The 72,089-nt window shown below is 45.4% G+C and overlaps 1 protein-coding gene across 3 annotated transcripts; it reads right to left on the minus strand.

The window, feature by feature from the left end:
- Positions 1 to 598: 598 nt before the first annotated feature.
- Positions 599 to 44,852, minus strand: TRIM67 (tripartite motif containing 67). 3 transcript variants are annotated; one of them, XM_065401018.1, is made up of 12 exons: positions 44,734 to 44,852; positions 44,662 to 44,686; positions 43,986 to 44,630; positions 37,260 to 37,355; positions 30,098 to 30,220; positions 28,623 to 28,733; positions 25,841 to 26,000; positions 17,379 to 17,524; positions 13,543 to 13,681; positions 11,704 to 12,007; positions 2,571 to 2,733; positions 599 to 664 (listed from the first exon to the last, which is right to left on the minus strand). In XM_065401018.1, the coding sequence occupies exons 1-12, from the start codon at positions 44,850 to 44,852 to the stop codon at positions 599 to 601; spliced, it is 2,097 nt and encodes a 698-aa protein (XP_065257090.1). The 3 variants fall into 3 exon arrangements, with proteins under 3 accessions (XP_065257090.1, XP_065257089.1, XP_065257087.1); XM_065401017.1 differs by having other exon boundaries at positions 25,847 to 26,000; positions 43,986 to 44,852; XM_065401015.1 differs by having other exon boundaries at positions 43,986 to 44,852.
- Positions 44,853 to 72,089: the final 27,237 nt, after the last annotated feature.

Here is a 72,089-nt window from a genome sequence, read left to right on the forward strand (position 1 = left end):
TGAAGTCAGTGGGAGCATAATTAATAAATGCATTTAAGGCCAGAAGGGACCTTCTGCATAACACAGGGCAATGAACCTCCCCCAGTAATTTCTGCTTCAAGCCCATAACTTCTGTTTGAACTATAGCATAGCTATTAAAAGATAACCAGTCTTGATTTAAAGAACTCAAGTGATGGAGAATCCATCACCTCCCTAGATAAATTGTTCCGATGGTTAATTGCCCTCACTGTTAATCATCTATTCACAATAATCATGTGAAGCGCAGATCCAATTATGAAAGGGAAAATGTGCTCATTTTAGCTGTCACTATGTGTCTGTAGTGTGCTGTATATATGTGCTTTTGTACTAAAATGCAGGAATGCACACCCATTGTAATAAAAAAAAAACATTCTATAAGCATTCTTGTTACCAGTGTAAAATTAAAAATGGATGTGGATTAATATTAATTATCAGATCACACAGTGCTAGTTAGCAATGTTCTGCGTAAGTGTTAGTCTAATTTAGGGATGACACTGCTTTTCTACTGACAGCGAATAATGACAAATTGTATTTAGAAAGATTACAAAATCCAGCATAGGGTTAGGCAGCAGGAGCTCAGTTAGTTACTGGGCAGCTTTGGCTGTCTTACACTCTGTGGCACCTCCAGTCCTGTGTGCAGAGTCACCTATGCAGAAAAGAAATAATTGCTTAGTTAAAATACAAATTGGAACATCTTTAGTACAAAGAGTTTGTGAAGGCCAAGAATATGTGGTTAATGGTGAAACGCTAATGTCACCAGGGGAGGCCCAACGTACAAATGATTCTTCCCCTGAGGCCAGGTCTACACTACAAACTTACATTGGTATAACTACGTTGCTCAGGGGTGTGAACAATCCACACCCCTGAGTGGCGCAGTTATACCGACCTAACCCCCGAAGTAGACAGAGCGTCTCCCACCGACATAGCTACTGCCTCTCGCAGAGGTGGATTAACTACGCTGACAGGAGAAGCTCTCCCGTCAGCGTAGTAGCGTGGTATCTTCACTAAAGCGATACAGTAGCGCAGCTGCACTGGTGGGGCACTGCAGCTTTTTAAGTGTAGACTTGCCCTGAGTCTAGCTGCCAGGTGTTTGTGACTCTTTCCAAGGCTAGCAACCATTTATCAGCCACCGCTGAGCCAGCTGCTTCTTGTCACCAGGAAAGGTGCCCCCAGATGGAATGGGTGACCAAGGGGTTATGAGGCAGGTGGAAAGCGGACTGGGGAGAGGGTCTTCTGAAGCATACAAAGCAGAGTCTGATAGACCTTTCCCTGCTACCCTGTCAGTGTAGGACAGAGGAGGTTTTACAGCTCTCACCATAGCCCGACACCGCTGTCATCTACCAGGGTTCTTACAATGGCACCCATCACTGTAGGATCTGAGCACCTCCCAGGAGCTCTCTCAAGCTTAAACTCACAAAAGGGTTCTCCCCCGCCCCCTCGTCTGCAACTAGTTCCATGGGCAGGGCAGAGTGAATGGAGGGCATGTTGTGACAGTAGTGGTGTAGCAGACTGGCTGGGGCGCCTGGGTAATGGGAGGAATTGGACTGCAGCACTATAACTACCAGAAAGGCCCTAACTAACAAGCCGTGTAACTTCAATGTCATTTTCCTAGTACCGTGTGTCTGTCTGATCTATTTAGATTTTATGATCTGTGGGGGAAGAACTATGGGTCAGATTTTTAAAGGAATTTAGGTGCCTAAAGATACAGATAGGTGCTTAGTGGGATTTTCATGTCCTTCCTTCCTTCCTTCCTTCAGTGAACAGTATCTAGTATAAATGTAGCTGTAATTGGGCCTGGACTGTTTAGTGGGAGTTTATTGCTGTCACGTGACATCCTTGGAATGAAGGACTCTCTACCCTTGGAGAAAAAGAGGAACCAGCTGGGGTTAAACCAACATGCAGGCAACCCAAGTCAGAGGGAAGAGACTTATGAGGTCCGGCAGTCTCTCTACCCACGCAGGTACCACACTTCGTCATTGTGGATTCAGGTTGGCGTAACATGAACCCTCCAGCCTTTCAGGTGCTGGGGCACATGTAGGATCTGATTCTCCGTTACATTAAAGCCCCATTCTAGCAGTACAAAGGAGCGTTAACCTGGGTTAGCATAAATTACATTTACACCATCAACCTCAGAGAATATATTAGTGTTTCCAAATGTCATGAATTAAAGAGTGTGAATTAAATGCTTACTGGGTCTTCTCTTTCAAACTAGACATTCTTTGACCTACATTTTCTTAGCTTTATTTACCACCAGGCGTGTGTGTGTGTGTGTGTGTGTGTACCTATTTATTATTTCTAAAGCATCATTTCCCTATATCTGAGATGTGATACAAAAAAGTTAAATCCAACTATTTTCTTTTAAAAAGTGGCACTAGCCCAGATACAATCAGCAAACAAAACTAGGCAAAGTGAAAAAAAAATCCATATTTACACCTAACAGCTGCATCTCGATCTCTTCTCTCTGGCAGTCATGCAATAACTTTTAACAGGCAATAGGATTTCTCCTTTGGTTGACATGCTGAATGAGTTAGACTGAACTGAAAAGGATTTACCTGTACATTTCGGTTGAGGCTTAATGCAGGCATGAAGACACCCTCCACATTTTCAAATGCTGGAGGTCCTTGCTGCTGCCCATTTATGTAAAAGGTCAGGCTGTGCTTGTTTAGGTCCAGGAGAACGCCCACAGTGGCACCTTTAGAAACACCCCCTTCTGTCCTAAGAAACAAAGTGACCGTATTGTCCATCTTAGAGGAGGCAGATTGTTACATTCCAGCCTCTCTCTATTTCAGCCAATCTTACTGAAGTGAAAGGGAAGTGCAGCAGCATGGTAAAATTAGTATTAGTTGGAGGACATCTGCTAAAGGCCTTTTCTCCATGCGTAGTTCCCATTTTCCACTAAATGCAGGCAGCCCTGAGAAATGAGGCCCCATAAGGTCATATCCACCCAGTGGGTACATTTTGGCAGAGCTGAAAAAGCTCAAAGGGCTTGACAGAGAAAGGGGGAGTTAAACTAACAGGATAGAGCAGAGATGTTGAGGACGGAAAAGTTATTGTTTGAAACCAGTACTCTTCAGACCTCACATTCTGGAGGGAATATGTTCATATTAATAAAGAACTGATCCTAAGGGCTTTCATTGAAATCCACAGGATTGTTCACATAAGTAAAGGCTGCAGGAACTGACCTAAATGTTAATGTGCATTCGAGGTCTCAGATAGGGCGGCACATTGAACTCTTTATAAGATAGATTGTAAGAACAGACAGTAGCTTATAACTGGTGAAATCCCTTTTTGCCTGAACCAAATACACAACATTAATTCTATTTTAATTTGGTTATCACAGCTAGCAATTGGGATCTACTCTGCTCTAGTCAGAGGTGCCGACTTTCTGCTTTCCCCAGGGGTGCTTGACCTCCACTCTGCTCCAGGCCCCACCCCCACTCCATTCCTTCCCCCAAAGGCCCACCCACACCCCACCTGTTCCCACCCCTGCTCCGCCCCCTCCCCTGAGTGTGCCCCACACTCGCTCCTTCCCCTACCCCCCGGGGCCTCCTGCACACCACTAAACAGCTGATCACCGGTGGGTGGGAGGCACTGGGGGGAAGGGGAAGGAGTGGATCAGCGGTACCGCTGGTGGGTGCTGAGCACCCACTATTTTTTCCCCATAGGTGCTCCAGCCATGGAGCACCCATGGAGTTGGTGCCTGTCGCTCTAGTTGCAGGCCAGGACCTAAAAATTATGTCCAAAAATAGCAGACAATTTAGGCTGCCCTCAGCTGGGGGGGAATGGGCTCAGTTTACTATGAAGTGCATAGATCAGGGGACCTGAGAGTTCGGCACCCAGAAATGGCTTTGTGACATTGTGTGTGATGTGGTACAGAGATGAAAAAGCAAAGTTTGTTTTTATTGATTAACAGCACTCGGATAAGGTTTTCAAAAATGATTAGTGATTTTGGAGTGTCTCCATTTTTGGGTGTCCCACTGAAGATACCTTAAAGAGGCCTGATTTGCCAGAGGGCATGGTACCAATGCAGGGGTAGCAGGAGCTGGTTCAAGGTGGAAGTAGAAGCTGATTACGGGTATGCTCCCTCACTGCACTAAGCTGGTAGCTAGAAGTGGGAGCCAGTTCAGGGACTGAGAGTGTTGAGTTATTGGGCTAGGAGCTGTTTCAAGTGTTGGGGGTTTGGTGGTGGTGGTGATAATCATTTGTGTCAGGAGCAGCTATTGAGAGCTACTGTAGCACCAGAGTCCTACCATGATGACAGATTCAGCCAACTCTTATACGCAAGAATAATCTGACATTCATGCACTTGTCCTTTAAGGACTAGGCTAGCCCAATATCATACTACTTTAAAGAGCATGGAGCTAGAAAACCACTAGATATGTGGATTGGCCCTAGGTGCTGAAGCTTTTAATGTCACTGGAATTCTGCAAGGGAATTATAGCCTGACGTGCATAGATTCAGTGTTTATAATATTTTTAAAAATTTACAGCAGAAGAGAAAACAACCCCCCCACAATTCACAGAATAAACACAATTTTAATGTAATATTCATCAGAATGTCTAGTGATCAACAATAACATGCATGCCAATCTGAAAAGTATGATTAGGGCCAAATATGTGGAGCAGGAAATTTGATATTATTGGTAATGGCTGTTTTAGTTTTGTCCACCAGGTGGCACAAGATAGTTTTCTTTAGATTAAACCAGTGGTTTAAAACCTTCTTTCATTTGCGGATCCCTACAAAATTTTAACTGGAGGTGCTGAACCCTTTGGAAATCTTAGATATAGTCTGTGGCCCCCCAGTGGTTCCACGGACCACAGGTTGAAAACCACTGTTCTATGGCAGACAACCTTTCGTGGACTCCCTTAGACACAGTGTGTGGACCTCTAGGAGTTCTCAGACCACAGATTGAAAACCACATGATTAGACCATTGCGTGGCTCAGCCCAGCTCCCCATGAACTCAAAGGGAGTTTTCCTACTGACTTCAGTGGAAATAGGATTGGGCTGATAATGAGAACATGGCACATTCTTTCCCTAATGAAATCTCTTTAGACAATACCAGTATTCCACTCAAAACTCAAGAATTAGTCCCCCCACCTAATCATGAGATCTGTTTAAAAAAAACACAAAATAATAACTATGGGATTCTTTTTTTTGCCTCCCAGTGTAATAGTCACTCGGGATCATGTTTTCAAGATTTGCTCTATAACCAGGAGGGCTAGAAACCTACATTTTTTTTAAATGCAAGATGAGATTTTCATAACCTAATTACATGAATCCAGAGTCTTTTAAAAAAAAACACACACACACCAAATATTGCAAGACTCATGATAAAAATTGCAAGAACTGGTAACACTGAGATAACAGAGATATTTTTCTGATGGATCATATTTTTTCCCCTCTTAGTACCTGATTTGATTACAAATTTTGTCCAGCTTTACATCCTGCAGCATACGGCTGAGTTTTTAAATATACTTTATGTCATCTTTTAAAATGTCACTTAGCAGAAACATTGATCCTCTCCAAGAGCAGAAATGTAAGCTTCACCCTTTTTGATGGTATTATGCTCCTACCTATATAAGAAGTTAATTGATTCTCTGAGGCTAATGAATTGTGTGGTAAACCACTGGTTCTCAACCAGGGGTCTGGGGCCCTCTGGGGGGGCCGCAAGCAGGTTTCAGGGGGGTGCCAACAAGGGCCAGCATTAGACTTGCTGGGGCCCAGGCCAGAAAGCCAAAGCCCCACCGCATGGGGCTGAAGCCTGAGGTCCCGTGCCCCGCTACCCTGGGCTGAAGCCTGAGCAACTTAGCTTCACAGGGCCACCTATGGCATGGGGCCCTGGGCAGTTGCCCTGCTTGCTACCCACTAATGCTGGTCCTGGCTTTTATATGCAGAAAAACAGCTGTTGGGGCACTGGTGGGCTGTGGCGTTTTTATAGCATGCTGTGGCAGTCTCAGAAAGAAAAAGGCTGAGAACCCTTGTGCTAAACAATGACACAGAGCCATAGGTCCCTGCACCTCCACAGACTGAGGGTATGAAAGCCCAGAAAAGCCCTGCTTGCAGGCTGGAAATGAGGAGTGCTGCCTCTGCAGTAGTGTTCCCCCAGCCCATAACTGAACGGAAACCCCTCCCTGAGATCATGATCTATCATATGGAAAGGGGCAGAGTGGGAGGTATTCCCACTTTCCAGCATCATCATCCTCCCACCAAACCCACAGGTCTTGAGCAGGTAAGTTACTAATACTCTGTCAGCATTAACCACTTCCCCGCTGCAATTTGGAACAATTTCTGCAATTTATTAGAGGGGCAAAGGCAGAGAGGGGTTCTCTAACATCATGGCTGAGGGCTGCAGGGGAGAGGGAGCCACTGCAAAGGCAAAGGGTCTCAGTGCAGATCGCCCTGTGTTTCTGATGGTTCCCACAAAAGCTACACACCTCTTGGTGGTCCATTGCTTTTGAGACCAATCTCCCAGTCACTCTAATGATGGAGAATGGTGGGAAAGTGAAAGTTGCATGGACAAACTTTACCATGGCATTTCCTGACTTCTGAGTGCTTTATTTTGCAGCTTTAACATTTAGGTTTTTTCTGATTGAATGCTTTGGATATAACTTAGAAACCAATTGGCTGAACAGACTCTGAACTCATGTAATTATGGCCTTAAATAATACACACCACAGAACTACCATGCCTTTTCATTAATCAGATCACCAGGCCACATCCAAAATGTTTCTTGTTAAGCAGCAGCCACATACAAAACACAGTTACATAGGTTCTCCCGTCGGCATAGTTAATCCACCTCCTCAAGAGGTGGTAGCTAGTTCAACAACACCGGGGTTAGGTCGTCTTAAGTCCATCGCTCAGTGGTGTGGCTTTTTCACATCCCCGAGTGACATAGCTGGGTTGATCTAATTTTTGAGACCAGCTGATAGTTCTAGTGTAATTCCTTTTTATAACTCCATACTTGTTTTAATTATTATATAAGAGATAATGCATGTTACATTTTAGTGAAGCCACTTAGTGTCTTAACAATCTGCATGACCACTTAACGGAAACAGCAGCAATTTGTTACAATACTTTAGGCAGCTAAATAAATATTTACTGGATGAGAATCTTTCTTTGTAGAGATATCCACCAATTTTTCAGCATTTCCATTTAGGTCCCAATTCTGCCACCCTTACTCACATTGACTCTGGTCCTGTTGGATTATTTAGTCACATGTGTAAAGTTAAGTATGTGTATGAGTGTTTGCAGATTTAGGACCACTGAGTAGTACCTTACTTCATGAGAAATCCCAGAAGGCACTACTGCTTGTGAGTAAAGATGGAGGAATCTGGCCCTCCATGAATAATGCTGTTCTCTCTCAGTGGAGCCTGCCACTTTAGAATATTTCCCAGCAGGGGAATGGCCAAATTGATGATGCAAAATAGGTCTGAAACAATTGGCTATATCATTAGAAAATGGCAGAAAGTTTCAAAGTTCCTGTAACACAGGTCCTAACATTTTAAAAACACCTTTTAGTTAATGTAAAAATTGGTTTAACAATTAAGTTGGTATTTGTCTTCTAAACCTACCCTACAATAATTTGAATACTTTCTGATTTTTAACTGCAAGGCTGATTCTTTTCACTCCTACTTTGCTTCTTCAACAGCCTGATAAAAGCCCATTGAAATCAATTAAGAGACACCTACCGATTTCTGTCCCAAGTTCTCAAGATGGGGCTTTTCCCATCTGATGGTTAATTATTCATTTTGAAGGTGCTCCAGACACAAACTCTTCTTAGTGATTTTTTTTCTTCTCTGCAATTTGTTGCAGTGGTTGGAATTTTATATACATTGCAATGTATGCATTCCTTTACTTGGGAACCTTGCCAGGGAACAGCTCCATTGCAATGAACTCCAGTGGCTCTAGCCAATGGACACATGGCACACCTGGGGTGTCTGTGCACCTATTCCCAGTAGTTAACAAATGTGAATTGATATTTGCTAGCCTAAGTTTATTGTACCTCTTTTTCTGTGCTTCTTTTGCTTCATGAAAGACTGATTCCCTGCTCTGCTGCGGCTACTAAAATTAATCAGCCATCTTCTGTTGGTTTTTAAAAAAAATGTTTTAGAGCACAGTTATGCAAGATGCTGAATCAATGAGAGCTGAGGGTGCTGCCACCTTGCAAAACGAATTTAGCAATTTCCATGATTAGGACTTTTGACCATGTTTATTTTCAGACTCACTCATTTATCTAACAGCCTAATACATTCCTATAAAATTTGTGAAAGCTGAAACAATTGGTCTCTAGATATCTATAATTATAATGGCCCCCATTACTATAGTATCTGTAACTCTCACAGACGTTAATAGCTTTATTAAATATATGATAGCTCAGTGGTATATTTCTATTTCCACTGGGGAGTGACAGTTAAGCAGATTCTACTGTTTTTAAAAGACCATTGAAACTAGTGGGTTAACAAAATGACCTACTTGGCTGCCGTGGTTAAAAATATAATGCCTAGCACTAATACCATTAAAGTGCATGTATGTTAAAAAAATGTGCACTCCACAGTTATGCTCCACTCTAGTGAAGACTCCATAAGTCTGTCCCTTTTTAAGATATTCCTGTAACAGCTGGCAATTCTCCATCCATGGAAGCTGTTTTTTTCTCCCGTTTAGGCAGAGTGATCAGAAAGCCAAAATGTGTCCATTGTTTGCTGTCCATGGAAAAAAAGCGTTTGCTAAGCTCTTGAGCGGCCAAGCAATACAGAGTGCTTGCCTATAACAACACTCCAAGGATTGAATCCATAAAATAGGTTTCTAGGACAGTGTCACACAGACTATTTGCCAGCATTTTTTCAGAAAGCATCAGCTATTTCATGGACCACTAATTTTTTTACTGCTTAAAATTACTTCTGCCCTAAATCCAATCAAGGCACTAAAGGGGCAGAGACAAATATCTTTTCATATAATTTATCACATTTTGTTATTTTATTCTATGTTGGTTTAGGGCCTGAGCCAAAACCCACTGAAGTCAATGGAAAAATTTCCATTGACTTCAGTAGACTTTGGCTCAGCCCTTAAATTCTTTTGCCAATCTATAATGGCCCAGAAGCCAAGATGGCTTTTTAAAAAATACTTTTTTGTTGTCATGCATGTCATTTGTGATGCTGCCTATAACGTGGTGATGGCTGCATTATAAATTAGAACAGAGACAAATATACAGATGATATTCACAATAGAAATGGTCAAGAGTTTTTTGACAAATCACTTTGTTGGAAAATGATGATTCATCAAAACTGAAACTTTTTGCAGGAACGTATCTGTTTCAACAAAACTTTCTCAGGTCCAAGTTGGAATTAAACCACAGGGAGAATGAATAGTCTAGTGGATAGAATACCTGGGATGCCCGAGACCCAGGCTCAAGTCCCTGCTTCACCTGATTTGTTTCAGGAATTGAATCTACATCTTCCAACATCCCGAGTGAAGGCCTAATAACCACTGGGCTACTGGCAATTCTTGGAGGAGGGGGCGGTCCTCTCACCCCCAATTTTTTTTGAAATATCTAGTATTCATTCCAATGGGTAACAAAATAAAATGTTGAAAATCCAAAACTTTTCACAAAAAAATAAAAAAAATAAAAAAATTGAACTCTTGTTTTCTGGCCATGCACAGTTCTGGGAACAGGGTTTGCTGGATAACTTTGCAGCAGTTTTGCTAGGTCATGTTCTGGCAGTGGCCTTTGCTTTAAACATTTTTCAGCAACTGTGGTATATTTTAAAACACAAATACATATTAGAATATCAGTATGTGCTACAGGAGATATAGAAACCCACTTTAAGGTATTGTGACTATGAGGTAAGTATCCCTTTAATATCTAAAAAAAGATAACATTATAAACAAGCCTTTTCAAGATCACTGCAAGACTCTCTTAATTATTGGTTTTAAGGAACAAATATTCAAGATAGTGGGGTGAGGAGGGGCAGTGTGGTCCAGTAAATAGGACACTGAACCAGGTTCTATTCCTGGTTCTGCCATAGACCTGCTAAGTGACCTTGGGCAAGTTACAATCTGTGTGTGTGTGTCAATTTCCCATACACCTCTACCCCAATATAATGCGACCCGATATAACATGAATTCGGATATAATGCGGTAAAACAGCGCTCCGGGGGGTCGGGGCTGCGCACTCCGGCGGATCAAAGCAAGTTCGATATAAGACGGTTTCACCTATAACGCAGTAAGATTTTTTTGGCTCCTGAGGACAGCGTTATATCGGGGTAGAGGTGTACCTGTAAAATAGGGTTAATAATACTTAAGCTTTTCAAAAGCACTAAAGGGCCTTAGGTGCTGCTTACATCCCATTGACACCTTTTGGCACCCCTGATTGACTTTCATGACCCCCATATGGGTCATGACCCATTCGCTGAGAAACACTGGTATAGATAGAATGGCCCAAATTCACTCTGCTACATGCTGTTGTAATTTTGTGGGAATAATATGTCCGTTCAGAGAAGAAGGTCCTGGCTGTGTAGTTAGAATATAAAGTTAGAAATCAAAGATGTGGACAACCAAATAAAAATAATCAGAAGACTCAAAATAACGTATGATGATGATGATGTAAATTACTTTTCTTAGTCTTACAAATGTTGTAACTAAATAAAATTCTAGATAATACTTAGTCCTGCCTTGAATGCAGGGGACTGGACTAGAAGACCTCTTGAGGTCCCTTCCAGTCCTTTGATTCTATGGTTCTACGAAAAACAGCATTATCCAGTGATTCAATCAAGTCAAACATCGAGACATGAATAGCGAACCCTAATCATGCCACTTGGTTAGAAATATTTCTTGTGATTTCACTGAGCAGTCGTGTCTGCAATTTACCCTAACAAAACTTAGATGAACCATCATAGCACTCCTGAGAGTTACCTGATACGCCTAGACCCAAATTCAACCCTCATGTAACTTTACTGACTTAAATTGTAAATCTTTTAATTATTGTTTGATTGCCCACACTTTTGATTACTAACTCTACACAGCATTCCTCCCAGCCATGCCTCCATTTCTGAAGGCCATATTATTTCCAGGAATTACAGTATTGTGATATTGGCTGTTACACGCTGGCTGATGCTGGGAAAATCTTCCTGACAAAACCAGGGTGCAGAATACATAAATGCCAATCTCCACAGTGATAGGAAGGGGAGTTAAGTATTTCAGCCTTAGACTATCTCCAGCCCCCAACTGCCCAATTCCCAGATAAGGACCCCCAAATTTTCTCCAGTTTGTGCCTTCAGTCCTAGCAACTTTCCATTACAACCACTAGTCTTCTAGCTGAAGAAGACTGACAGGCTTTGCAAAGAATCCCATTCAATACCTCTATTTAATAAGGCAGATTGGTCACTGTTCATCAGTAGGACAGAGGAGGGATTGCCTTTGTCCTCAAATCACCCCTGGGCATAGCCTATCACTGGGTTTAATCAGCTTGCAGTACTGCCAGTAAACATCTTCATTTTGAACAAACCGCAATTGGTGCTAGCGTTTGCCTAATTGCTATACTGCCTTGTGACCACAAAGAATCCTGAGGAATGGAATGAAATCACCTTTCCCACTGCTTCAATGAAAAGGAATGCAGAATCTTTAAAATATGTTGTACTTAAGGGGGGGGGGGAATCAAGCCACAAGAAAAGTCCATGATCAGAGCTTACCGACTTGTATGAGAATTGCAATGCATGAACCAGCTGCGGTTGTTGTCAACATACATGGCCCACGCCTTGTCGTCCTTTCCTAGCATCATGTCCTTGACCACATTAATTCTGGCAATTCCAAAAGCCGGATCTGGATGGTTATCATAACGATCCACATGCAGTTCCCAGTAATGTACTCCCTTGGAGAAGGCCGCTGTGCCCAGAACAACACGATCGTCATAACTACTACAAGTGGCAGTCTGGTTGTCATTCGATAGGACTATGTCCCGATGGGCTGAAGAGGGGTCAAAGGTGAACCAGGCCACTGTGCAGGAAGAATAAAGGCAGCTCAATAGCAGGAAAGGATGCAATAAAATTTAATTGTGCTTTATTTTAAGTACGTTTCTGCCCTCCTAAATTCCCACCATATTTTCAAGTGGAGAAGATATTCTTTCCCTGTTGTTCTAAACTAGTCTGTTTCACCTCAGAGATGACTGCATTTCAGTCAGAGGAGAAAAGTAAGAATGCTTTATGTCATTTACATAATCAGTAAAATTTGCAATGCATTTTTCAATCTATTTGGATGAAAGGTGCTATATAACTGTAAACCAGCCAATGTGTTTTGTCCTATCTGGGTCTGTCTTTTGGGATGTGAGCTCCCTGAAGAAGTGTCTCTGTTTGGGTCTGGTACATTGTTGAGCAAATTACTGCTGCACAAATAAGAGAGAAAAATAATTTGGCTCTGGACTTGCCCAAAGTCTGGGGCTGTTCAGATATGGGATTTGGTTCAGGCCTGTCTCTACTGGAATTACTGTTTCATTGTGTGTCCAAGCTCATCATAACTGGGTTTCACTTCATTTTAAAAAAATTCTTTACATCTAAATATTTTATACTGACATAGTTTGACAACACTATATAAATACAGAGCATGATTATGGTATTTGCTTCAGGATTAATTTACAGTATTATTAATCAAGATGAACTTCTTGTGGTGCCCATATGGATGTCAAGTGTAATTAGATGGGAACACAGCGTGAATTACCACCCAAGTCTTATCAAACACTCTTGTGAAATTAGTATCAGTAGTGAAGAAAACACTGAAACACCAAAGACACAGAGAGAGAGATGGAGACGAGGAGTGGCATACAGATATTCACAGTGTGTAGTGTAAATGACTATGTACTCTAGAGCAAACACGATTTTAATTAAACCCAAAGCCTTGACAGGCAAATGCACTTGTATCATTTGAAACCTGGAGAGCTGCCAATAACTAAAACATGCCAAGAGTCTAAAGAGCTGGATTTTATTTTTCTTTTATCATTTTTGAGTATTTGCAGCAGGGGAAAGGCCAGGGCTGGATGGAGAACCTCAGAGACTGCAGGCTTGATTTTCAATGAGGGCACAACATAGCCGCTGGCTATGTGCAGCTACAGTTCACAAGTTCTTTCCCAGCACTAAATCCTGTGCATGTACCCAACTGACCCTAACTCTGTGTGCAAGTGGTGGACTCCACAAATCTGCACACACATACTACTGCTGGAAAGTGTGCACATGGAAATCACATGTACACTCACCAAAGCCAAGGTCTGCTAAAGGGGATCTGATATCTTCTATTTATCCACAGAAGGAGCAGCAGGAGTATGGGCATCCCCGTCCTGCCCCACTAACATACATCAGTCCTGTCCTGGAGTCACAGCATATAGGGCTGAGAGGGAAGCTCAGTCTCTAGGCACGTTCAGTCCTGGGGCCCCCTCATTAAAACTCATAATGCCAAGTATAGTGGTGGCTGTGATGGAACGTGAATACCTGGCCGCTAGAAACCAGAGCTCTTTACTTTTTAATGATCTAAAACAAACTCACCGTCAGATGTCTGTAAAACAACTGTCTTGCTATAAGGGCCAACTCCTGATGAATTAAAAGCTTTGACTCTTGCATTGTAGGTACTGTTGAAATGAAGGCCATCAATTGTGCATAGGGTCTCCTTGCCAACATACACTTCCTGAGCATTCAAAAAGACAGGAAGAAAGCTCACCAACTTCTTCCCAACAGAGGGTCTCACAGTCAGACTTTTAAACATAAGCTAAAAGTAAATATTGTTCAATGTTTAGGTGAATTTAGAATTTACATTATTATCGTAAGGATACTTACGTCCAGTGAGGCTCAACATGGAGAAGAGAAGTCAAGAAAGAAAGGTGGAGGCAGCAAGAGTGAGACAAAGATTAAAAAGGGAATTCTAAAATGTATAGTTTTGTTATTTCAAGAGGGCTGTCTCAATCCTCCTATGGGTATTGTTAATATACAGCAATGTAGTTTTGGAGCCTAGATCCAAACCATGAATACAGGGTCTGAAGAGGCTTATTTCTGAAGATAAAAAGAGCTTTGAATGTATCATTTGGCTATCCAACAAGTAAGGGGGTGGAGGGAATGTGATAAATGGCTGCAAAGATCTGACTGGTACAAACACCAAGCAGGATGAGTCGTCATTTGGGGCACAAAGGGGATGGCCAGGAGTAATGGGATGAAATTACGAAAGAGAAAAATCTAAGCAAAATATAAGTGAGATCTGTCAGGCAATGGAAGAGTCTATAGGGATGAAGAAGAAGCCACATTTTTAATTAGAGACTGGATAAAGCATTAGACAATCTCCAATAGGTGAAATTCTTTAATTTTTTGTTTTATTTTTTGGAAATTTTGCATTAGTTCATGTCATCCTGCCCCAGGAAAAGTGGAAGCCCTGGGGTGAGGTGGGGTCCTGCCCTAGGGGGCAGTAATGGAGAGTGAGCCTGCCCCACACTCACCCCTCAGTGGTAGCTCTTATCCCGGGGGGATGGGCCCAGCTCCCTACTCCAGGTGTTGTGACCTGTCCCATGGGGTTGCAGCACTGCTCAAGCTTGACCCAGCAGCTCCCCCATCATCATGATGGAGAGGCGGCTGGGCCAAACTTGAGCAGCGCTGCAACCCTGTGGGCCAGGTCGCAATGCCCAGAGCAGGGATCCAGGCCCAGACCTGTGGGATAGGCGATACCACTGGAGGGTGTGCTTTTAATTTTATAACTTTGTATGCAATCTTTTTTGTTTTATTTCGTGTTATTTCACATTTGTGAAAAACACAGGGCTCTAGAAATAATCCTGCATTGGCAGGATGATGGAATACGACTATTCTTCCACATCCAATGTCTATGATACTGTGAACTACTTAGATTTATAGTAGCTAATGCCCTAACACAGAGCTTAAGGCTCAGATTCAGCGCAGCACTTGTGTCCTAATTCTGTAAAGCACTTAAGAACCTGAGTAGTCCCACTGAAGTCAGTGAGCCTTAAGTAGACATTTAAGTCCATTGCTGAATAGAGAAGGGATTACTTGTGCTTTCAGTAACACAATAAAGGGTCTAAGGCCTTGACTTCTCCTCCAGTCTTTTGATCAGAGACATAAACGTTATTGTGAAGTGGTTTCATTTAGCCCCATAGTATAAAATACATTTTGTGTGAGCTAAATTGTGATTTTTGGACAATTCTTGCTTTCTTGTAGGTTTTTTACCATTGTTTACTGACTGTTTGTGCTCATTCGGATTATGGCACTTTGCAGTGATATGAACTAAAGCCTTTTTTTAAATCCACAGGCCAGATGCTGATAAAGTCTTTGGGGAAATCCAGTTGGCATTATTGATTTAGATATCAAATATCACATACAAAATGTAGGCCTATTTCTATTGGAATGGCATTTTCTGAGAAGCAGGCACTTTGTTTTAAAACAGTTAAAGCAGATGGTATTTATAGCACAGCAGTGCAAACAAAATTATCCTTTTAGAGGCATCTCAAAAATTGGGATCTTTTTTGGTATATTCTAAATCCACAACTTTGAAATTTTGGGATTCACAAAATCTATCAGAAAGATAGATCTGAATGTGTCCTTGCTTTGAGTATAAGAAAAGGCTGTACTGACCTGAGATCTTATAAATTATTTATTCTGGGGATGAAATTGTTTTTATTTATTTTGATTTAAATGCTAATTTTAAACAATGCCTAACAAAGACTCTAGGAGCCCTAACACATCATTAATAATACAATAAACTCCCAGAATCATTAAAGTATTAGATAAGTTAAAAAAAGAACTAGATAAGTTCATGGAGGATAGGTCCATCAGTAGCTATTAGCCAGGATGGGCAGGGATGGTGTCCCTAGCCTCTGTTTGCCAGAAGCTGGGAATGGGTGACGGGATGGATCACTTGACGATTACCTGTTCTGCTCATTCCCTCTGGGGCACCTGGCATTGGCCACTGTCAGAAGACAGGATACTGGGCTAGATGGACCTTTGGTCTGACCCAGTATGGCCGTTCTTAAAGTAATCATTTCAACAGGCACTCAGCCATATACCTCCAGAAACTTCCTTCTATCCTTTCTTTGTTGTGGGAAGCACGCCCTCAACCCTCTCCATAACCCTAGCAAACAGATGGCTTTTACAGCATGCCCAGAAGGCCACCTGATTTGGAATATTTCAGATCAAGGAGATGGGGGAGCAAGTTCCCAGAGTCCTGTAGCCCACACAGAGAACCACCCTGCCAGCCACTCTCTCTATTTTATAATGAGGGGAATTCTACTCAGGCACCCTTGCTGACCACAACTGTGACAATATGTCACAGGGAAAGAGAAGATCCCTCAGGTAGGCCAGTCTCAGGTCAGAACCATCACCTAAACTCCACCCAGAGACCAATGGCCAGTCAGTGCAGATCCCAGAGCACTGGTGTCATGCGTTCCCAGCATGATGACCTGCTCAGTAAGCGATTTGCTGTGTTCTGCACCAGCTTCAAGTCGCTGAATGGTTTTAAGGTGCAGCCCCAGATAGAGCACATTGCAATTGTCTAATCTTGAGATAACAAAAGACTAGATAATGGTGGCAAGGTCCACATCTGAGAGGAAACACTGCAGCCCCCAAGCCAGATGCAGATGATAAAAAGCTGGTTGGGTCACTTCTATAATAGGACTGTCAAGCAGAAGCAGGGGTTGTAGATCACCTCTACATTGCAAAAATTAGTAACTAATGGCAGACATACTCTTTCAAAGGGACTCATATAACCTCTGCCATCTACTGCTGCTTCCCCCAGCCCACCATCACCACTTCAGTCTTGTCCGAGTCGAGCTTCAGCCACTCACCCTCTTCCGTGACCTTAGAAAGGATTTTGAGAACCTCAGATAAAAGCCAAATTTACCCAGAAAACCGTGAATAATAGAATTGTTCCATGATTGCATTTCTTGACCTGGGTCATTGTTTGCTGGGTGCAGCGGACAGTGAAATCTGCAAAGGAACCTCTCCAGTTCCTGGGCCATTTATACAATGGGTTCAACCCCAGCACATTAGAGCAACCTTGGGGCTTCTCTATTCCACTCCAGTTTACTATATCCTGCAAAGGGCTATCAGCCAGCTGAGTACTGCAGTAGTGCCCTGAAATCCCACCTTCCACCCTCACAAGCCCTCTGTCCCAGAGTCCGCAGGAGGGCAGCCCAGAAACTGACTACACTAGTTAGAGACACCTCCATGCAAGGGGAATCCTCATCTGGGATGATCCAGCAGCTTTTTGGCCTCATTGCACTGCAGAAGCAGGAATGAATTAGAGAATCTGCCCTCCTACATCCATGTCCTTATGGAAGTTTAACAATAACACAGAGAGAACCCAAATAAATGCTGAATGAAGTCCTCACTCGGAATTGGCCGCCATCTCCATCATCAAGTTCCAAGATATACCCTTCCACTGGATTGTGGGTAAAGGGTGGCATCCTCCAGGCCAGTGTCACACTGTTGTTTCGGGTACAACACTTCTCCAGCTGCAGTAACGGGACTGGTGGCACTGTAATGGGAACTGAGTACAGATTAGTGTAATTCTGTCCTTACCCATCAGACTCTGTTGTCAGCAATATGATGATCCATCACTTCCCTCACCTCCCTTTTAATCCCCCCCATTCTCCCAAAGTTACTTGGGGATAGAGCTGGTCAGAAAATGTGTTTTCCCCATGGAAAACTTCAATTTTTCACCAAAAATTCTATACCAAAAAATGTATCTGAAAACTGAAAAAAATTCAGCCGATACCAAAATATTTAGGACAAAAAATAAAATTTTGATTTAGAAAATGCTGCCACAGTGCCTCATGGAAATTGTAGTTCAGGCACCACAGACATCCATTCTCCTCAATAGGCCAGACTCCCTGCCAGAATACATCACCCATGATGCACAACAGTCTCCCCTCTTAAAGAGGGGAAGTGGTGCATGGGGTGAAGGGGGAGGGTGTCTCATGCCATCGTGCATCATGGGCCTTGTAGTGTGGCCTGGGAGCTCAGTCCATAGAAAAGACTGGAGATATGAAACAACCCAACTTCAACATCCATGAGGCACTGTGGCAGTCTACCCAAATTGAAATATTTCTGTATGGGGTTATTTTGTTTTTCAATAAAAAATTGAAATTTCTCACAGAAAGCAAATTTCACAAAATGTTTTGTATCATCAAAAACCCAATTTTTTGTTTAAAAAAAGTTTCAGGAGAAACGTAGGGATACTATTAAAGAAAAATTGTTTCATTTGAATCTTTTATCTGAATCACTGTGTTCAGGTAGAAAAAGGTGATTTTTACATTACAGGAGTCTGATGTTGGCTTCATCCATTTGGAAACTATAAAAGTGAGGGTGACATTGTGGATGAGGGTATTGTCGGTACTGACTGGGCCAGGAAAATGTTACTGTACCATTGACCGGGCTGATAGTTCAAAAATAAAAATAAGCAAAGTGGAACATTCAGCCATGTTTCCGTGAGGAGGGATCATGTATGTTATCTGTCTATGCCACTAAACTCAATTTACCTCTCTTGTCTAGCGTCACAGCATCTTTCCGTTCTCCTTTCACTGGAATTAGTCAGCAAGAATCCTAATTTAGGGTGAATTTCACCCTTGTACAGAAGACTAGTGCAAGGCTTATGCACCACTTAAATCCCAGGGCTTTATTGGGGTATAGTGGCGTGGAGGCCTTGGACTGGCCTTCTGCATGGGGCTGAATTTTACTATTAGGGCTCAGTTCTGCAAAGTGCTGGGTGCTTCCTGCAAGATGCTGAGCACTTTCAGCCAGGGGTGGATGTAGCCTCCCGGGTGCACTATACTAAACTGCTGAGGGGGTAGTAACGGCTAGCAGTAGCACTCTCCACCCTAGCATCGCTACCCTAATCCTGGCCTGGGGAGGAGGAGAGGCCCAGGGAGGTGTGGGGACTGAAGAGCAAGCCTGCCCCTCACTCATATCACAGTGGCAGCTCTGGTCCCGTGGGTCTGGGTCCAGCTCCATACTCTGGGTGTTGTGACCTGGAGCTGGTACTACAGAGCCCAGAAGAATGAGTGTGGCTGACAGCTTTTAAAACAAACTATTAAAGGTGACCCCTCCCGCAAGTTGTGACATTTTTTGCCTCTTTATGATATTTAAAGAAGACTTGAAAGTATATAATAAATAAAAATCTGCTTGTTTTTTTTACATTAGAGCTTGGGTCTTGTCTTCCCTGGAAGATGATATGGTAACTGGAGTACTAGTGAAATTGTGATATCACAACAGTCAAGAAACTCAATGCTTTGTAATTAGGAGGTGAAGGGAGTTTTAGTTGGACTGTTTAAAACTTCAGGGTTTTTTTTGTTTGTTCTTGTTAACACAGATGTAATGTCAGTGACTAATGAACGAGTTGGAGAAAAGATGTCTTTGTTAAAGAGTCACACTCCTGCCACTTTAGTTAAAATGCGATGTTCACAATACACATCCAGTGAGACACCCGCCCCCCCAGATCCCCTTCACAAAACAAGGGGAAGATCAGATTCCTGACATTTCTAAGGTTTAAGTCTAAGCAAAAAAATCCCAAAACTTTAAAAGAAAGTTTTCAAGTTTTATCCACCATAAAGAAGTGAAAAAAGCCACAAGCCCAATTAAAAAAAAAATCCTTTGAAGGTCACCTTTAAGCCTTAAAGAAGTAGTAATGCCATCTAGTTTTGCTATGTACTGTTAAATAGGTGAGACACAATCCTCACTCCTCCCTCCCCCCGACCCTTCTGGCCCAGGACACCTAGACTTCAATGTATATAACTCATATCTTTTGAGGCAAAGACTTGGGGATCTGCTATGTTATATCCCAGAAGTGGATGCACTTCAGAATTTGTGAAGTGATCCTTGTGCACCTCCAACCTACCACACATGGACGTTGTGAAATTTAGGGCCATACTATTCTGGAGGACTGCATGGCCACACAGTGGAGCAAGGGGGAGTAAGACCCACAACCTACCTCTCTACCCCTAACTAGGCCCCTGCACGGTCTCCCTGGATTTTGGGTCCAAGCATATAGGAGTAAGCAATTGCTGCATGCCTGCTGCTAATCTCCTCCTCCCACCCCATGTAGGTAGGTGAGTAGTAAGTAAGAATGGGCAGAGCTTTGGCTCCACTCCCAACCCTAGCTGGCCTGGGTGGAGGGGGCAATGTCCTACGGATAAGAGCCAGTAGCAGATTGCCAGTCTCCTGGAGCAAAGGGGGAAGGGGAAGGAATTGTGCCTCTCTGTCTACAAATACATGAAAGGGAGGTGAATTATTTAGGGCAGTACATTGGGCTGTACCTAAGAGCAATAACACACACTTTAAAAAAGGTAAATGCAGGCTAAGTATGGGGGGGGAGAGAACACTTAGCTGTTAAATTACAGAACTGTCCCATCGCTTGTGCCATTTAAAACTATACTGTAGAAAGCACTAAAAAAAATGCTGCCTTGTCAAGGAGATGGAGCAGATAACCAAACACGTTTTTTCCATCTCTAAATGCTGAGCTTCTATAAATGATGCAGGCAGGACATCCTTTGGGTACTAGATCAACACTGTGTCACTGATGTCTCATGGCAAGTTAGAAGCTTATCACACACAATTCAATTCATCCCATAGCCCCTCCCTCTGTAGGGACAGAGCTGGATGTTCAAAGGTTCTATTCTGCTGTTTGTCAACCTGACCAGCGAGCTGTACAATGACTTTTCCCCTAGGCTAGTCAGTAGAGGGATTATATTCAGCAAGACAACAGTCCAATGACAGATTCTGTAAACTTTAGGTCCCCCTAAATTAAATAAACAGAGATAAAACTAGGGATGAAGCCACTCCTTTGGATTTTCCAAATACCAAATTATTTCTTTGTGATGAGTCTGAGTTGTGAGAGACTTGTCAAGTTGGGGGGTGGGGGGAAAGGAGGGAGTCCCCATAGGAAGATGTGAGTGGGATGATCATGAGGGCTGGGTAGGGATGACAGGAGGGAGGTATACTCCTGGGGGAGGAGAACCAGACAGGTTGATATTTGGAGCCATCAGGGTGGAAAGAGGTGGTTGGTTTTTAAAGCTGTGTCAGGCTGGCAGAGAAGACCGCAGTGGGTGTGAGTCTTTCTAAAGCAGGGTTGGATATTGGACAGGAGCTACAGCAGAGACAGTGTGAGTATGAGGGTTATCTCTGGATCACGCCACCTGGCAAGAAGCGGGTGGAGTGGGTGAAAGGGAATGGGGAAAAGATGGGCCGCCACATGCCAAAAGTGATTTTAAGCATTTGTATCCATTCTTCTTTTTGCAACAAACAAACAAACACTAATCCCATCACTATTCCAGCATTCAAGAACAAATCAAACCTGGATTAGATCTCTATCCATGTCTTTAGTGAAAACAGAGAGGATGTGATGTACAGACACAGCTAGTCATGGAGAAGGGTAGGGATTTCAGTCCATGGCAATCAGAAAATATAATGGAGGGAAGAGGACGGAGGTGAAGGAAAGAAATGTGGGCTAAATCAAAATGCCACCAAATATTAGAAACTGTGCATGTCTTTCAGTGGATCAACATATCTCCTGGAGTGTTGAGGTATTGCTAACAGGCTAGCAAAGAGTCACTCCTGTCACTCATCGTTACAGTACCACACTTGTGCTTTCTGTGCAGTAAATTTGCAACTGATTACATTTCTCAATGTTAAAGAAACTCTGCCTGATCATTATTTACCGAGATTAGTTTCGGATCTGAGGCTTATCCTTAGTCCACCAGTAAGATATATGCACAAGTCACCACCAGGGCTAATTTAATACAATCTGATTTCATTTTCATTATGCTTTGTCTAACGCAGTGAATCAGTGTTTGTTTATGAGCAGGCATTCACCTCCCACTGACCTGTGCAAGCTCAGTGATGTTGAATGAGGTGAGGCCAGAGGTTTGAAAAAAGATTTCAGAAATTCAGGCATCAACAAGTGCTGATGACAATATTCCATTCCTCTCGGGTGAAGTTACCCCTCGCAGTTCTCCCCTTCCTCCCATCCCACCTCTCAGCTTCCTTATTTAAACATGGACAACTTCCTCCAGTTTCCAATCTTCAGATACCAGGGTGAAAATAAACATATAGGAAAAAACAACTTGCAGTTAAAAGGGTCAGTCTGGAACTTTTTCCCTTGGGACTGTACCCGATCTCCCATTGTGGTTTAGCTCTGAAAGTCATTAAAGCGCATTCTGAATCTGCTGTTGCCAGACCAAACAACATAGAGAGTTGGTAGAATTTCCATATGACATCAAAACAGTTGGCAAAGATTGATTGCTATCTGAGGCAAAGTGGTGAATGGGACTGGAAAAAGAGGAGCTGGTTTCAGGAGGGGCATATATTTTTGTGAGACTACTGGTTCAGGAATGCAAGCCTAGGGTTTGCTCTGTATTTAGCTTATGGATAAATAGCAAAGCCTCAACATGTTATGCTGGCTTCCCAGTTATTTATAAAGCTCTGTTTCTTACCACTCTGGTTTTTGGCTAGTGAAACATGGCCACTTATTTTGAAATAACCCTTCCATTTCTACATGCAGGGCCATCTGGATAGGGGCTCTTCAGATTCTCAATATTTGAATGAGATGATAGTGTAAAGTTGGTTTTAAATTTTTTAGGCACTAAGGAATCAGTGGGGAAAGGAGAGACTTTACAGAAGGAATGAGCGTCCACGTTAGCACCAGCTTGCTGACACAGAAAAGTTTTTTAGGGCAAGCCAACACAAACTGGGGCAGGCTGGACACGGACGGATGTCAGGAATACAAAGGTACCTTTCCATCTGGTATGGAATGGAAATGAACTGGGGGAGAAAAGGGTTGAGATCACAAAAATAAAGCCCAGTAAATACCAACATGTCTATACGTCAATCACAGGGTGTGGTTGCAGCTCAAGTGCACATACTTGAACTAGCTTTAATCTAGCTAGCTTGGGACCTGGAGAGCCTGCAGCAGGGAGCATTTCAGTGCTGGCTACCACTGTAGTACTTATCCAGGGTGCAGTGTGGGCTTGTTCAGCCCATGTTGAGGTGCACGCTGCACAGATTCACTGCTCAGAACCCGAGGTAGCTAGATTATAGCTAGCTTGGGTATGTCTACTTGAGCTGAGTCACACCCCGTGACTGCAGTATAAACATACCCTATAAGGTTAAATAGAAATAGGCACACAGCCAAAAATTGTATTTATTTATATATGCCTCTCTATATGTCAAACAATTCCTATCTCCCTGTGATTGTACATTTATTTAGAACTAGAATATGGCTTGTACTACTTGATCACACAGCATAAGGGGAAGTAAGAGCCTTCCCTATGCCCCTGAAAGGGCTAGCTGGTCCTTGGGTACAGGTCCCAAGGAGAAAGCAAGTGCTACATGCCCACTATTCCCCACCAATGCAGGTGGGCAGAGAATGGGCACAGCCTTGGTTCTACCCTCCAAATGCACATGCGAGTGGAGGTGACATGGCCTAGGGCGGGAGGGAAGGGAGAGTGATTTTCTGCAGGTTGTAAATTTAAAAAATGATGAATATCTGGAAGCCAAAAATCTAAGGTGTTCCTATCTCAGGTACTCTCTGGGTTGCTTAGCTATTTGGAATGCATGAGTGGCTTAGTTAAATTCATTATTAGTTGTTCAGGGGGGACTATAAACCACTATTAAATTTAGATTGATTAAAACACCAGTCTAAGTTGACAACTGACACCTCTGCAGATGACACTCAGAGAGGCTTTCTCACTTACATTTTAAATCTCATGCCTTGTGCTCTCGCTTCTATTTTTCTTGCTGTTAAATTTTAAAAGGGGCAATTTACTGATGTTTTTAGAGTGGCTTCATTACTATAACCCATTTATGCTGAGATGCAATCCCCTCTCAAAGAGCTTATTTTGGCCTTTAACTATTTATCTGAATTCAACAATTTCCATTGTTTCTCCAAGGATTTATCTGTCAAATTAGCCACTCTGTTCACATTAGCTTGCGCATGTTTCAGTTCAGAACTAAGCCTACAGAGAACAGATAAATTACTAGATGAACATGAATCCTCATGTGTATGGACTGCTCTTGTGGAATCAGAGAAAAACAAAATTATTTTCAACCCATCCAATACTTTCTGGTAGACTCTTCCGTGTCTTCCGCATGTATCCTTAGGTCTGGATTCAAAGCCTATTGAAGTCAATGGAAACACTCCCATAGATCTCGATGGGCTTTAGATCAGGCCCCTACAGAATGTCTATCTGTCCATATACATCCAGTTTGGATGTGCCTGTCTCCCTGGTATCTAAGCTCCAAGCACAACATTTAAAATTGCATTACACTGTTTTTTGCAAATGGCACCTATTCCCTACCAGCTCCTACTTTCAGCCATTTTTAGCTTAACTTTCCCCCCCATCCTTCCTTTTGTTCTCCCTTCCCTGCCCACAGGAAACATCACCAGGCTGCTCTTCTGTCATTGTTATTGAGGGAGGCCTTGTACAAATGATGGGTTTTGCAATTTGTCCTATAGACAGTCAGGCTTGGGCTTATCCTGATCTTTGGTGTTAAGGAATTCCATAGCCAATGACCTTCCATGGTAATTTCTTGCCCATACCTCCAAAAGCTTTATCTTGGGCTCTGGCAACTGCAGTATCCCCACTGAGTATAACTATCATGGTGGTTCTGCCTTACTGAGGGCTTGTCTTCATTACTACACTAAATTGGCGCCGGTAGCACGTCTGATGAAGACACACTATGCCGATGGGAGAGCGCTCTCTCACTGACACCACCTAATTACGCCACCTCAACAAGAGGCAGAAGCTATGACACCGCTGTAAGTTGAGTTAAGTTACATTACTCAGGGTAGTGTTTTTTTCACACCCTTGAGCAACGTAACTTACATCGACTTAAGCGGTAGTGTAGACAAGCCCTGAGAGTAAGAAGTGACTCATTTGCCACTGATGATACTCTTGCTGACACGTTGGTAATTAGAGTTGGTTGAAAATTTTTCAATGAAACTGTTTTCTGTCAAAAAAAAAAAAAAAGCTGTTTTGTCAAAACCTAAAACGTTTTGTGGAAATGGATCAGTTTTGACAAAAGTTTGAGGGTGGGAGAAAGAGAGAGAGCACGAGCAAGTTCACTCAGAGTAGCCAATAGCATGGTGGTTAGGGCACTCATCTAGGATATGGAAGACTGGGGTTCAAGTCAATGTCCTAATCACTGGGCTATATAGTCAATCTTGTGCTTTCTCTCCTGTTGAAACTGTTCCACCTTGTATAAATCATTCAATATCAATTGCTCCAGAGTGATACTGACTATATAGCCCAGTGGGTAGGGCACTGACCCAGTTGTGACTCAGACAGAGCAAGGACTTGAACCTGAGTCTCCCACATCCCAGCCTATTGGCTCTTCAGGGCTGGCCTCTTGCCCATGTTTTCACAATAAAATTTTGAAACCTCAACATTGTCCATAAAAGGCAATTGTGGTTTTCCACCCAGCCCTATCGGCAACTCATTTTTAACTAACTGTATTAAACTTGTTAATGCTACACAAAGGAGCTAAGTTGTTTTCAAGTTCATATTGACACCAATGTCTTCACCACCTTCAAAACAGACAGATGGTCTTTGTCTGAAACTTTTATCTTTTCAAATCTTTAACTTCACCTAATTTCACTGTCTGAGCTTGTCTGGGTCACTTGAGGTGAGGTGAAAGCACTCCTTGGTAAATTCATGTTTGATTAAGAGAAGACAAAAATAACTATCCATACATTGCAACTAGTTTCTCTTTCTCCCCACCTTCCTTCACCTCCCCCTCTACAGCACTGTTTCAAAGCAGACATGAAAAATAAAATAAAAATCAAATCACAAAAGCTCACCCCTACATTTCATCTGAATAAAATCCAGCTGGTGAATTGACTGTAGTAAAGGTTCACTATCCAGAGTCAGGTCAAATTCAGCTGATACTTTTGGTTCCAAGGCTCCTTTGACCCACTGTTCCTGAGACACCTGAACACGTTTGATTAAAGCATCTGAAATCTTAAAAAGAACATTAGGCTTTTAGTGAAACTGCAAATGCAAAAATAGACCAGAATAAGTTAGAAGTGACAGACCTGAATGACTATGCTATATCATACAAGGTGACTGTGAGCCTCATGGCCTAATTGAAGCAGGGCACATGGTAATTTTGCTGTGAGTTCCATGTGTGTTGCATCTTCCCGTGTTGTCTTTTCAAAGCAAATCCCCTGTGAGAGTTGGAAAAGTTAGTTTTCTTTGAAAAGAAGCTTTGTGGAACAGGGCTGGGGATGTATCTTAACTGCTTGAGAGCCATACAGAAAGCGGTGTTTCCTCTCTGATCTACACAGCAGCTGTCTTGATGTCTCGTTTCATCTCCGTGAATTGAAGGGAGAAGATTTCTGACACTAGAAAGCTTTTTAATTTAGCAAAGTCTAGCAGACAGAAATTGAAGCTAGTTTCAATTCAAACTGGAAATAAGGTGCCCATTTTTAACAGTGAGGGGAATTAACCATTGGAACAGCTCTCCAAAGGATGAGGTTGATTCTCCATTAAATTAAGATTGGATGCCACTCTTAAAGCTCTGCTCTAGTTCAACCACAAGCTATTAGGGCTTGACGAATACTGCCAAGATAAGTATTGACACCCTTCTGTTGGGTTTGTAATGGTAACCATGAAAAGATCTTATAATTTTCAGAAACAACTTAATAAATCCATATTGAATGGCAAACTAGAGAAAGTCAGAAGAAAGCATGTCAGTATGGGGATTTCATTATAATAGCTGAGCCTAAATGATCAGATAGTAACTCTTTACACTTGGCAAAGGGAGGAAGAAGACACCTGCTGGTCACCATGTTGTCTTTTGTAATTGACCCAGGATCATCCCCAAAATCCTTATTCAGCTATTATTTAGTTCTTGCGGAGGCAAAACTCCAATAGGCCAAATCCTGAGACAAGGAAACTGCAGATGTTCAGAACCTCTCAGAGTTTGGCACATAGCTTCAGTGAAGACTGAGTAAGGATTTCAGATTTAGCGCTATTAAAATACCATGGTAAATGGTAGTTTGGATCAAAGAAACTATTTAGACTTTTCCATGTGTTAATTTGGGGTCAGACTGTGCTATGGACTAATTGCCCATGTGGGGGTACCTGTAACCCCCATCCTTTATACCCCTACATGGGTTATCTGGGAGCAGAAGAAAGAATAAAACTGAGGTTTCTGATATCGGAGATAAAAATACTAGCCACTCAATCATATTACCTTTCAAGCAGAATGCACCAAATATGTGCTTTGGTTTTCCTGTCTCCAAACATTACATCATGTTTCTTTCCCAGAGTCAGGGATAGAACCAAGCATCCTCATCTCCAATATTAACTGCTATCTAGTGAAGAGTTGTGTAATCCACTGTCAAGGCCACCTTTAGAGGCTGGTCCACAGAGAGAACAGTAATTACATCTGTAGTTCAAGTAGTAAAGGTCTGTGCCCAGGATCTAGAACTCTAGGGTTCTATCCTGATGATGCCTCAGATTAGGGGACTTTATGGCTGCATGTGACAAGAATTTGATTGCCCAGTTTTCATTTTTAAAAGTGGTTTAATTAATTCACATAGTGAGAAAATAATCCTTTAAACCAGCTGTTCTTAAACTTTAGCAACCCGAGGACCCCCATTTTGATTTACAAGTTTTCACAGACCCCTCCCCTCCGAATCCCCTGCTCAACCCCAGGCCCCGCCCCCACTCCACCCCTTCCCCCAAGGACCCACCCTCTTCCCAGCCCCACTCCACCCCTGCCCCTCCTCTTCTCCACTTCTTTCCGCCCCCTCCCTCGAGCATGCCCCGTCCCCGCTCTTCCCCCTCACACCCAGCACCTCCTGCATGCCGCTGAACAGCTGTTCCCCTGTGTGCAGGAGGCACTGGGAGGGAGGGGGAGGAATTGAACAGCGGGGCTGGTGGACCCCCTGGAGTACCTTCACGGACCCCAGTTTGAGAAATGCTGCTTTAAATGAAGTCTCATAATCTAGAAAACATCATCATCTGTAAATTAGGTTTGACATGCAACAAGATAGGTGTTCCATAGCTGCATCAAAATTAGCACTCATTTTGCACTCACACACTTGGCAGGTTTGACAGTTGAGAGGTATGGTGTCAGGAAGGGGACATATCAGGAGCAAGCTGAAGGCTTGGTAGTATTAATGGTGTAAGGTCTCTGGGCTGCTCTAACTAACTGACACTAGGACTGGGTTGGTGCAAAAATCAGGAAGCCATAACCAGTTCCCTGGTGGTCCCCTACCCCATTCCACTGCAAAGAGAGCAGGCTGGGCAAAGGGGAAAATTGATCTTCCATGTCCATTCAAATCTTGGCCTCTGCTTAAACTACCAACAAGAGTACCAATTATGTTGGAGTTCTTTTGGGTGATGCAGACCCTTGTCTATTGGGAAATGCATAGATGCCACCAAAATCATTTCATATTAGCCACCAAATTGTAATAATTTCTAGGTATTATATTGACAAGGACAGAATGTGAACCTGCAGCTGACAGACTCCAGAGCCCATTTCCAAGCCATTAAGCTAAACACTCCACCATAACAAGTTTTACATTCCAGTATAATCTTTTTGTTTCTTCACAAGAGTAAAAAAGAAAATACCTGTAAAAAACCAGAGGGATCATTTTCTTTGATTACTTCCAGACAGTATTCCATAAGCCCTGTTGACTGACGTAGCTTCAGAGTACAGTGATTTATTTGGTCCCAAACAACCTGCAAATGAAAACCTCAGTACATTTATGATAATCGTCTCAGCCTTCACTGAATCAAGTAAATTATTTCAGAAGCAGCAGCAGTGAATGGAAGAGAGTGTTAAAGCTATGTTTGTTTTAGCTGTCATATGGGTATTACCCCATCTGCATCAGCTACACTTCTTTGCTCTGTATTGTAAATACTGATAATTAGTTTGGCAAAATGTCATGTACAGGGAATCTCAATTATCAGAGCAGATTAAGTGTTGAATACCCAGGTCTGCTCATGGCTGAAGGAGTTAGGATCAAATGGATGTAGAATTTGTTCACTGCACATGCAATCACACTTCCATTAAAATTTGAGCTTTTAATAACAAAATAATTTAAACCCAATATATTAAACAGGATAACTATGAGGACTACTGGTCCATCTATATTCTATCATTCCCTTCACAATTTGCAGTAGACCCTTGTTCATCCAGAGGAAAAGAATAAGAAAGGCACATCTCTCATTTTTCCGCAATTTTGGACTTGTTTCTGCTCTCATCAGGAGTAAGTCCACTGCAGTCTATGGAGTTATTCAAGGTAAAAATGGTGTAAGTGAGAGGAGAATCAGGCCTTTTAGTGGGACACCATAAATTTAGGAAGTTGTGAGAGTGGGGTTCCCGGAACACCGAGCTGAAGCAGTCTGTCCATTCCCTCTACATTGTGATAATCAGACAATAGAAAAAAATCTAAAATATTTGTAATGCACCCAGAACTTGTAATATCTTCAAATACAGAGCTATGAGCTGCATGAAATTTCACCACAAAGAACCCTACGAACCACCACTCCAATCAGCCAATTACATTTTCTCTTTCCTTCCCTTTTCTCTTGAGAAGAGAGTGAAAGAGGATCTCAGGATGTCTCTCACAGACACTTGAGATTCTGAAGGTTTAAAAAAATGGACTAAATGCTGAAATTTTTATTCAGTCCTTTCCCGAACAAGATTGCTTCCACTTGGTCAAAACCAGAGAGGTAATGAGTGCTTGAACTGCCTGTTGATTTCAGTGGGATCAGTTGCGATTACTTAGCACCTGTCAGGATTTGACCCATAAACTTCAATAAGAGTATTGCCTAAAGTTTGAAGCACCAATTCAGCAAGTTACTTAAGCACATGCCTAACTTTAAACACATGAATAATTCCATTGAAGTCATGCTTATGTATCTTGTTAAACTGGGGCCTGAATAAGGACTTCAAGATCTGGTCAATGGGAATTTTAACTAAATAAGGGCTTCAGGACTTAGCCTAATGTGCATTAACTCTAGGCTAAAGAGACACTTCAATAGAAATATTTGTAGCCACACTCTCTGGAATGCTTGCAACTCAGAATAGTTGTGCTCACCTTTAATTTGTGCTCACGCTCTTTGGTAACTTTTGTGAGCAGTTTTGCCTTTTGACGAGTTAATGCATCAACCAGGGCATCACACTGAGCAACCAGACAAGCTTCATAATCCAACCCATTCTCCTAGAAGAAGGTGACAATCATATTCATCTATGAAAATGAATTTTTTACAGTAAAAGCTGTTATTTACCCAAACCAATATACACGTTTTACATTTAGAAAATGTTTCCTTTCAAGAGTTTGGCATTTCATGTTTCCTTTGTGATTCCATTACATATTGCACTGTTAACAACTGCTGGCTATAAAATGCCTTAAGGGACACTGTCAAGATGATCATGCTACAAAATTGATTTATTGTAACCCCTTAATATACTAGCATTTTCCAGACAAATGAATGCGTGGGAGTCTCTATGTAGTCTTAAAATATTGTTCCAAATTCTGCTCTCAGTTACCTCACTGAAACTCCTCTGAAATCAGGGGGGTTGCACCATAGTAACTTGAGCAGAATGGAGTCCACAGACTGATCCCAAGGGGAATAAACCCAGAATAAATATAATTCTTGAGACTGTGATATATTGCCTCAAGATGAAGGCGGAGGGCAATATGCACAATGAAAGGAACAATTTTAACCTGAGCACTTTTTTTTGAGCTTCTTGTAGTTAGCACATGCTTACATCTTCCCTGGAAACATGAATTTGGTTAGCCTTTTAAAAATAATACACTGTAGGTTTTAGTCACATAGCAGTAGAATTCACTTCTGTACAGAGGACCAGCAGAAGGCCTATGAAGCACTTTAGTCAGAGCTTAAGTGGGATTTAAATAGCACTAGGCTTTGGGCTGGTCCTCTGCACACAGGTGAATTTCACTCCCATGGAATTCCATTTAAACCAGTCTTATGTTTTGAAGTCATCATACAAGCTAAGCAGCTGCTCTTGAGGAGGGGAAGGAAGCCTTCATGCTCCTGTTTCCAGGAGACATTGGGCTGCCTAACCAGCTTCTCCCCAAATCCCAGTTCAGCACTTAAGCTTTAGTGTGCTTAACTTTAAGCATGTGCGTAAATCCTATTTAAATCAATGTCTCTCTCTGTTTCCCCCTTGGATTATATTTTACTAATCTGATTTGTCCACTTGGCCAAAATTAGATTTGTCCTATTGCCTTCCTAAAGGTTGGAGGACAATTCTCTACATTTGATATAGTCACTGATATCCACTTCTAACAGGCTACTGTGGTAGTCAGTTTTCCCAGGACAAGTATAGCTGGCAAAGTTCTCCATTGTCTTCTGCTTAGAACCCCAATTCAGCAAAGCACTTAAGCATGTGCTTAACTTTAAGCTTAAATCCCACTGAATAAATAGAGAGTCTCAGGGAAGAACTCATCTGTCAACAGATATAAACACTGGTTCACCTCATGTGGGCATTTACACCTGTGCAAAGTGGGTGTGAAATACTACCAGTCTGATGGGGAGAGTTTTACATGCACTTTGCATTAGAGTAAATGACTCCAAAGTGAAAAGCAGTGGAAAATTAGGCCCAGTGATGATAGAGAGATAAAGTTACCAAAGGATTTACAGTATTTTTAGACCGTTAACCTATCCATTTCTCTGACAAGGTTCTCTTTGAAATCAGTTATTAAAACCACAAGTGTTACTTTTCCAGGAATGAATTCCTGAATGATTTTAGGCTTTAAATATAAATCTATGAATGTGCACAATTTGCTGCCCCAGTATGTATGGGTTATACACACTGCTTTGTTTATGTTAGGGACTATATGTATGTCTCTTTATCTCTGGAAAAAAATCAGTTTTAGAAAAAGATGGTTTGCCAATTTTAGTTCATTATTCTGGAGCCATTGCCAAGCTAAATTAGGTTTAAATAGGCATCTTGTCTTAAGATGCAAGTGCCATCTCTTCTACAAAGTATCCCTACTTTGGGATAGCAATAAGCATTGGTGCCAAATCCCTCTATTCTCGATCTTCCCTGTTGACTTGATTCAAGTGACAGAAGGGACATCTAGATAGGAAAGGAAAATGAAATTTAGCTCTATAGTCAGTGAGCCCAATTGTCTTCTTTCTTATACCCCTTTTGCACCAGTGTAAATCCATTGACTTTGACAGTTTCTCCTGATTTACACCAATGTTAGAGCAGCATCAAGCCTCTGCTCTCATTTACACTGCTGCAAATCAGGAATATCTCTACTGAAGTTATTGGAGTTACCTTACAGTAAAAATAGTGTAAGTGAGAGGAGAATCAGGCTCTGCTTAGCTATCCCTTACACATGCACACGTTACTTATGCCCATCTTTTTCCCTTTGTTTCGGCTTTTCTCTTCCCCTCTATTTATTTCAATCTACCTCTGTTTTTAGATTAAATTTTATTACCCTCATCCTCACACCCTAAGCAAGAGGTGGGCAAACTACAGCCTGCCGGCCACATCCGGCCCCTGAGCTCCTGGCCTGGTAGGCTAGCCCTCGGCCCGGTAGGCTAGCCCTCGGCCCCTCCCCTGCTGTTCCCCCTCCCCCGCAGCCTCAGCTTGCTCCGCCGCTGGCGCAATGCTCTAGGTGGCGGGGCAGCGAGCTTCTGGGGCAGTGCAGCTGCAGAACCCGGCCTGACCCAGTGCTGTGCTACGCGGTGGCAATGGCATGACTGGCTCCAGCCGGACAGCGCAGCTGTAGCGCTGCCAGCCACCAGTGCTCCAGGCAGCGCGGTAAGGGGGAAGGGAGCAGAGGGTTGGATAGAGGGCAGGGGAGTTTGGGGGGGGGGCGGGGGCGGGGATAGGGGTCGGGGCAGTCAGATGGCGGGGAACAAGGGGGTTGAATGGGGGCAGGGGTCCCGGGGGGGCAGTCAGGAATGAGAGGAGGGGTTGGATGGGGTGGCGGGGGGCAGTCGGGCAGGGGTTCCCGGGGCAGTCAGGGGACAGAGAGAAGGGGTGGTTGGATGGGGCAGAGGTCCCGGGGGGGGGGCCGTCAGGAATGAGAGGAGGGGTTGGATGGGGCGGCGGGGGGCAGTCAGGAGCAGGGGTTCCAGGGGCGGTCAGGGGACAGGGAGCGGAGGGGGGTGGATGGGGCAGGGGTCCCAGGGGGCCATCAGGGAATGGGGGGGTTGGATGGGGCAGGAGTCCTGGGGAGGTGGATGGGAGGGGGCGGACCACAACCCCCTCCCCTAACTGGCCCTCCATACAATTTCCAAAACCCGATGCGGCCCTCAGGCAAAAAAGTTTGTCCGCCCCTGCCCTAAGCCATGATTCATGCAGCCCCCTCTCTGATTAAGGAGAGAAAGAACATTCTTTCCCTGGGAGCTGAATGCACTGCCTCTTTGGCTAGGTCTATACTGCAGGCTCAGTGTAGCTTGAGCTGACATACCCAAGAGAGCTATGTCCCAGAACAGTGAAGCTGCAGTGGTGTATGCTTCAGCGCAGACTAGTCCTGTGAGAATCACCCATGGTTCTCTGCTAGCAGTGGGAAGCAAGGGACCAAGCTTGGGCTGAACTTAGATGAGCTACAACTAGACCACGGATTAGCTCCAGCCCCTTTCTGCTTGTATCTGTCCCTCCTCTACTGGGTTACACCCCCCGTGCCTTCACTTTGTCTTTCACAAGATGATAGGGAAACGTTGGTTTCTGCACAGAATTTGAGTCAGAATGAGTGCTCTTGTGGGTGCTCCTGTCATGGGGACTACAACCCCCCGCTCCCCAGTACTTCTTGCAGCAGATGGGAGAAGAGTGAGAATTGTATAGTGACAGCAACAAGGCCCCTTAGAGAGTCAGGAAAGAGGTAGTGAGGGCAATCAGGCAGGTTTTGAAGAGTGCAAGAAAAACAGTGTAAGGGACTTGAAAGTAACCTAAGAAGAGAAAAAGGAGAGAAGAAAAGCAGAAATCCACAGTCAGGGAAAAAAATAAGAGCAGAGAAAAAAAAAGGAGGCCGTGAACCCAAGAGTAAGAGCACAGCTCTCTCTTGCTAAGCAAGGGAGTAAAGGGTTTTACTTGCTGTCTGGCTTGTATGGTGTTTAAATACAATGATAAAAACTACATATCTTTTACTCCATTGAGCAAATGTTTGCGTGTAAGACAGTTCTGCTGAGGGGTGAAAGTGGGAGGCTGCCAGTACTGAGGTATTTATTGGAGACAACCAGAATCATGCTTCTCAGCTCAGGCCATGGATCTGAATCCAAACATTCCCAGTGTTCTGATTTGTTCAGATTTTGTGTTCCGGTTTAGACCCATTATAGAGATGGGCCCATGATGTGGAGTTCAGTCCAACTCCAGATTCAAATTTGCTCAAAACTCAGAGGGTGGGGATTAGCTGCAGGTTTCTACTTTGGGTTCACCTCTAGGATTTTAGTAACATGGGGTGGAGATTCAGGGGGTCATAGTCACGAATACCAGAACAGACAATTCCTGGTCATTCGACTCTAATTACAACAGTACCATTATGCATAACAATTTGCCAGGTTTCTGTTCATATGCATTAAAGGATTTTACAGCACAGTTTTAAATGTTCATCTTTAGGTTTCAAAAGGGTAAAAGTAGCTACTGAGGGGAGCTAGGTGACCCAGTGGATCAGCGATGGACTATGGAGTCCTTCACCTGCAGCTCACTGCTTCCAAGCTGTTCAATGTGTATAGTGAGTGGCTGAAGTTCATTACCATCTGACAGCTGTTTGGTGGCCTAAGGGACATGAATTGGTGGTTTAGGCCAGTTCCTATCAGTCAGTTATCCATATCACTTTAAAAAAATAAGTTAATCTCCCTTATTGGCACTTCTAGCAGAGCAACAGAGGAATGCAAATGGTGGGGGATACAGCATTCTGTGGCACTTTGCATATGTTGGCAGCATTTGTGGTAGAAACTCAATCTGGGTTTTTAAAATAATTTAATTTTAGATCAAATATTTATTTCTCAAACTCCTGCCTTCCCTTTCTGCGCAAAGCAGGAACTGGGGATTGCTCACTGATGACCAAAGGGCCAGAAGTAAAGCAGACAGCACACAGTGGGTAGATCATAGAAGCCATGCTAGAAAAAATCACTAGTTAGAACAATAATAATCCTCCCCTAGTGCCCTGGTGAGTCAGTATAGGGAAGCAGGCACTGCTGCTGCATGTCCCAGACCTGTTCTATGGGTAGACAGAGAGGTGAAAATTCCCAATATCCAGCAACTTTCATGAGCCTATATTCACTTGAAAAAAACAATTGAGTTTCACACTGGTTTTGTGCTCTTTTAGTGCAAATATAAATGTAAGCAGTCGGGATGAGCTCTACCCTGACATCTGGTGGTGAATTATGGCGAGTGTGGAAAAGAACTCCAGGGGCTGATCTTGTTTGCATAGGCACACCCACTCGCCTGGCATGAAACAACAGCAACTGAAAGTGGTTACTTTGGCTGGTATGGGATCCCCAGTTTCTCTGTTATTGGGGCAGGAAGAATAAAGTTTTGTTACCCTGATTCTGTGAATCAAGGCCAGTGGAACTGTTGTATGACAGAAGGACTGAGTGAGTCCTTCACCAGTACCTAAGTAGCACTTGCTTGACAAGGGGCATGGGTTACAAAAGCCAGTGAATTGAGAGAGGATGGGGACAGGCCCCCTCTGAGGGTTTGAAACACCAATTGCACTATCTCCTCTCTCCACTGTTGAATGTCAGAGCTAGCATTGATTCCATTAGGAGTCTAGTTACAGGCTGCTGAGCTGAATTCACTTTGGGCCAATGGTGCACCAGCACTGGGGCTCCCCTATTATGAGCTGAAGTTGCTAAGAGCTGAACTCGCTAGGAGCTAAAGTTATTAAGAGCTGAGATCACTGAGTGCTGTGTTAACTAGTGGGGGAGCCTGAAGCTATATTGCTAAGCAGCTGGCGGAGCACTTTGTGGGGACGACTGGAGGAGCAGCGAGTGGCGCGGAGCCTTGCGGGGACGGTTGGCGCGGCCCAAGGAACGGTGAGCGGAGCTGTTTGCGGGGACGGCTGGAGCGGCTCACAGGTCGGTGAGCGGAGCGGTTCGTGGGACGGCAGGAAGTGGACTGGCTCGTGGTAAAGGCTGCGGCGGAACCCCACGGAGAGACCGCCGGTCGGCCTCGGATCACGTAAGGTGCCCCTTAACACCCTGCGTGCCCCCTTTTACTCTGGGGCTGCACTGACCAGGGACAGAGACTTTGGGGGTTGTTGGACTTTTGGGACTTTGGGTGGTTGCTGGACCCAAGAGACTTTGGGGGTTGTTGGACTTTGGGGACTCTGGGTGATTTTTGGGTTGCTGGATTCAAGAACCAAAGGGAAAGGACACAGCCCAATTTGCTGGGGTGGGTTTTTTTGCTCATGGTTTGTGTTATGAATCCTGTTTGTGGTGTTTTTCCAATTTAATGCTGATGTCGTTTACCTCATGTTATTAAACATTTTCTGCTACACTCAGACTCCGTGCTTGCGAGAGGGGAAGTATTGCCTCTTAGAGGCACCCAGGGGGGTGGTATGTAATTGTCCCAGGTCACTGGGTGGGGGCTCGAGCCGGTTTTGCATTGCGTTATTGAAACGGAACCCCTAGATACAGAACCCGGCCCTTGTTGCTGCCAACTTAGATTGGCAGAAGGGTTACATAAATGTGTGTTTTAAATTAGTCTTTTGCTCAATGTAATGAGTCGAAATCCAATGATCAGAGCTGAACAGAAACATACACAACAATAATTTCCACTCAAACCCCCTCCCTCCCCACATTCATTTGGCAGTTCTTGTGCACTTTTTGTATTTTGACTTTCCACAAATATCCTAACAATTAAAATACAAGAATATTCTCAGAAACAGCATAATTTAAGCAAATGTTAGACTATTCACAGGTAGTAAGTTTGGAATTTGTAAAAATTAGTATTTTTACCAAAAACCTGACTCTAAGAATTACACTCATCCAGTATGTGAACAGAAGCACACCATACAACCAATGAGTCCAATCAGAAACTAAACAACACAGTTCAAATTTCCAATTCTTGCAACAAATGGCATACAATCTACAGGCCAACAAATATTTGTAGACATTAGCTGATGAATAATTTTGCCTAACAAATACATTAAAGAAAAGAGTATGTTATTCCAGGCAATCTGTGAACAGCAAGAGACTAAAGTCATCAAATAAATTATGCACTCAGCTCTAATGATTATTGTATTATCAAAACAACAAGTAGTATACAATTACCTGTATCTGCTGCAATATATTTTTCAGCTGAACCAAAAATTCTTTAGCTTCCTTTGCTTTATCTGAAACACCATTTAAAGCCTGAGACAACTGTGTCTGTAAGAAACAGAATTTAAAATGAAAAATTAGAGATAAAATGCAAATGAATTGCAAAAAAATGCAAATACTAATCCTTACTTCTTACAATTAAATGTTAAAAGGCTTACTTGGCGTCACATGCATTCTTACTTGCACAGAGGATTTGTGCTAGAAAAGAATAAGTTAGGATTTCAATTGTAATAGATTTAGTAAGGGTGAATCTCTGTGTGGGTAGTCGGTTATTGTCTCCATTTTCCAATTAAATGTAATGACTAGCTAAGTCACAACACTTACAAAAGCCTGAAACTGTTCACATATGCATTGAAATGATAGTATCTTACATTTACATAGTGTCTGTCATGCTGAAAAATCCCCAAATGATATCTAAACTAGCAATTTCTTAACTCTAAACCTGAAATTTTTACAAACTTTGTAGTGTCAGCTACAGTTAAAATATATTAGAACTTTCATTACAAACCCCTGTTTGTATAGTCTTTTAACACTGTGTAAAAATTTCTTTTGGGGCTGAAAGCATCCATTCTTCAACTTAACCCAGAGGTGAATATTTCTGGAAGAATTCTTTTATTCATTTTGAGTTACAAGAGGGTGAAAAAAAATATGTACTTTCACCATTGTATGACAACTTTAAGATAATGTTTTGTTTATGAATAATTTAAATGGGTGAATTTTACATGATATTTGAACTAGAATTCTAGCCACAAGACTAAGCAATGTTAACTCCACCCCTTTGTGCATATGTACTACAATTATCTTTACATGACCACATATTATTCCCCAAAGTATAAAACATGGCATTTGATAACCTTGTATTTAGCTGTGATACTCTGAACACCTTTCCCAGAGCTGAGGAAGAGCTCTCTGTAAGGTCGAAAGCTTGTCTCTTTCACCAGCAGAAGTTGGTCCAATAAAAGATATTATCTCACCCATCTTGTTTACTTGATAACAACCTTAGACACGTGCAGTATCTTACACAACCATATTGATATAACACACAAAAAAGTGCATTACATTATTTCTCTGAAAAGTACACATGAAGGCCCTGGTCCTGTAATTGCATCCATGGAAGCAGACCCTTGCCCCTGTATAGAGCTTCAATGACCTTTGCCCCCTCACAGATAAGATTGCATGATCAGGCTCTAGAGTATATTTAACCAACATACTACAGATGCAGAATAGCAAAACTGTCTAATTGTCAACAGCACTATGTTTTGTGTTATGTTATGGCTGATGTAACCTCAGGAACTCTTTCAATACTATATCAACCAGCAGTGCTTCATTAAAACAGCTTGTGGAAAATACACTATGAGCCAGATCCTCTGCTGCTGTTAATTGATGTAACTGCATTGAAGCAAATGGAGCTATGCCAATTTACACTAGCTTAAGATCTTGCCATTGGTCTCTTACTACAATGTTAGCACTTAGGCCCAGATCCACAAAGGTATTCTCTCTCTCTCTCTTTCTACCTCAGTAACTGTTTAAATATTTATCTACAGTAAAATGGTAGATTACTCCGAAATCTTAGGTGCCGAGTGAATTCAGGGACCTACAGGGTTTGGCAGGAGTTTTGTGACTCACAGTGGAGCCAGAACTGGGACTTAGATACCTAACTTTGTTGTTTAGGCACCTACGTACCTTTGTAGATATGAGTCAAAGTTACCATTTATTCTCTGCTTGCTCCTGAGGGGAAGTGATTTACAGCTACCCTGACAAGGGCACAGCTCACTTCCCCCTTGTGCCAGCTCCGCTCTACCCAACCTCTCCCCTGCTCTACCCGTCCTCCGCCCCTCCCTCCCTATGCACATGGTCAACTGGGAGAGGGAAGACATTGGGTGCGCTGCTCCTTCTGCTCTATTTCCTATGCTTTGACCGATGAGGTAGGAAGCTCTAACACAACCACAGGAGGGTCTTACCTTAGAGAGCCACATTAGGGGTAGGCACAAATTGGCCTATAATGGGACATAGCACTGAAGGCTTAAGGAAGAATCAACCCTAATATTTACCCTTCTGTTCATGGAAATGTTCCATATTAAGCCCAGTTACATGTATTGTACTGGTACCAAATTTGAAAATAGAATATCCTCTACTACAATTAACTTGTAACTAATCTAATAGGAAGAGCTATAATAATTATATTATTGCTGTCAGTACTTATGTATGTGTTTTTTCCTACTCAAATTCTTGGCATTTCACAAAATTTGAAGTAACAATGTCTGGTCCAAAAATTTACCAGGCTCATTGGACCAAATCCTTATCCCTTGATAAGGTCCCTGTGAGCCACCAGAGCATCACAAAGGGGCTGGTGAAGATTCCCCCAGTTTTACATTCCTTTTGGTCACGTGCCTGTACCTCACCAACAGGACATATTTTTGCCAGCACCAGGTGGGAATGTGATGGAATGGTGTAACAAAGTAAGGAGAGAGTGGGGCTGGAGTGTGATGTGCTCTGCCAATCAGTGGCTAGTGGAATGGTCCCAACAGGACAGGTGTGCCTCAGCCACAAAACAAAGGCGACTATAGTTAGTCCATGACAAAAATATAATTGCCACTACTCCAACATCTAATCCCATCCCCAACATCAGAGCACAATGCATCCCACAGTATGGATGGGGCCAAAAACTGGGGATTGTCCCCTAGTTATCATGGCAGCCATTAAATTCTGAGTCAATCCAGAGCAATCATCAACTACATGGATATTAATGTAACTGAGCACATTCAGTCTCAGCTCCTCATATATAGCCACCATGAAGAAGACCCTGTACATAAACTTGATAAAGAAATTGATCAAATAACTTGACCAAACTTTTTCACTCATTAAATAATTGTAGTTGTGCTACTGCAAGTAGAATATGAAAGCCAGTTTTCTGATCACTAAACCCATTTAGAGATAATAGCCTTGTTTATTAAAACATTTATAGGGTAGTTTTTAAAGCAAATGGATTTAGCCATGTACTTTCCATTAAAACAAAATGGATTCAGATGCCTAAAACCTCCATAAGCCACTATAAAATGCACCCTGTACACTCAGAGCTCTCTTTCAAACGGTGGAAGGATTTGCTTGAAGCTGAACTGCAAGTTACAAGCTCCATTAACCATGACAATTAATAATTCCTGACAAATGTTGTTCTATCCACATTGATCTTAATTTTAATATCTGGGTCCAGCAATGAAATAAGGATTCTGTAGATGGGTAAAAAGGTTATACTCTTATCAAATACAGTAACAGACAGATAACAAGGAGGACAAGTAATCAAATCTAGCTAGGCATAGAAGACTGATGTCTTCCCTGATTTTAGAAAATGAGACAGATAATTCTATCATTCTTTTTCAAAAGAAGAGTTCATTGCTCATTTACCTTTCTTTTTCTCCATCTATCATCATAGCAGATTAACTACTGATTACATCATATGATCCAGGCTCTGAATTCTTAAAGAGCTTCCAAGTTTCTGGGAATGGAGGGTAGGCAGGGCCGGCGCAACCCATTAGGCGACCTAGGCAGTTGCCTAGGGCGCTACAATTTGGGGGGTGGCGACCGCAGCGGTATTTCGGCAGCGGGACCTTCCGCTGCCTCTGTGGGGGGGCGGCATTTCGGGGCGGGACCTTCCGCTGCCTAGGGTGGCAGAAAAGCTGGTGGCGCTCCTGAGGGTAGGGGTTTGGGGCAATTCTGGTCTACCTTCTAAAGATGCATCCTTACTCCAATATTTTCCCTCAACTACTTGCTCATGTCCCTATGCATCAGTGTCCTAAACAAACACCTGTCCAATTAAAGTTCCTGATGTCGTCTCTACTACAAGATCACACATGCACAATAGTTATATTTTTGATCTACATGGCAGGACTCAACAGAAGTTGCAGAACTGAGACTTGTTCACTGTGCTTCCTCATACCTGTGAGTCAAAGGGCCCACAAATTTAAATCTATCGTCAGTAATATTATTAATATTTTTGTATTACAGTAGAGCCTAGAGATCCCAAATGTGATCATGGCTCCATCATACTAGGTGCTGTACATACACAAAGTACAATATCCTTCCCTCCAACAATAGGAGAACACAATTTTGATCAATCCCTTTAAAGCCTTCCCACCAGAACCTCAGCTGATATAAATCAATGAGCCTCCACTGATTTATACCAACTGAGGAGCTGGCTCTGTGTTCGTATATTACATAATTTCTAACTTCTCCAAAATAATTTACTTATGGCAGATTCCTATATATATTTTAGGGAAAAGTATCTTTATTAAACTAATATGACTACAAAATGCTCATGGCGGATGAGCTAGACTATCTAGCAATAACATGTACAAACAATTAAATTTGCCATATAATTCTAAATACAACACTTTAATTTATGGTTGGCCAAAGTTACAGGACCCAGGAGGCAGTAAGTGTAAATTACTGCATCTGAAAACTTACTTAGGTCCAACTACAAATATTCAATTCCAAAATCCAACTATCTGAAAATAAACATGAAATGAGGGGTTAGACTGGCTCCTGTTGGCAGTTTCAATATTTTTATTTCCTGCCAAGTATAGTGTTCTAGGATAATTAAAACTTACAAGACATGAAAAGATTACTACTGTCACAAAAATTAGTTAATTTTAGGTTATTTTACTGTTCCCTTTAGAACCTTTATCATAACATTCAAACTATATATAACAAGGGAAAATCACATTCTGTGAGAACACACTCTCAGGAGCAAAAATGCAGTGAAAACACAAAACAACAGAATTTAGTTCATTCCTCTGACAAAGTTTGTAAGAATGAGAAATGATTTACAATGTATCTTGATCAGCACCACAGTTTATCACACCATTTCAAAAGGCGTTAATCAGTTGTAACACAAGTAGACTCTAGTTGAACACAAACTGGCTTCACAATCTACAAAACACTAACCACTTCTGCATATTGAAATCAATCATTGTTCATCAGGGGTTCAGTAGACTCCTTAATGAAGACTTTCCACCCAAAATCAGATTCTGCAATTAGCATAAATGGCAAAAGCTGTGAATTCATGACCTGAAGCTTATGAGTCAAGTGAATTTAACTCCTGAACACAAAAAAATCAAGTTATTCAGGAGATGGTTTAGTGGTCTAAGTAAGTCCTTAGCTGGAAATACCTTAACTCTGTTGAAACACAAATTGAAGTACTATCAGGGCTGATTCACTCATTCATTCTTCTGATCAATAAACAAAGTTCTGTGCAGCTGATGCCATGTGGGATCTTTTCATGAGTCTTTACAAATTGAAGCCCTGTGTGTTCTACATCAGCATTACTGTGTGGGGAGCCAGGGATCAGGGCACAAGAAGTGATGCATTTTCTACCCCTATGCAGTAGCCAAAAATGATCACAGACCCTCTCATTACCCCCCAAAGGTGCTAATCATACCAAAGGGAATAGGGAGGAGGCAAGCCTTTCCTCTGCAGTAGCCAACAGAAGGAAGCAAGCTGCCCCACCTGAAGGAATGTAGCAGTTGGGTGCTCTCCCTTCATGAGGGAGGGACCCTCCTCAGTGCTGCTGTATGGATAATTGTAATGTGCTGAGGATGACAAGCACTCTATACATGTAAAATATTAATCATTAATTCTTAATCAAGTCAGTGTCCAGGCTTCCTGGCAAGACTGACAAGCTTCAAATCAATTTTAAAATAATCATCTCTTGGTCTCTATCCAAAAAGTATATGAAACAACCCCAGCTTTTTATATAAAAAGATTGCATGATCAAACTACCCAGCAGCTCCATCTTGCACACAAATATCAGAAAACCCCCTCTTATGTGAAAGTACTATCTCCCAAAGCCTCCAGACAAGTTCCCTGAATGGTTCAAATTATAATGAGTATCAATACTAGGGATGAGTGAACCAGAATGTAGCAATCTCTGAACTGGCCAAGCCTTCATCTGTCCCTTAACCAGACACTACCATCACTAGTTTTTGGATTAATGTGGATAAGACCCTCACCTTCTCCATCCTTAACTACCATCAACAAGAACTGTCACTGACATAGAATACTTCTTCCTCATTGTGGGGCTAGATCCTTGGCCCCATTAAAGATACATTGTGTTACTCTGGTGGCATGAAGTGACTGTACCGCTGCCCTGAAGGGGTAACAGGATTCCTCCAATACAGGGGACTCTTGGGTGGGGTATATCTGGTGTAGCCAGCTTTATATCAGCCCCCCCCCCCCCACACACCCCTTGCACAGAAGGTGTGTTGGGGCTGGCTGGAGTTGGGAGGAGACATTCTGGGAATGTCTCAGGGGTGTGCTGGGGGCTTTCCAGGACCAACGTTGTCTAGGGGACTCTTCTAGACAGCATAAATTGCAGCAGTCCTGGGGCTGCTCTAATTTGAGCAAAGGGCCAGTTCAACCCCCTGCCTACTCCAGGAATGGGGGAGGAGTAAAGGTAGCTGAGAGCCACCTTTGTCTCCTCCCACCTCAGCATGATCTTGGCGCAGAGGAGGGTTGCAAAAGCCAAAACAGAGCCCCAGTCTGTGGAAAGTGCTTGGAGGTCCCGAGCTGGAGGGCACTGGAGAAGAGGTGAGTGGAGCTAATGATTAGAGACCTTCTCCCTGGCCATGAAGGCAGGGCCGTGCTGCTTGGGTCAGGGGTGCACCCCTACGCCCCTGGGCTTACCTTGTGCTGTTTCCACATAGCCCCTAGGGCTTTCACCTCGTGCTGGCCGTGCTTGCCCTCCTCCAGGCACTGGTAGCAGACGGGGGTGCCGCAGCTCACGCAGTACATGCTGTAGTTCTCCAGCTCGTGATCGGCGCAGGTGGGCAACTTGCGGGCGCCCCCCGCCGCCTTGCCGGGCCCGCCCGGGAGGCTGGGCGGGGGCAACAGGCGGTGCTTGGCGAAGGGCCCCCGGGTCGGGTGGCACTTGAGCTGGCAGGCGGCGCAGTACAGCACCTCGCACTGCTCGCACGCCACGGCGGCCGCCTCGGGCGGGCTGCGGTCGCAGAGCTGGCACTTGGCGGCGGCCCGGCCTTGCTGGTAGCGTTGCACGATGGCCTCCAGCAGCCGGTTGCGCGGGAAGCCGCGGAGGCCGCGCGGGTCCAGGGAGGCGCTGCGGTGGCATTGCGGGCAGGTGAGGGACGAGCTGGGGCCCGCCCCACGGGGAAGAGCCGCCGAGGAGGAGCCGGCCGGGGCAGGCCCCAGCGGCAGCACCCGCACCCCGTTGGGGGACTTGAGGCTGGGGGTGTAGGAGCCGTAGCCGCTGTCGCTCTCGCTGTGCAGGCTCAGCTTGTCCGCGTGCTCCCCGCCGCCGCCCCCCGCGGCGCACTCAGCCTCCGAGCCCGCCGCCGGCCCGGGCCCCGCCGCCCCCGCGGTTGCCGCCGCTGCTGGGGCTCGGGGCTGCAGCAAGGCGGGCAGGTGCTGCTCGCGCTCGGGCGTCTGCACGGCGATGGTGCGGGCGCAGGGCAGGCAGACGTTGTGGGAGCAGGGCAGGATGATGGGCTCCCGGAACAGCGAGCCGCACACCGGGCACTTCAGCTCCTCTTCCATGGCCGGGCCGGCCGGGTCAGCAGACAGGCCCGCCGAGGCGGGGCGCGGGGCGAGGACGGGGCTCGCTGCCGCCTTCCCTTCCCATGCCCCAGGGTGGCCCCCGGCGCTCCGGCTCAGCACCCCGGGGGAGGGACAGCGCCTGGCTGGGCGGAGGCGGCGGAGCTCCGCAAGCCAGGCTGCACACAGAGCCGCCCCTCTGGCTGCCGCTGCGGAGTGGCGCGCTCCCGGCGGGGCTGGACAGCTCCCGAGGGGCTGACCTCGGCAGGAGGCGCTGGCGGTGCAGCGACAGGAGGCTATTGTTTATTGCAAGGCAATTTCCTCGCCCTTGGTGTGTGTGCAGCGCGCGGAGCGGAGCTGGCTGGGTTCCCACTGCATCGAGTAGTACACGGGGGCGGGGGAGGGAGAGGAGGGACAAAGGGCGGGAGCAGTTTGTGCAGCAAATAAGGGATGGCTCGCTGGCTGGCCGAGACTGGAGACAGCGATTCTTTCAAAGGGGCTGTGCTGGGATGGCTTTATAGGTTTAAAAAATCCATTATTAATAGAGAGGATTAAACATTGAGGGTGGGGGGGGGGAGCGCCTTCTATCCCGAATAGCTTCCCCGCCCCCAAACGGACGAGACTGAGAAAAGGAGGAAGCTTGAAAGCGAATAACAAAACGAATAATATGTTTCCTTCGATACATTTCTTATCATGCTCCAACCCAAATGCGAACCACAAAACGTTCAGGCATTGTTAGAGAGAATAATGCAAAGGGGGAGGGGGCTATTATAGGCACGAATCTTGGTTGGCTGCTCCATGCACAGGCAGTGGGAGTGGGAATCATGAGTAAAGAAATGCACCAGAGCTAGTAGCAATGTAACCCAAACCGAAATTTGCTGAGAAAATAAATCAGAGATGACAGCTGAGAGTTTTGTGAATTGAAAATAACCATCATTATAAGAAAGAAACCAGTGGTGGGAAATCCCCCATCTGTTTTGTTTGCGCTCCATCTGTTTAGTGGTTTATTAACAGAATGAAGAGATTATAAATAGAAACGATTTCACTACTTTGGGTAGATAATACGGTTTTGTGAGTCCCATCATTATTTACTAGATAGTTTGTTTAAAAGTCACATTCATATTAAATTCCATCCCACCAGCAGACTTCTTGTTTTTGTACTTAAATGTTTGTGGGTTGTTTTAAAAGAGAAGGTTACTTACCCTGTGCAGTAACTGAGGTTTATTCGATATATGTGTCCCTGTGGGTGCTCCACTTCAGGTGTTGGTGCGTCCCGGTGCCGTTGATCGGAGATCTTTGGTAGCAGTGCCTGGTCGGGTGTCTCACGCCAGCATTGGAGTCTTTGGCGTGTGTGCGTTCTGACCCCCTCAGTTTCTTCTCCACCGTAGAGTCCTTTAAGTCGAACTCCAGAGTAGAGGGGAGGAGGGTGGGTAGTGGAGCACCCACAGGGACACACATCTCGAAGAACCTCAGTTACTGCACAGGGTGAGTAACCTCTACTTCTTTAAGTGGTGTCCCTGTGGGTGCTCCACTTCAGCTGAATGTAGAGCAGTACCCGCTATGGTTGGGGGGACTTTGGAGTTGTGGGTTGGGCAGTGGCAGACAGTACTGTATGACCTACTATAATGTCCACTCTGGCATCTTGTGTGATGGCGTAGTGTTTGGCAAACGTATGGTCTGATGACCATGTAGTGGCTTTGCATATGTCAATAATGGGTACATTGTGTAGGAACGCTACCGATGTTGACATAGCTCGAGTGGAATGAGTTCTGATGCCATCAGGAGGTTCAACATTGTGGATCTGGTAGCAGGACCTAATACAGTTGGAGATCCACTTGGAGAGCGCTGTTGTGAAATAGCAGCTCCTTTGGAGCGTTTTGCAGTAGATACGAAGAGTCTAGGGGTGATTTACTAAATGATTTTGTTCTGTCCAAGTAGAAGGCAATCACCCTTCTAACATCGAGGGTATGAAGTGCTGCTTTCTGTGGGTTTTTGTGGGGTTTGGGGTAAAAAGTGGGGAAGTGTATCGGCTGGTTAAGATGCAAAGAGGACACCACCTTTGGCAGAAATTTAGGGTGGGGTTGCATCATGATCTTGTCCTTAAAGAAATTAGTGTACAGGGGGTTGGCCATCAGTGCACTTATTTCCCTGCCCCATCTGGCTGACATGATGGCCATGAGGAATGCAACCTTCATGGACATGTGGAATAAGGAGGAGGTGGCTATCGGTTCAAAGGGAGGTCTCATGAGGCCTCAGAGGATGAGGTTCAAATTCCAGGTTGGTGTGTGTGTGGGGGGGTGGACTTCAGGGTAGAGGTTTTGGAGTCCGGTAAGGAAGCATTTTGTATTAGGGTTTGTGAAGACAGAGGAGCCGTCCAGTTTCTCATGGAAGGCGTTGATTGCCACGAGATGAACTCTGATGGAGCTGAACGATAGACTTTTGTTTTTGAGTTCTAAAATGTAGTCTAGGATATCGGGAAGGGGTGTGGTGCAGGGTGTGAGGGTTTTCTGTAAGCACCACATCGAGAATCATTTCCACTTTTGGAGGTAAGTATTGCAGGTGGAGTCGCATCTACTGTGTAATAACACATGTCTGACTTGCTCCGAACAGGCTAGTTCGTGCAATTGGAAACTAGGAGGAGCCAGGCTGTCAGGTGAAGTTTCTCCAGTTGTGGATGGAGGATGCAACTGTCGCTCTGGAAGAGGAGGTCCGGTCTCATCGGGAGAGTTCTCGGAGGGCAGATCGACATGTGAAGCAGGTAAGGATCATAGGCGTGCGCACGGGGTGTGCCGGGTGTGCCGAGGCACACCCTAATGCAGGGCAGTCAGAGCTGTGGGAGGTGGGGCTGCATGCTCCCGCGGGACAGCATGTAGGACTCCATGCTGAGCCAGACGCTGCTAGGAGTCTGAGCCTCATGGTTAGAGGGGCCGGGAGGTTGGACAAGGGGCAGGGGCAGTCGGGGGACAGGGAGCAGGGTGGGTTGGGCTGTGGCGTGGGGTGCTCTCACCTCGGGGGCAACTCCCAGCATCCCTGCATGCAGGGGAGAGTCGACGCAGGGCAACTCTGCACGCTGCCTCCCTTCCCCCTGCCAGAGCTGACCCGGTTCCCAGCCCATTGGCCAGGAACCCCGGCCAATGGGAGCTGTGGGGGGGCAGTGCCAGAGCTGCCTGACCGCGCCTCCCCAGCAGGGAGGGGGAGGGAGCTACTCCAGCTCCTCTTGCTCAGCCCGCCACCTCCCAGGGCTGAGCCGCCTGGGACCAGTGCAGGGGCCGGGTCATTCTCGGCCAGCATGGGGGGAGGGCTCGTCTGGGCCCCAGGCAAGGGGGCTATGAGGGGGGCAGGCCCCCTCCCACTCTGATTCCTCCACCAACCCCAGCTGTGATGCTGGCTCAGCCCAGGCAAGGCAAATAGCCCCCGCCCAGCAGGCCGGTGAGTGTGGCTGGGGGGCAGGCAGGCGGGGGCGCTGGGTCTCTGGGGATGGTGCTGGGCAGTGGGGGTCTGTGTGGGGTACTCCTGGGCCCCAGGGGGAACGAAAACAGCCCAGGTCCCCCTCCTGCAGCGTTCTTTGCTTCCCTGCAGAAAGTGAAGGAGAAACAGGGGTGTGTGATTGGGAATGTTCATGGCATAGTTTGGGGGCATTACCCCCCAAATAGGGGTGGGGGGCCACATGGGATGCAAGGTCACGCCACTGTCCCCCCCCCCCCATTTCTGTGAACACAGAGTTGCTGCAGCCCCGCTGAAAAAAGAAGGTGCTGCTCAGCTTCCTGGACTTTGCAGCTGGACACGACCTTCTGGGTCCTAGTGCGGGTTGAGCTCCCTTCTGTGTGCTGGGAGCCATCCTTCATTTTGTACAACAGTGAGTTGTGGGGCGGGGCAGGGCAGGGGAAAAGAGGCAGGGGGGAAAGAAGGGGGTGGGATGGGGAGGAGATGGAGTGGTGGGGAAGGGGCATGGGATGGGAAAGAGAAGGGGATGGGGAAAGTGGGGGCAGAGGGGAAGGAAGGTGGTGGGATGGGGAGGAGATGGAGCAGTGAAAAAGAGGCATGGGATGGGGAAGAGAAGAGGATAGGGGACGCGGGGGCAGGGGGAAAGAGGCAGTTTGGGAAGGAAGGTGGTGAGATGGGGAGGAGATGGAGCGGTGAAAAAGAGGCATGGGATGGGGAAGAGAAGGGGATGGGGAAGCAGGGGCAGGGGGAAAGAGGCAGTTTGGGAAGGAAGGGGGTGGGATGAGGAGGAGATGGAGTGGTGGGGAAGGGGCATGGGATAGGGAAGAGAAGGGAATAGGGGAAGTGGGGGCCCAGCGTGCAGATCCCCTTGGCAGCAGCTGGGGCTCCCCTGTTAAGCAGGCCCATCAAACCCTCACTCTGACAAGCCCCACCTCCCCTGCATCTGTACCACCCTGATGAGCCCCCCCAGACACCCTCCCCACTGAGCCCCAACCACCTACACCCAGACCCCTACCCAAATGAACCCCACCTCCCCTGCACGCAGACCCCCCCCCCCGCTGAGTTCCAACCACTTTCACTTGGTTCCCCCCTGCAGACTCCCATTGCCCCTGCACCTGGAATCTCCCTGTACATCCAGATACCCCACTGAGCTGCCTGCACCCAGACTGCCCCACACAGAACCCTCTTACCCCCACCCAGCCAATCGTCGCCTCCCCAGCGCTACACATGACCTTTGTTGACTTACGTCAGTCATAGCACTCTTCCACCACTGCACTCCAGCTTGGTTGGCGCTCTCTGCGCCTGCCCTGTAAGTGCCATCACGCCATTGGTCAAGGGGATGTCCAGGGGGTGGGATTTGGTGGGGACTCTGTTCTGAGCTGCGGCGTGGTAAGGGGGCCGGGCCAGGCGGGTTGGATATGGGCCAGAGGGTTTTGGGGGGTAGTCAGGGGACGGGGAGCGGTTGGATAGGCATGGGAGTCCTGGGGGTCTGTCTGGGGGCGGGAGTGTGGTTAAGGGTCGGGGCAGTCAGGGGACAGGTAGGGGGTAGGGTCCTAGGAAGGCAGTTACAGTGAGGGGGGGGTCTCAGGAGGGGGCAGTCAGGGGACAAGGAGCAGGGGGGGTTGGAGGTTCTGAGGGGGGCAGTCGGGGGCGGGAAGTAGGAGGGAGTGAATGGGGGCGGAGCTAGGGTGGGGCTCCCTGGGTGCACACCCTAATGAAATGTGCTGCGCACGCCTATGGTAAGGATACCAGGTCTGTCTGGCCCATGCTGGGGCGATAAACATGACCTTGGCCTTGTCATCCCTGATCTTGAGGAGAACTCTGTGTATTAGAGGAATTGGAGGGAATGCATACATGTGTGTCCAGTTCCATGGGAGTAGGAATACGTCTCCCAGGGAGCCAGTCCCGAGTCCCGCTCCGGAGCAAAATAATTGGCATTTGCGGTTCTTTGCTGTGGCAAATAGATCTATCGAAAGACAGCCCCAAAGGGAGAATAGGTGGGATGCGATCGTAGGATTTAGTTCCCATTTGTGTTCTTGTGAAAAGTGTCTGCTGAGGGTGTTGGCGGTGGTGTTCTGACACCCCGGCAGGTATGAGGCTGTGATGTCTATGCGATGTCGTATGCACCAGTTCCAAAGTTTGATGACTTCTATGCACAGGAAGTGTGATCTTGCTCCCCCTTGTCTGTTGATATAGAACATGCATGCAATGTTGTCCATGAGTACTCAAATAGATTTGTTTCGAATGAGTGGGAGGAAGTGAAGGCAGGCGTACCTGACTGCTCTGAGTTCTAGGAGGTTTATATGCAGATGGGCCTCTGGTGCAGACCACCTGCCTTGTGTCATGTGGTGTTGCAGGTGTGCACCCCAGCCTATCAGGGGGGCATCTGTGGTGAGCATGAGCGCGGGGGGATTTTGGCGAAAGGGAACTCCTACGCCTATATTTTCCCTTTCCATCCACCAGTGCAGTGAGTTCAGCACGTATGCGGGTGGAGTCACCATCATGTGGAGACTGTGCTTGGCGGGTTTGTATACCAAACTCAGCCAGCCCCGTAAGCACCTCGTGTAGTCTGGCGTGTTTCACCACAAACATGGTAGCTGCCATGTGGCCCAGAAGTTGCAGGCACGTTCTGGCTTCAGCCCTTGGGCATATGTATGAGGTGTTGGATGGTGAGGAACCTGGCCTGCAGGAGGAAGGCTCTGGCGAGGGTTGAGTCCAGGTAAGCCCCAATGAACTCTATTTGATGTGTAGGCGTCACAGTGGACTTTTGGAAGTTTATTTGCAGTCCAAGCCTTTGGAAAAGAGCGATGGTCGACTGTGTGGCCGTATGCATTTCTTCGTACGATCGGCCCTTGATGAGGCAGACATCCAGGTATGGGAAAAATATGATCCCTTGTTTGCGCAGATGGGCTGCCACCACCCTGAGAATCTTGGAAAACACCCGCGGTGCAGTGGAGAGACCGAATGGAAGCACTCTGTATTGGAAGTGGTCGTGTCCCACTGTGAACCGTAGGAATCGTCTGTGTGCTGGGCGTATTGAGATATGGAAGTATGCGTCTTGGAGGTTGAGGGCTGAGAATCAGTCCCCTCATTCCAGCGCTGGTATTATTGTGCCCATTCTGAATTTTTGGGAGTGGAAGAATTTGTTGAGTTGTTGCAGGTCTAGAATGGGTCATCAGCCTCCGCTTTTCTTCTGAGTTAAGAAATAGTGGAGTAAAATTCCCTTCCCTTCCACTGCACCTAAGAGGAGTAGGTGAGTTACTTCTTCCTGAAGTAGATGTTCATGAGAGGGGTCCCTGAAGAGGGACGGAGAAGGGGGAAGGATGGGGGACATGAAATAAAGGGGACAGAATAGCTCAACTGCACTATTTCCAGGACTCAGTGATTCTGTGTGATGTTTCGCCAAGCGTGGTGGAAGCGTTGGAGGCGATGGCCAAAAGGGCAAGCAGGCGCTGGTGGTAAGGAGTGGTCACTCATACCCTCGACTAAGACTTCAAAATTGCGGTTTGTTGCCCGACGGGTGGGACGTAGGTTGTTCCGACTGGGTTTGTCGACGTCTGTTAGGCCTGCCGCGGAACCTCCCCGTGTCATACTGCTTGGACTGTGGGTGGTTGTATTGCTGCAGGCAAGACCTCTGGTAAGGCTGGTATCTCTTTCTCTTGGAAGGAGCAGTGTAGATCCCTCGTGTTCGGAGGGTAGCCCTGGAATCTTTCATCGTGTGAAGGACTTCATCGGTTTTCCTGGAAAAAAGTTTGTCTTTGTCCACTTTGGTCTGCAGCTCTTTAGGGATGCCAGATGAGGAGAGCCAGGAAGCCCTACGCATCACCACTGTAGTAGCTGTGGTGAGAGCTGCCATGTCGGCCATGTCCAGAGATGCTTGAAGCGCCATTCTGGATACTAGCTGTCCCTCTACCAGGACCAATTTAAAATCCGCTCTTCGGTCCTCTGGGATGTGGGAGATAAATTGAAAAAGGTTGTTGTAACTGTCAAAGTCATAGCTAGTGAGAAGAGCGGTATAGTTGGCAATTCTAAATTGGAGGGTAGAGGATGTGTAAACCTTGCAACCTCAGAGGTCAAGGTGCTGGAGGTCTTTTTCCTGGGGTGGGGACCGGTAATGAGGTTGTTTAGCCCTATGGTTAGCTGCTTCAACCACGAGGGAGTTGGGCTGCAGGTGTGAGAATAAAAAGTCCATGCCCTTGGCTGGGACATAATATTTCCGGTCAGCCCTTTTGCAGGTTGGCGAGACAGAGGCTGGTGTCTGCCAGATAGTATCGGCCAGTTCTAATATGGCATCGTTTATGGGGAGTACAATCTTTGAGGACGCCAAGGGTTGGAGGATCTTCAAGAGTTTATGTTGATTCTCCTGTACTTCCTCCAATGGAATATCCTGGCTGACTGCAACCCTCTTAAATAATTCCTGAAACTGCTTAAAGTCATCTGCCATACTTGGTGGGGGTGGCATGATGGCTTCATGGAGGATTTGTGTTCAGGAGACTCCATGTCAGGTGCGGGCTGTTCCTCCACTTCCTCATGTAGATCCTCAAAGGCTCTAGACACGGATGGTGTTGGGGATCCAGGTGGAGGGCGGATTTCCGCTCTATGGAGTGAGGAGGTGCGGGAGTAGTGGGCCTTATAGGGTTCCCATGAGTCCCAAGGTGCCTATTGCATGGGGTATGGTAGTTGAGGTCCCATCCATGGTGGAGCAAACCATGGAATTGGGGTTGGTCCTTGTGATGCACGTTCCTGTGAGGTGGTCTTTGTTGTGGTGAAGACAGAGCGTTCAGTAGGAGAGAGCGGCTGGATCAAGGGTGAGCCCCCGGTATCGAGTGGAGGTGAATCCGGCACCGGGGCTACTGAGATGTCTTGAGGCGTCAGAAATTACATCTGGGCCAGAGGGTGCGGCACCGTGGATTTAGAGTCCGAAGCTGTTGGTTTAAGCAGTTTGCCTTTGGTCTTGGCTGGTGCCGGTGGCCCCATGGCGGCGCCGTCAGCTGGTGCCGGATGGTGTGTCGGTGCCAGTGGAGTCGCCAGTGCCAACAGCGTTGTCAGTGCTGGGGCTATGTGCACAGATGGCACCGACTCCGGTGCAGATGCCGGCGCCTTCGGTGCCGAGGAGGAGACCTGGCCGTGACGCGGTCTTGGCTCCTTACTTTTCTGCCCATATGCCCGGTGCCAGAGGTGCCAGGAACATCGCAGGTGCTGACCCTTGAGACAGTCAGCACCGCTGGCAAGGACCTCGCTGGGAACCATTTCTTTTTGCACAGTTCCCTGTGTGGGGAGGTCAAGGGTCTCTTCCTCTTCTCGTGAGAGGGTGGAGCCCTGCTCTTGGTTGGTTCTGACCTGGTTGGAGAGCACCTAGGAGAGGGTTTTTTCTGCCCGTCTCCAAATCAGGTTGGAGGGATTTTTCCATAAGAATAATCTTTAATACCTGGTCTCGGTTGTGGCAAGCTCTGGCTTTTAGATTATTGCAGTGGATGCACTTAGTTGGGATGTGTGTCTCACTGAGGCATTTGACACACCAGGAATGTCCGTCCGAGCGTGATCTGGGGTCCTTGCAAGAGTTGCATTTTTTAAAACCAGGCCCACTCAAGAAGGTCTAAGAACGAGACCTTAGCGGGGTTCGCCCCCGAAGGGGGAAAAGGGGTTAAGAAAAAACTAGGTTTTGTTTTTAAGTGAACTATATTCAACTATCTAAAGGTAGGGTAGTAACTGGGGAGTTTTTATCTAAATAAAACTAATTTTCTCTCAAAATAGGGGAAGAGGTTCAGCACTGCCCCGAGTTCTGTCTTCAGCCGAGGATGGTTCAGAGGGAACTGAGGGGGGTCGGAATGCACGCGTGCGAAACAGACTCCAAAGATGATGCGAGACACCAATTGCGCACACGCGTCCCTACTGGGCACTGCTACTGAAGCTCTCCGATCAGCGGCACCGGGACGCACCGACACCTGAAGTGGAGTACCCACAGGGACACCACTCGAAGAAGAACATTTGTTTTCAAACAAAAGGCTAGCATTAACTTTTGGTAGCTGAAGAGCATAGTGAGTAGAAAAGCTTAATCCTCTTTCATGATTCATTACAAGGATTTTAGCATTTTATTTGTGTCATTGGAAAGGAGGGCATACATTGGTTTTGGCATTTGCCTTTGTCCTACTGGTAACATTATAGCTGTACATTAAGTGGGAAGTTTTAGTACTAGTTGTGCAGAAATTGACTAAATTGATAATGAGATAGCATTTGACAGAGCTAGACCTGAGTAGGCTACCATCTATGTGGCATTGTGAGGATATTAAAGACTCCCATTATTTTCATTGTATTCACTTGCCCCAATTCTCAGGTCTGGCCAATGCAGGCCCCGAGAGGAAGGGACAAAGTGGCTTTATACCTTTGTAACTTCCCAATCCTGAACTGAACAGGGCTGTTTTTGGCCCCTGTTACAATTTAGGAAAGCCTCAGCCACATGTGGCTGCCTTGGCCCAAAGGGGCCATTCCAGCAGGCAGGATTGCCAGAGAGTAGCAGCTGTACTTTGACCAGGCACCTTTTTTCTTCAACATGCTTTCTCTGGTGGGGACCAGGATATGGATGTTGTAGACCTGATGTGCTCAATCAGAGATACCATTAATACAGGGGGATTTCCCAGGTAACATGTCCAACTGATTTTTCCAGCTGTTTTATGCCATCAAATCATAGGGAAAAACTGTGACCAGTATCTGTTATATGGTGGTTAAAATATCTTTATCATCTACATAGTCTAAAGTGGACCTCCCCGACTATGGGACTAGATGTACAATGAATATTTCTGGCATGGGTATATGTCACACATGTCATGAGATATATATATATATATATATATTATTTCCTAGAAGCAACAGTTCTTATGGAGGTCTTTTGGGTTCTTTTTGGCCTTTTGCTAGATCTCTCTCACTTTTAGTGATCATATTGGGTGTAATGGCATATCTTCTCTGAAAGATTATTGGTACAGTGGGAGCAGAAGCAAAGAGATTGGTCAAAGTGTGCACAAAGTTTGACTACTACAGTGTCATGCTGGTTGCCAGATTTGGCAGGAGCTGATGGTACTTGAAAAGTAGGCCCCGGGCTTTGCAATATTTACTTGAAGCAGGAGCACTGGTCAAATACATCTGGTGAAGAGATACATCATTCTGTTTTAGACTGAGCTTTACCTGTGTCCTGCACAAATCTGGTTTTGCCTCACTATTTATTTCTGTAATGTATTAACCTTGAAATGGAGATTATAGAACAAGTAATAGATGTTTAAAAATCAATCCACATAATTTCAAGATTCTTTTTCTACTATTTTGTGTCATGTCTTTTATTCAAGGTCTTTGCCATCCAGTTTAAAATGTCATTGTCATACATTTAGGTCTTGGGAGGGTAACAGCTAAGCCTCAGAGGAGGAGTAATTTAATATGATGCACTTGTTCACATATGCTAGTCGCCTCAGAAAGGGTCTTGTTTCAAAATAATTCTAGAGGCAGATTGTATGCTCAGTTAACAAAGTGACACCGTGGGCTGGTGATGGAAGAGTCAATGATGTGATGGGGAGCAGAACAAGTAGTTTTCCCCTTATGCCAAATGTACACATAATTGTAATTGCATTAGAGATGTGGATGTGAAGGATTACAATGACACTGTCATTTTTGCTGTTCAGAGGGCAGAAGAGAAGCTAATATAGACAGTGAAAAATTATACTTAGATTACATAAGAAAATACAGCCTGTAATCCCTATGGACCAGATTCTGATACCCTTACTCATATTAAGCAACAACTTACTCTGAAGAGTCCCCCTGATTTCAATGGGACTACTCGTGTAGTAAGGTGCTACTCAGTGTGAGCAAGGGTGTCAGAATCTGGCTCTAACGTGTTTTGTATCTACATTATTCTTATAAAAGCTAAAGCCACTTACATTTCCTCCTCTTTTCTGCCTTCAGAAGAATCTGAGAGAAATGGGACTGCACCAGGGCCGGCGCTTCCATTTAGGCAACCTAGGCGGTTGCCTAGGGCGCCAGGATTTGGGGGGGCGGCAATTCGGCAGCGGGGGGTCCTTCCGCACTCCGGGTCTTCGGCGGCAATTCTGCGGCGGGTCCTTCACTCGCTCTGGGACCTGCCGCCGAAGTGCCCCGAAGACCGGGAGCGCGGAAGGACCCCCCCCGCCGCAGAATTGACGACGATGACCGGGAGCACGGAAGGACCCCCGCCTAGGGCGCCAAAAACCCTGCATCGCTCCTGGACTGCACATGGATAACCTGGAGACCCCTATTCTAGCAGTTATGACTTTGATTCTGAATGTCTTTGCCTTGTTATGTAAATACCTCAGTTCTATTACTATTAACCCCTTAAATCATTTACCTTCTATCAGTACTCACTCATTCATATCTTATAATTGAGTATTTACGTACTGGAGCAAAATGAATAGGTTTTATTTTGATATTTAAAAGATAAGTCAGATAGCAATTCAAACAGTGCAAAGAGAGAGAGAACAACAACCAGGAGCTCATGTATTTTGTTGGGTGGATTTGTGTATGAGTATATTCTTTCTGTGCTCCAGCTTTCTCCATGTGTCTGGTGGTTTCCTCTTTTGTTCTCTTCCTTTCCCTAACTCTTTTATGTCTTACACTATTTTCCTCACACACTTTACCCTCTTTTCTATTAATTTCTCCTCACTTTTTCCTCAACCTCTTTTCTTCAAAAGGCTGCTGCTGAGATCACTGCACTTAGTTTTCTTCTTTTTTACATTTCCCTGATCCAGTTGCCTTCTCCTAGTCCTTATGGAAAGCTCAGGTTCCAATAGTCCATCCCTTTTCCTATTAAAGGGACATCACTCAAAACATACTGCTTGTTGTTAGAATGGCAGCAGAGAAGAAAAGGATATCACTCCATAGGTGATCACTCCATTGCAGAAGCAGCTACAAAGAAAGGGTCCATAAGTTAAAAAAGACAAAGTGCACCTGGACCAATTCTAAAGGCCTACATTGGAATGTGATTTTTTTTTTTGCACCATTGAAAATGTGTAGCCTGATTATCAGAGCTGCTGAGCACTCACAGCTGCCTGTTACTGAAGTCAATGGGATCTGCAAATGCTCAGCACCTCAATATCAGGTTACTAGTCTAAACTAGTGTATGTGTGTTTGTGATACAACACACACACACATCACTACCACAGCTACTATATACAACAGACTGCATTCACACTACAACCTTAACTCTGCCCTCTCATCAGTTCCTGCACACAGCCTTTAAACCAAACTCTCCCTCCAAACACTACTGTGGATGTTTGGTGTGTTTGAACGGGATGGTTTGGCAAGCAGGGTGCTGAAAATGTGGTATCCATAGTGGGGCAGAGTTAAAGTTGTTGTGTATGATCTGTGATATATGGCAGCTGTGGTGATGGTAAGGTGTGTACCTGTGGCTGGAGAAGTAGATGACAGGTACAGTTAAGTGGCTTGACTCTTCATTTCCTTTCTTTTGTGGGTTTGTGTCATGTATGTTGTACAACCAAGTTTTTGTGTGTATTAAGTTATGTGTTCAGTGAGGCAGTGGGGGCAGAGATGGGGAGGGTACCAGAGCTGTGCCACAGAAAAATAGTTGCTGATAGAGATTTTACCTGCCTGCTGATAGAGAAGATTGTATCTGTCAGAGAAATGCAGCTGTGCATAAAATCTTCTCCATGAGAGGATAAAATCTGCCAGAAGAATGTAAGTGCTGACAGAGAAGCTTTCTATCCAGTAGAGAAGATTTTATTCATTGACTACTTGTTGAACACAAGCTTTCATTATCATTAATAATGGCAAAAAATGACCCTTATCCAAACATTTATTTTCAAGAACTACCTAATCATCTCCTGATTCACCTGTGTGCCGATTTTGGTGTAGACATACAACGTTGTTTTAAAAATACATGTCAACCAAAGAGGCTGGCAGACAAATTTCAACAAGAAGCCAACTTCAAATACTTCCTATCAAAAATTTATGCAAAGCCAAATTACATTGAAAACACAACGCGCACAACAATGAACATTATGTGAAGTTTCACTCTGACAAACCACCTACATAAAGAGAAGAACAAAAATTTAGGCCCCATTTTAAGATTTCAGAATGCACCATCACTATGATGTCATAATCAGCACCTCCATAATATCAGGAGCTCTCTTAACATCTGCCACCCTTTCAAAGGAGGCAGCATGTGTTTCCTTTGAAGCTGGCCCAGCTTTGCTAATTGGTATAGCAGGGATGGGGCGATAGCTCTTCACTTACTCCTCCCCATCTCCAACAATGGCACTAGACTCAATCAGCCTTTGTGCTCAGTGAGCACAAGGACAGGGATTGTGATTGGTCTCTGAATAGGAGGGAGGAATGCTCCTTGCACTTCATTCTCCATGTCTGCAATTCATCCTCCCTTCCCCACAGCTGCACAGGGCTAAACATAATCAGGCCTTTATTATACCAAGTCAATATAATTTTCCTTTAAGGCAGAACCATTGAGAAGAGGCACGGAAAAAGTAAGGAAAATGTAAACAGTGCGGGGAAAAAAATCTCTGAACAGAAGGAAAGACACAGGAGATAATGTGTCTGTAACACTGAAAAACTGGTGCCATCTAAGCAAGAGTGCCTGAAAGAACAACAGACAACTAGAAACACTAGAAAAGAAGCTTGGTTCACCATTGCCTTGCACCTTGTGTAGTTATTTACACTGGTACAAGGTGGGTGTAAATTGCTACCACTTTAATCTGGTTGCATTTTATACTCTCTTGGCATTCACTGTGCCTGAGTATAAATGATTAAGCCCTGGTCTACACTTAAAATTTAGGTCCACCTACCTGCGTTACTTAGAAGAACAACACATACCCCTTAGTGCCGTAGTTAAGATGACCTAACACCTGCTGTTGATACGGCCAGATTGACACAGGAATTCTTCCATCGACCTAGCTACCACCACTTTGGGAGGTGGATTAACTAGAGCAACGGAAAAACCCCTTCCATTGATATAGGAAGCATCTACGCTGTGGCACTACAAAGTGAAGACAATGGTTTATTTGGCCCCTGAAGTTTAGGACATCTGAAAGGGGAAGTAATATTCAGTGAACTGAGCCATACAATTGATCTGTCTGTGACTCCCAGAGAATAGGTCTTACCAAGCAGGGAGCCTTAAGAAGCTTTCCTACAGCTCTATACATAAGAAAGGATGAAAGTCACTATCATTGTTCAGCAAAAGGAAGGGAATTCAGCTGAACCAAAAAGGATTGATAAATACCCTAGATGTGGGCTTTGCTTGTCTATTCCTAAGGAAGCTAGAGATCATTTCCTGTCACAAGGGCTCACGAAGCCATTATCGGAGACGCTCTATTTGAAAGACCTGCCAGACCTATGAAGCAAGTAAGCATTTGAAGCAGACAAGCCTGACTGGGCTACAAGGTCTTGGACAAAACCAGAGGGAGAACACAGTGGATTTCACTGGCCACTCATCCAATCAATCACAAGCTATCTCATGGTTGGCCATGCAAAGTCACCATAATGTAGAGCAGTCATAAGCTGTGCTGCAAGCTCCTGGCCAAGTCCAGAATCCAGAGGGCACAAAGGTGATTGTGTCTCCTGTAAGGTCCAGCATAGAATCTGGCTCATCAGGCCTGATTCTTTTCTTACTTACACCAGTTTTACCCTATTGTAACTCTACTGATTTCAATAAAGTTATCTTCTAATGTACAGTGGTATGAGTGAAGAATCAGGTATATGGAGGGGCCAGTTCCTTCTCACGCTGCTGCTACTGCCTTCTAAGGATAAGCACGATGAATAATGAACAGGCTAACCTAATAAAAACTCAATAGTTGGCCTACTGTAATCCAGAGTTTCCATTTCTTCATAAAAAAACATGAGCAATTTGAGTTTCAAGTTTGGGTATTTGGTACCCACACATAAACAAAGAAGGAAGATTCTAGTGAAATAAGGAATCAAGTGTACTTGTGACTTTAAGAAGAAAAAAAATATGATAGTATATTAGACCAGATGCTGGTCAAGCTGCACCAGTGTAAATCTTTAGTTACTTCATTGAAATCAATGGAATTAGTCCAGATTTACACTGGATTGTCTGAAATCAGAATCTTGCGCCCTAACGTTTCCTTCTTAGGTTTCTTGCTGGGTCCCTGCCAAAAGTCTGTACCACTTTTAATTTTATGCTTACCATGAATAGCAGAGAACTAAAACAGCTGAAGGAGACAGATAAGAGACTTAACCCAGAGTAACCACTGTCCCAGTCCAAATTGGATTGACTGGTTTGGTGCCCAGAAATCCCCCCAAATCTCTATGGATATGCAATTTAATAGAATGGAAAACATCTTTTCACAGAAAAAAATTAGAAAAATAAAGCGGGCTTGTGGAATAGAACATCTTCAGTAATGTGTGTATATATGTATGTATACAAATATGGCAATAATAATGTATATATGTATGTACACACATATAATAATACAAACAACATATACTATATATCACAAACATGCACTTACATTACCCTAACCTGAAAACAGCTAGTCATCTGTGATAATTCACATCCTTTTTTAACAAATGAAATATCAGCTGTGAGAGAACAGAAAGGAAGGATAATGAAGTTTTGGGCTACAAAGTCAGAGGCATTGCTTCATGGAGTAAGGCGGTCATAGTAGTCCTCCTCTACAGAGCACTGTCAGGAAATATTGTTTGAGTGCTGGGCACCATGTTACTAGAAAGATGTTAAAGCTGAAGGGAGGTCAAGGAAGAGGAAGAAAAATGAGGTACTGACTTATAAGGAAAGATTAAGAGAGTTAAATATGTATGTTAGCTCTTAGTCACACTGATGAACACTTATTCATGCAAGTAGTCCCTCTGTGAAGACAAGGGCAGTGCTTATATGCATAAGTGCTCACCAGTGCGCATGAGAGCTTGGCTCTCTGGGCCTGATATAAGCAGTAACTATTGTAGTGACAGAGCACTGGATGCCTGTACAACAGTTAACACATTCTTTTAAAATCTGAAAATATTTCCCACAAGGTTATATCAGTTCTAAAGGCAAGTCAAATGCTGGAGTCCTCAAAATATTTGTCTATCTCTTCTTAACAACTCAATAGATTTAGAAGGTTAAGATTAAAATTCTGCTAAATTCCTTTTCCACAATTCAGGCAGATCCGTGCCCTGGATGTATGCTGCATTACTGTAATCTCTCTCTCTTTCTCTCCTTCCTGTTCCTTCTCTATTTAATATATTCCACTTTACTTCACAAGGTGTCTTCCTTTGATCCCGTAATAGGATAGCGACCCTGTGATTTAATTCTCATTTGACCCTTTGATCCCTTTTTGGTATTTCTGCCAGCAACATAACCTTTTCTCTGGCAAACTTTCATTTTCTCCTCATTTTCCTCCCCCTCTGCCACCACTTTCATCTTTCTCTACATCTTGATCTCTTCGTTTCATTATTCTTTTCTGCTTGGAAAATGCAGTTTAACCTGCTCACTGCTGATCCACCACTGCAGCTGCTGTGAGTAACAAAATCAATGGAATGTTACAATGGAGCTGGCTCGTTCAGCATCACAGTAGGTGTTTCCTACCAAGAAAGATAGAGAGATGGACAGAAAGCTTTTCAATGGTTTTAAAAAATGATAATGTCTCTTATTTAAATGTTGTTGGTTTTTAAAAAAAGTAGTGGCATTCAGTCACCATATTTGGCCTGTGTTAAACTGAGGACAGCAAGTGGGAGTGGAGTAATCTAGAGATTTCTGCCCTTACAATGACATAAATGGCTGGGAGCCAGGTTTGCATTAGAGACAGGAATGTGACAATAGAGGCAGCAGGAGTATAGTGGGGATAAGAGGAGTTAAGATTCAAGAGGGCAACTATCTTGTGGCCAAGGAAGAGCAACACAGTTGACAATTCCATACTTCGGTCACCAGAGAATCAGGGTACTTCTGACCTCACTTGCAGTCGTTTTTGTATTTAGGATGATAATGCCTCGTAATGCCATCTCTGAGGTTCGGCATAAATCAACCCACATCCCACAAGTACACATGGTAAACAAAAGAAAATACACTACAAATAAATTAAATAGGACATACTACCTTGTGTGGAGGGTCTTCATCTCTCAATAGGTCATCTTGACCCATCATTGCCATCCTCCTCTAATTCTAGGTTTCTAATGCATATCCCTCTTGCTCTTTGGTCTATTCATCCTTATCAGAAATTGTTTGTAACTGTGACATACCAGGGTACAATCCAGACTAATAAGCAGCTGTGTCACCCCTGCGATGCAACCTTGGGTGCCTTACAATGCCTTGCTGAAGTAGCTCCCACCTGAGCCACTCACAAACAGCCTTCCTCCGTGCAAACCACACTCTGAGTATAACTGCAGCCTGCCAGCCACCCTTGGGTTATTCAGCCAGGCTTGGTTATACTACAGGGTGACCCCAACATATCCCCAGTCCCAGATTTTTCCCCAGAAATGTATCTCCTGTACCGCCCAGTCTGCTTGTTATCTGGTTTCAAGGTTTGGTAGTCAACAGGGTCGAACACTGCTGCCTTTTTTCCTGACAAAGACGACTGGACCACCAGCCAGCAAGATTGACTTGTGGATGAACCCTCTGGCTGGTTTTCCTGGAAGTATTCATGCAGCACAAGCAGACTGGGTTCTGACATGGCAGAAATCCACCTGAACTGTATTTTTGCTCCCAGCTGCAGCTCTATGGGGCAGTCCCAGTGCAGAGGGAGGTTTTCAGACCCTTCAGTATAGTCATGATATTTAAGGGAGATTCTGATGTAGGCTCAGAGGATGTCCCTGCCTGGGTGATCACCTCCCCCTGAGCCCTCCAGGACCTGGGTGTTGGGACATCATCAGTTTGCTCCTGACAATATTGCTGACAGAATTCTGAAGGGAAACTGGCCTCCTGTTCTTGCCAATGAATGAGGGGATTTTGAAGGGTGAGCCAGGAGATGCTGAGAATCAGAGGGAAGTGTGGGGATTGAACTGCACTGAATCATAGTATTTCTCAGTGTCTCTGAATAACTGTTTCCCAGGGGACTGTCTCCTTGATCACTGGACCCAAAGACAGAGGGGAGCCGTCCACAGTTTTTATTAGGTGCTGAGTGGCCTTGGCTGCAAAGAAATTTGCCAGGCCTGGGCTGCCACTGCATCTATGAAATTGTTGGCTGTTCCTGAATTGATGAAAGCCAGCTGGGTGGAAATCCATGGGGGCTTCTCAGGGATGCACAGCCAGATATGCACCTGCAAGTACAAAGCTCCCAAACAGAGCAGGGTGCATGTCCCAGTCAGGACTGAGGTGTGGGGAAATTCTCACAGAGCCCAGGCCAGTCCCCCTTACCAAACCTGAGTCAACTCGTTTCTCAGGTTCCCTGGGGCTCGTGCAGGACAGGCAGAAATGGTATGGCCAGGTTTGCCGCAATAGAAGCATTGGTGGTACGACAGCATTGTTTTCTTTGGTGGTGAGCTGTCAATGAGCCAGCTCCACCTGCATCAGTTGAGTGGATGGAATGGGCACCAATGTAATGGTACTCAGACAGGGGGGCTGCAGGGAACTTCTCTTTTCCTCCCTCTGTTCCTGTAACTGATTACCTATGTGGATGGCAAGGTTGATGAAGACATCCAGACCCCTGGGTGTCTCCACACAGACCAGTTCATCTTTGATTTCCTCCTGCAGATCCCACTGGAACTGGTACCACTCCATCACCTTGTTCCTTTCTGTGTCTGCAGGGAGATGGCAGAAAGGCACTGCCTAGAAAGCAATGGTACCCTGCCCCTGCCAGAGTTTCCTTACAGCAGCCTCAGCCAAATGGGCACAATGTGGGTCATCAAAGATTGTGGATATAGATTGGAGGAAGGCATTCAAATTTGAAAGCACTGGGCTGTTATTCTACAGCAAGAGGGTGGCCCAGTGCAACACCTCCCCCATCAGCAGACTGATTATCAAACCCACCTTGCCTGGGTCAGAAGCCTAAATTTGGGCATGCAACATGAATAGAAGGCAGGATTGGTTCATGAAACCCCAGAACCACTAGCAACTCCCACTGAATCGTTCTGGCAGAGGTGTTGCAGGTCAGAAGTCGAGGTCAGGGACCTAGAGTCAGATTACAGGAATCAGGCCAAGTCAGAACACCAGGGAGGCTGGGGCAGGAGACAAGAGCAGGTAGTGCTGGGTGAGCAGTCCGAAGCAGTGTGGAGCCCAGTTATATAGACAAATTCCTATTCCTCCCTCTGGCTTTAAGTAGGGGGAGCAGACCAACCAGGAACTCTGGTGTTCCACCAATCAGGGCCCAGGGTGGAGCCTACTATCCGAGCTGGGCTTCAAGGAGCCCTGGTTCTAGATGATGCCAGGAAGCTGTTGGGTGGAGGATTAGAGTTTGATGCCCCCCTCCAGGAAGCCTGTAGACCCAGGTTTGAGACTCCTGGGGTCATGACAGGTGGGTTTCCATAAACATAGACACTCTCTGAATAAGAGGATTCATTGACTAGGGCTGCCAGGAATAAGAAGTGCAAACAATCCTAGGCATGCTCACTTTACACTTACAGCAAATGAACAAAACAACAGTTCCTAATCCAGCCCCTAGGGCCAGTCCACTACAGGGGTGAGTCTAAAGGTCACTGTAGTTGTAACCTCTCCCCCGCATTCTGCTGCCTTCTCTCTGCAGCTACTGCTGGCCTCTTGTCAGCAACAGGGGGAGTCTCTGTCCACCTCTCAGGTTGCCTGATATCAGGCCTCTGGCTTGCTCCTAAACCTGGTACCCTCTGAGGTTCAGGTTGTGTTTCCTTTTCTTGTACACTGGAGATTATGGAGTCTTGAGCTGACTGAATGTTGAAGTAGGAGTTAACAGTGCCTAGTAATGAACTAGCTGGTTCATACAATAGTTAACTGCCTCACAGGGGCACTATGACCATTACTCAATATTTGTTTGATGCTTTGAGATCCTCAGTTGAAAGGGTACTATAAAGAGAATTGGAAAATATCTTTATTCTTGAAAACTGTCCATTTTATATCTGTATTCAAAAAGTAAAGATGCATGTGTCTGGAATGTGCAGAACAGCAAAGAAGCTGCTGGTCACACTCAAACAATACAATTAGTGTGACATACCATTAGACAGAAGCTGTCATGCACAGCTGTCAATAAACATATTTTATATTAAACCAGTAACACAATTAGGAAGGTTAGGGACGAGTTAAATCACCTCGATTAAGAGGCAATGCATTTCCTATATCAAAAGGAACGCCTTTGATCACAAAAGAGACAGCGGTGATTAAAGCAAGCAAATGTCCTGTGGAAGTGTTTGAAGCAAACTGCAGACTCTTGATCAAAGCCTAGGTAATTTAATTATTTGTCTTCCTGACTGAAGTCCTTTGATGTGACACTGACTAATAGTATATGGGGATGTTTTATGTTCCTGATTAGTCTAATCTGAAAACCCAATGCCCAAAAGGGTTTGTCCTATTACCAAAATAGAGCTCCCTAAGAGAAAAGTGAAAGCAGAAGCTTAAAGAAGAGCCTTGTCCACAGAGCAACAGTCTTTTGGTATAACCATGCCAGATAATCATGTTCTAACTTGGCCAAATGGGTCTGTAGAGCAACACTGTTTGATGTTAGCCTGTTTCAACAGTGTTGTATCTCCACCTGTCAACCATATGTGTAACAGCTATCCTAGAGTTCTTCATCCACTGATGCTCAGAGCGGGGGATCCTGGCAATTTTCCAATATGGTTCCCCCCCATGATGCATTGCACTCTGGAGATTTTGCACCAGTTTGAGAATCCCCTGGGTGATGTTGCACGCTGATAGGCATTGTGAGAATTTTCTAGGTAGAGGCCTCTAGACTAGGAATTTTTGGCTCTTCCTTCAGAAACACATAGAACAAAGTATTTGGAGGAGCAGATGTGCACAAACACTGCTGATAGTTAGAAAAATGCAAATCCACAGACCCACCTAGTCTCTGGCTTTGAAGAACTTTTAGGCAGATTCTGGCTTTCCAGTTCTGTCTCCTGTTCTCTTGCCTATACTCTGCCATGTCTGGCTTTCTGGCTGTCTCACTGCCAAATTAAAAAATAAAAATAACAAATCTGTGCCTCATACCTACAAAAGGGCTCTGCTTTTCCAAGCGCTGCAAGGCAGGCAAGAGGCTCATCTGAGATCAAACAAAGAAACTAGGAAAGCCCCATGCTTTTAGGGGACTCTCTGCCTCCCAGCTCCTCCCCATCACTGTGGAGCTGGTGTGGCAGAGCAGCAGCTAGAAAACTCTACACAGCACGGCCTGACCAGCAGCGGCCCCTCCTCTCCCTGACGAGCTGTGATCTCAGAAGGGAAGGAGGCCAGGCTGTTGTGCAGAGGAGCCTGAGCCCCATGTGGTACCAGAGAAAACTGTGTTTTTATGTATTATGGAGGTGGGAGAGGACTGATCATTTTTTGTGAGAGTGGAATCAGTTTTGAAAAGGGGAATTGATTTGGGGGAGGCACTGAATTTTGGGTGGGGTAAGAAACTTGAATTTATGTTCTGGGGTGTGTGATGAGTGGCGCTCACTGGCACTGCTGCTTAGGGTCAGGGCACTAGGTCTCTCCTCGCCCTATCTCCAATGTCTGTCACTGGCTCCTGTCACATCAATGGCAGTCTGCCTTTTGTTCACCTAGTCTGTTCACCTAGTAGCTGTATCCCTCTCTGGGGTAACATAGTCTGAAGGAAGATATCAGGCTCCATGCTCTCCCGAAGGTGGGCAGGAGGAGGACCTTCCCTCTGTTTACCAACCCCTGCAGGTGTTCAGCCCCTGCATGGAGTTTGCTAAGTCTTTACCCTCTCTGGGTTTCCCCAATGACAAGTCTGGAAGAGAGGGTTTTTGTGCCCTCCATATCAAGATGATTGGTATGAGAGTCCAGGTCCTCACCGGGTTCCAACCCAGAGCCCTGTAAGAAGCAACAATGTCCAGCACCTGGAAGTGCCTAAAGGATCCCTCCCTATGTCACTTCTTACCACTTGCTACCCCACCAAAGTCTTACAGTTTGACACAGTAGCAAAGTACAACAGGGTGGCACCCACCTCTCGTGAGTGCCCCGGTCAAGTGCGTGTGCCTGCAGCTCTCTCAGTTTGTGATGACCCCTGTTGGTGGTTTCTCAGGCAAGTTTTCAATGACTCAGCCGTCCAGCTGAGTCTCACACACAGTCTGTATTTGAAACAGAACAGACCCCTTCTGGGGTATATAGTCCAACAGGAGTCTATCCCTGTACTCCTCTGTTGGTATCTCTGTAGCGCTCCCCAGGCTCAGCCTTTAAATAGTCCTGGTATGGGGCTGTATCCCCAGGCTTCCTCCCTGGAGACACTGTCTTCCTGCAGCCCTCCATGGGCTCAGTCCTTAATCAGTCCTACAGCCCCTTCTGGGCAAGCCTTCAAATATTCCCTCACCCTGGTATGGGGGCCATGCCCCCAGGGCTTCCTCGCTGGAGATTCTTCGCCCTTTCTGGCCCAGCTCTCCAGCTAGTCACTTAACAGTTTAGTTTCTCTTCCAAGGGTGTATCTCAGTTCAATATTCAGGCCACTTCTCTAGTGGCAGGGAAGGGACTGGGCACGTTCACTATTCCAGGTCCCAGCTCAGGGACCCTATGAATAGCAGCCACCTACTGCATCTCTTTAACTAAACTGTGTTTCTGTTCTCTGGGCCACTTCCCCGCAGCTCCAGCACCTTCTCAAATGCTTCACCCTTACTGTAGGGCTGAAGTCTTGTACTCAGTCCCAGCAGCCAGCCAGGAGCTCCCTATTGCTCTTCCAGTCCCTAGCAGCAACTGATCTGTCCATGGTCCTGCTGCTCCTTCAGCCTGCCAGCCAGACAGGAACAAAGTGCTCACTCCTCCAGCTCCAGGCAGCAACTGACTGACTCTAGTACAGCAGCTCCTTTTATATGGCCCTGCTGGGCCCTGATTGGCTACTCCCTGCAGCTTCTTTCCAATTGGCTGCTTCCCCCGCAGCCACTTTAGGCAGCCTGGAGGACTTTTCTACTGCTTCTTTTTGCGACAGGGTGTAGTGGGACCCTGAGGCATCCAGCAGGGGGCCTCTGGGCCTATTTCACCCCATCACAAAAAGAAAAGGAGAATAACTGAATCTTCAGTCCCTCTGGGCTCAGCAAGCAGGCTCTTTCCCCTGGGAAAGGTTTCTATAGCATCCTTCTTCAGAAGCTCTCAGAGTAGGTTTCGCTCCCTTCCCTGTCTGGCTCCCTTTTAAACTCCATCTCCAGCTAGAGCACACTCTGCAGATGGGGATGGATGAGGCTGCCTGGCCCAGAGCTGCTCCTTAACTGGTTCTGTTCTGGTGTGGAGTTTATTCACCCCACCACAAGGTGGCATATTGATTTTTATGAGGTGGCAAAGAATTGATATGTGGGAGGAAATTTGTTTTGCTGGAGGAGAAGAGACCTGACTGTGTCGGGGTGGGGGTGGGGGTTTGAATACTTGATGGATCATGGGAGGGGGGATTTGCAGAGAGGAAAAGAAGGAGTTGTGTAAGGACAATGACTTACTTGTTAGGAGCTAATCTCAACTTGTCTCTCCCTCATAGTGGCATGCCAAAGGGTTCATTTCAGCAGAGGGAGGAAGGGCACCAAGAGGGAAGGAGTGAAGCAGAGGAGGAAAGAGCAAGAGCCAGAGATGTGATGGTAGAACTAATAAATGGTATGCAATATTAATGTAAATGTTTTGCAAATTTATCCTCCATCTCTGATGGGCCACTGTTGGTAAATGTGGGAGGCTCCTGTTGCAGAAATGCCTTTGGTGCTTCATATCCCAAATATCCTGTGAAGAGATGAAAATTTGCACCAGAGTCTATTGTACTCCTAGGTGAACTAGGATTATTCTGCAAAGAAGAATCACACTGAACGGCTGACAAACTTCCAGATGACCAGGGCTGGCTTTAACTTTCTCTGTCTAGCCCGACATTACATCAGCAGTCTGTCCATCTGTGAGCTGCAAGCCCTGTAGAGAAGGGAATTATTATTGCTTAATGGATTCTGCCTCTAAACTTTGAATACCACTCCCTGACAGGTTCTGAAGTCCTGTCACAAAGAAATCTCTGAGGAATGTATCTTCATCTGTTTCTTTGGCAAGTGCTTTCTTCCATTTGCATAGTATTTTATGAAAATCAAGTGGAGACTCCTGTGCATGTCAGCTGCACTTTCCTTCTCTCTGAAGAGTTGAGCTCTCGTTACATACACTGGGGTTGTACAGTGTCATTACATGTACTTGTTTATTTTTAGAATTATAAAATGCACCCTATCCAAGTTGCCTCAGAAAGCATGTGCATAATGTAGTAAGAATACATGTACAAATGTATCTCTTATGAAAGACAAAAAGAAAGAAGGACAAGCTCTCAGACCAAATACTTCCCCTTCCCAACCAGTTTACCCAACTTCCCTGAGGCAAATGCCTGAAAAAAGAGATGGGCCTTGAGCTGTGTCCTAACTGTCAAAACCATGGCCGCTGCCTGATCAGCTAAAGTAACAAATTCCAGAGTTCCAGGCTGTCTACTAAGAATACCCTTCCTCTGATATTTAAATGTGGGGATGGGCTGGAAGGGACCTCAGGAGGTCATCTAGTCCAACCTCCTGCTCAAAGCAGGACCAATCCACAACTAAATCATCCCAGCCAGGGCTTTGTCAAGCCTGACCTGAAAAACCTCTAAGGAAGAAGATTCCACCACCTCCCTAGGTAACCCATTCCAGTGCTTCACCACCCTCCTAGTGAAAAAGTTTTTCCTAATATCCAACCTAAACCTCCCCCACTACAACTTGAGACCATTACTCCTTGTTCTGTCATCTGCTACCACTGAGAACAGTCTAGATCCATCCTCTTTGGAACCCCCTTTCAGGTAGTTGAAAGCAGCTATCAAATCCCCCCTCATTCTTCTCTTCTGCAGACTAAATAATCCCAGTTCCCTCAGCCTTCCCCCATAAATCATGTGCTCCAGCCCCCTGATCATTTTTGTTGCCCTCTGCTGGACTCTTTCCAATTTTTCCACATCCTTCTTGTAGTGTGGGGCCCAAAACTGGACACAGTACTCCAGATGAGGCCTCACCAGTGCCGAATAGAGGGGAATGATCTCGTCCCTCGATCTGCTGGCAATGCTCCTACTTATACAGCCCAAAATGCCATTAGCCTTCTTGGCAACAAGGGCACACTGTTGACTCATATCCAGCTTCTCATCCACTGTAACCCCTAGGTCCTTTTCTGCAGAACTGCTGCCTAGCCACTCGGTCCCTAGTCTGTAGCAGTGCATGGGATTCTTCCGTCCTAAGTGCAGGACTCTGCACTTGTCCTTGTTGAACCTCATCAGATTTCTTTTGGCCCAATCCTCTAATTTATCTACTTCCCTCTGTATCCTATCCCTACCCTCCAGCATATCTACCACTCCTCCCAGTTTAGTGTCATCTGCAAACTTGCTGAGGGTGCAATCCACGCCATCCTCCAGATCATTAATGAAGATATTGAACAAAACCAGCCCCAGGACCGACCCTTGAGACACTGCTTAATACCGGCTGCCAACTAGACATTGAGCCATTGATCACTACCCGTTGAGCCCGATGATCTAGCTAGCTTTCTGTCCACCTTATAGTCCATTCATTCAGCCCATACTTTTTTAACTTGCTGGCAAGAATTCTGCGGGAGACCATATCAAAAGCTTTGCTAAAGTCAAGGAATAACATGTCCACTGCTTTCCCCTCATCCACAGAGCCAGTTAGCTCATCATAGAAGGCAATTAAGTTAGTCAGGCTTGACTTGCCTTTGGTGAATCCATGCTTACTGTTCCTGATCACTTTCCTCTCCTCTAAGTGCTTCAAAATTGATTCCTTGAGGACCTGCTCCATGATTTTTCCAGGGACTGAGGTGAGGCTGACTGGCCTGTAGTTTCCTGGATCCTCCTTCTTCCCTTTTTTAAAGATGGACACTGCATTAGCCTTTTCCCAGTCATCCAGGACCTCCCTCAATCGCCATGAGTTTTCAAAGATAATGGCCAATGGCTTTGGAATCACATCCGCTAGGGTTACCATTCGTCCGGATTCCCCCGGACATATCTGGCTTTTTGAGCTAAAAATAGCGTCCGGGGGGAATTTGTAAATGTCCGGACTTCCCCCCCCCCATGCAGAGCGCGCGCGGCTAACAAGGCAGCCGGCCGGATAGTGCCACTTACATGGGGCTCCGACAGCCAGAGAGAGCCCCTCCTCCTCCCCCCTGCAGCAGAGATCACTCCCTCCCTCCCTCCCTGCATTCGCAGATCGCCTCCGGCAGTCTGGAGCTCCTCCTCCCCCGCTCCCCAGAGTGCCGGGACGAACGGCTCAGGCCGTTCCTGAGCAAGCTCACAGAGACATTAGGCGAAGGCCAACAACAAGGGGGCCAGGGGGTCGGAGAAGGGACAGGGAGGTTCTGGAGGGGGCAGTCAAGAGACGGGGAGGGGGGTCGGGAGTTCGGGGGGGCTTTCTGGGGGTGGGGGTGTGGATAAGGTTTTGGGCAGTCAGGGTACAGGTAGGGGGTAGGGTGCTGGGGGGCATTTGGGGGGGTCTTAGGAGGGGGCAGTTAGGGGACAAGGAACAGAGAGGCTTAGGTAGGGGGTGGGGTTCTGGAGGGCAGTTAGGAGCAGGGGTCCCAGGAGGGGGCAGTCAGGGGACAAGGAGCGGGGGGGGTGTTTGGGAGTTCTGGGGGGGCTGTCAGGTGGCAGGGGTGGGGAGAGGGATTGGAGCAGTCAGGGGACAGGGAGCAGAGGGGTTTAGATGGGTTGGGAGTTCTGGGGGGGG

Source organism: Emys orbicularis, chromosome 3 (assembly GCF_028017835.1).
Source record: "Emys orbicularis isolate rEmyOrb1 chromosome 3, rEmyOrb1.hap1, whole genome shotgun sequence".
In the NCBI taxonomy this organism is placed as follows: Eukaryota; Metazoa; Chordata; order Testudines; family Emydidae; genus Emys; species Emys orbicularis.

Excerpts from the sequence above, each read along its gene's own strand:
- TRIM67 (XM_065401015.1), bottom strand. The coding sequence starts at position 44,852 with ATGGAAGAGGAGCTGAAGTGCCCGGTGTGCGGCTCGCTGTTCCGGGAG. Across the intron at positions 30,221-37,259 it reads ATATATTGCAGCAGATACAG|GAGAATGGGTTGGATTATGA; the intron begins GTAATTGTATAC and ends ACCTTCTTCTAG. Across the intron at positions 2,734-11,703 it reads TGCAATTCTCATACAAGTCG|GACAGAAGGGGGTGTTTCTA; the intron begins GTAAGCTCTGAT and ends TTTGTTTCTTAG.